At 48.8% G+C, this 69478-nt stretch overlaps 6 protein-coding genes across 10 annotated transcripts; 3 read left to right on the plus strand and 3 right to left on the minus strand.

Moving 5' to 3' along the window:
- Positions 1-595: 595 nt before the first annotated feature.
- On the plus strand, positions 596-9250 carry LOC120712705 (copper-transporting ATPase PAA1, chloroplastic-like). 3 transcript variants are annotated; one of them, XM_039998563.1, is made up of 17 exons: positions 597-1216; positions 1967-2020; positions 2125-2278; positions 2825-2899; positions 3020-3297; positions 3562-3792; positions 3972-4070; positions 4185-4334; positions 4735-4881; positions 5270-5320; positions 5396-5568; positions 5843-5975; positions 6316-6413; positions 6630-6867; positions 7840-8043; positions 8202-8282; positions 8638-9250. In XM_039998563.1, the coding sequence occupies exons 1-17, from the start codon at positions 758-760 to the stop codon at positions 8893-8895; spliced, it is 2883 nt and encodes a 960-aa protein (XP_039854497.1). In that variant the 5' UTR covers positions 597-757; the 3' UTR covers positions 8896-9250. The 3 variants fall into 3 exon arrangements, with proteins under 3 accessions (XP_039854498.1, XP_039854497.1, XP_039854499.1); XM_039998565.1 differs by having other exon boundaries at positions 1131-1216; positions 1956-2020; XM_039998564.1 differs by lacking the exon at positions 4735-4881 and having other exon boundaries at positions 596-1216.
- A 1044-nt stretch (positions 9251-10294) lies between these two features.
- Positions 10295-13909, minus strand: LOC120712708 (serine/arginine-rich splicing factor SC35-like). Its single transcript, XM_039998567.1, has 8 exons — positions 13700-13909; positions 13523-13601; positions 13356-13435; positions 13194-13260; positions 12047-12118; positions 11494-11739; positions 11246-11414; positions 10295-11156 (listed from the first exon to the last, which is right to left on the minus strand). Exons 1-8 carry the CDS (start codon positions 13773-13775, stop codon positions 11151-11153), a joined length of 795 nt encoding a protein of 264 aa, XP_039854501.1. The 5' UTR covers positions 13776-13909; the 3' UTR covers positions 10295-11150.
- Positions 13910-14659: 750 nt separating this feature from the next.
- Positions 14660-16401, minus strand: LOC120712706 (transcription factor MYB93-like). The gene is made up of 2 exons (XM_039998566.1): positions 15977-16401; positions 14660-15822 (listed from the first exon to the last, which is right to left on the minus strand). Exons 1-2 carry the CDS (start codon positions 16107-16109, stop codon positions 14972-14974), a joined length of 984 nt encoding a protein of 327 aa, XP_039854500.1. The 5' UTR covers positions 16110-16401; the 3' UTR covers positions 14660-14971.
- A 23917-nt stretch (positions 16402-40318) lies between these two features.
- Positions 40319-41527, plus strand: LOC120639236 (protein SOB FIVE-LIKE 3-like). The gene has a single exon (XM_039915219.1). The coding sequence runs from the start codon at positions 40752-40754 to the stop codon at positions 41256-41258; it is 507 nt and encodes a 168-aa protein (XP_039771153.1). The 5' UTR covers positions 40319-40751; the 3' UTR covers positions 41259-41527.
- Positions 41528-59714: 18187 nt separating this feature from the next.
- LOC120712709 (vegetative cell wall protein gp1-like) lies at positions 59715-63016 on the plus strand. Of its 3 annotated transcripts, none has more exons than XR_005690983.1 (6): positions 59715-60208; positions 60339-60436; positions 61490-61593; positions 62462-62513; positions 62589-62781; positions 62833-63016. XR_005690983.1 is itself a non-coding variant. In XM_039998569.1 (6 exons), the coding sequence occupies exons 1-6, from the start codon at positions 59735-59737 to the stop codon at positions 62698-62700; spliced, it is 726 nt and encodes a 241-aa protein (XP_039854503.1). In that variant the 5' UTR covers positions 59730-59734; the 3' UTR covers positions 62701-63014. The 3 variants fall into 3 exon arrangements, 2 of the variants coding, with proteins under 2 accessions (XP_039854502.1, XP_039854503.1); XM_039998569.1 differs by having other exon boundaries at positions 59730-59905; positions 60020-60208; positions 62589-63014; XM_039998568.1 differs by having other exon boundaries at positions 62589-63014.
- A 1452-nt stretch (positions 63017-64468) lies between these two features.
- LOC120712710 (bZIP transcription factor 44-like) lies at positions 64469-66308 on the minus strand. The gene has a single exon (XM_039998571.1). It carries the CDS (start codon positions 65847-65849, stop codon positions 65157-65159), a length of 693 nt encoding a protein of 230 aa, XP_039854505.1. The 5' UTR covers positions 65850-66308; the 3' UTR covers positions 64469-65156.
- Between the last annotated feature and the right edge of the window lie 3170 nt (positions 66309-69478).

The raw sequence follows: 69478 nt of genomic DNA on the forward strand, positions 1-69478 counted from the left end.
CCGGTACCCAACCGGCCAAAATTCAAATTTTAAATTTGAATTCAAAAAATGAAAAATTCCCAAAAAATTCCTAAAAATACTTCAAGGTGTGATGAATCTAATGGTGTCAAATTTTCTCAAAAATTCATTCATTTAGTATAGTTTGTGGGAATTTAAAGTTAAATCAAAAAAGAAAAAGAAAAAAAATGGGCCGGCCCATGAAGGCCCACCGATCAAACCGGTCGGTAAACCGGTCAAACCGGCCGGTAAACCGGTCAAACCGGTCGGTAAACCGGTAAAACCGGCCGGTAAACCGGTTGCACGTGAGCTTTTGAATTTCAAACCGGCCAAACCGACCGGTAAACCGGTAAAACCGGCCGGTAAACCGGTCAAACCGGCCGGTAAACCGGTCGGAACCGGTTGCACGGAAAAATTTGAATTTATTTGAATTTGGATTTGAATTCAACCGGTTTCCACCGGTAACCGGTCAAACCGGTCCGGTAAACCGGAACCGGAGCCCGGCGGTTACCGGAAACCGGTTGGGAAGTAAAACCCTGGGTGGGGGGCGGTTTCTACAGAACCGTTGGAGCCAGCCTCACAAAAAAATCAGCACCAGTTACCGGCGAGAGGCAGCCGAACACCCAGCACCGCCGCGCCGCCTCCCGTCCCAATCGACAGGACGCAAAACCCACCCCCGCCGCGAGCAATACCAATGCTCCGGCCGCTGCACGCTACGGCCGCCGCCGCGAGCTAGGCCCTGCTAGAAGCCTCCGGGGGGATGGACCCGGCCACGCCCCTCCTCGCGCTCTCCAAGGCCGTCTCCTCCCGCTCCAAGCCCTTCCTCCTCCGCCGCGGCGCCGTCGGTGGCCGCCTCCCCGCGGCCGCACCGCTCCTTCGCCGCTTCCCCGTTGCCACCGCCGCGTCCTCGTCCGCGCCGCGGGGCCTCGGTGTACCGGGCGACCTCCTCCTCTTCTCCCTCGCGCGGCTCGCGATCCGCGGCCCGGGACCGCGGGCCGCGGCGGCGGCGGCGGCGCCCTGGCGGTGGTTCGCGAGCGTATCGGCCGCCTCGCCCCTCGCGTCGGGTGGTCCTCCGCGCGGTGGGGGCGGTGCGGGGAACGGTGATGGTGGGGGCGGGGGAGGGGGCGGCGGGTGGAAGCAGCCGCGAGCTTCCCAGGGGGCGGGTGTGACGGAGGAAGCGCCAGGGAAGGGAGCCGATGTCATCGTCCTCGACGTTGGGGTATGGCTATTCCTACGACTACTACTTGGTTGCTCTAAAAAAAGTAAAAAAAAACATATGTACGGAGTACTACTACTTGGTTGGTCCAACACCTTGTAATGAGCGCACAGGGATTGGCACTGTGATTTGCTTGTAACTGTTTTTCATATTTAAGTTCGGACTGACAAACATTCTCATATAATTAAAACAAACATCATGAATTGTTCAGGTAATTTTCTTGTGTATTCAACTATAAATCAACAAGTGAAGCACCTATGACAGAGCCCGCCGAATTATGTCTTGTGTCGACAACCCATCTAACAGCATTGTGTCTGGGGCAATTGCAAGAATATCCAACTAAACTTTCCTTTTCCATTGTTTTTGTAAGGCAGGTTCTGTACTCAGATTGTAACTCTGATAATGAATGAAGAGGATCTTGGTCATAAAAAAAAACCAACTAAACATGTGACTACCCAGTTTCAGCTCCTTTTTACAGGGGAGGGAACGCAGTAGAGCTCTTTTTGATTAATTGGCAAGTATTCCATTTGTTAAACATGAATACCTGCTCCATTATTGGTGCTAAACTCTTTTAGGTAGTACTTCTGCATCTCAATCGGATCATAATAATAAATAATATCATGCTAATGTTTGTTCTGAATTAATTGAAAAAAATGAAAAGCTGCCATTTCGGTCCATATTGTCCTTACACGCTTCTATTTCTGACCACCTTGTAATATGTAGTTATTAGCCACTTGATTAGTTTTATTGCAGGGAATGTCATGTGGTGGATGTGCAGCAAGTGTTAAACGCATTCTGGAGAGTGAGGTTAGCTAAGTCAGATCTGCATGGATCAAATGTAGAGCTTTTGTCAAGTGCTTATTAGCTCTCTTGTTTTGTTTACAAGTCTGTATGTGCTTGGATTTTTTCAGCCCCAGGTGCAGTCAGCAACTGTTAACCTTGCCACAGAGATGGCAGTCGTCTGGGCAGTGCCGGAAGATTGGGATGCTCAGAATTGGAAGGAGCAGTTGGGTGAGAAGCTTGCCAGTCAGTTGACGACATGTGGTTACAAATCCAATCTTCGAGGTAACCGCTGCTATAATGGATCAAGTATTGTCAAAGCGTAAAAATAATACCTTTTAATCGGGAGTGATGTATCAGTTTGAATAATGAGATAACATTGTTTGAATAAACTAAAATAATACTTTTTTCTCTTCACTAGAAAATGTTGGCTTGGTCAAATGGCCATAAATTAAAATCTCTTAAGAATTTTGACACCCTTCTGGACATTGAATGAAAAGATAATGGTACTTCAAGATTCTTGTTGCTTGTCAGGCAATCCTGTCTTAAGATACATGAATACTAAGTCTTCTTTGTTCACATTGTACAGTCTACACTTTAGCACAGATGACATGCTACATATCTCCACATCAGCTTTGCCCTTTAGGGCTTGTTCGTTTGAAGGGGATTGGAGAAGTTGGAGGGAATTGGGTGGGAGGGATTAAATCCCCTTCAATCCCCCTCAATCCCCTTGGGGAGGGGATTGACCAAACAAGCCCTTAGTTAAATGAAACCTTCCCCAAATTTATTGCCGGTATATTTAGTCTCATGCTATGTCTATTTTACCTGCAGATTCTTCAAAGGTCAGTTCACAGGCAGTTTATGAAAGAAAGATGCATGAAAAGCTTGAACAACTGAAACAAAGTGGTAAACTTTTTGGATGACAAAGTTACCATCAATTTGCAAGCTTCTCCCACTCCATGATGCTTGTTTTATTAATATCATAGTTCCAACTTTATAACTGACATGTGCTGATCTTTCTTCTAGGTAGGGAACTTGCTGTATCATGGGCATTATGTGCTGTTTGCCTTCTGGGACACATTTCCCACCTCTTTGGAGTTAATGTGCCATTGATGCACTTCATTCATTCCACTGGATTTCATTTGTCTCTGTCAATATTTACATTTGTCGGCCCTGGTCGAAGACTAATAGTTGATGGCCTAAAGAGTCTCTTCAAGGGGTCTCCGAATATGAATACACTGGTTGGTTTAGGTGCCTTGTCGTCCTTTGCAGTCAGCTCAATTGCAGCCTTCATCCCAAAGCTGGTAGGCGCTACTCTTTTTTTTTCCAGAAAGACTTCTATTATTGGTCTGTTGCATGCCGCATGATATCCAAATAAATCCAAGAAAAAGTGTTGGGAAGTTCATGATCTTGTAATCCTGCTCCGCAAACATTGTCGAGCAATTTCACAATGCAAGTTCCTTTAGTTACACTCCAGCTCTGTATAATATGTTTCGTTAGTTTGCATCGCATATGGTCTTAATGTGCCAATAGTTTGTTTATATCATTTGATTTGATTTTTCCTGCAGGGGTGGAAGACATTTTTTGAGGAACCAATTATGTTGATAGCTTTTGTTCTTCTAGGGAAGAATCTTGAGCAGAGGGCAAAGCTTAAAGCTACCAATGATATGACTGGACTGCTTAATATTCTGCCCTCTAAAGCACGCCTAATGGTGGATAACGATGCTGAGAAATCATCATTGGTTGAAGTCCCATGTGATACTCTTGCTGTTGGGGACTATGTTGTAGTGCTGCCTGGGGTGAGTACGATGTACATAAACATTGGTGATATTGGAATATGGTTTTTAGTATTTTTTTTGTGGCAGCAATTAAGTTACATATTCACATCGAAATTCGTCCTTACGTTGGAATTTACTATGAATGTTATGATTCTCGCACTGGTCATGTTAATATGATCCTTTGCTTATTCATCATATAGGATCGCATCCCAGCTGATGGTGTTGTCAAAGCTGGAAGGAGTACAGTTGATGAATCAAGTTTGACAGGTGAACCTATGCCTGTAACAAAGACAACAGGGGTATGCATCTCTAAATTCCTTTTTTTTGTTATCTGGCTTGCTTAATTCAAGTGATATCCCAGTATTAGCATCTTCATATGGTGCTAAACAATGATGATTCTACTCCTTTCTTAGACAGAAGTATCAGCAGGAAGTATCAACTTGAATGGTAAACTCACTGTTGAAGTTAGAAGACCTGGTGGTGAAACTGTCATGTCTGACATAATTCATTTAGTTGAAGAAGCCCAGACAAGGGCGGCCCCTGTTCAACGATTGGCTGACAAGGTATATACATATTTGCACATATGAACTGATTCCTAAACCCATAATTATGATTAATATTTAAAATGGTTAGTTCTAAACCTGAGCTTGTAAAGCACTAGTCCCTTTTTAGATACTCAGTGCATTCCATTTCCTGTTATACTCAGTGCATTCCATTTCCTGTTAAGTTTCTGATCAGTAGAAATTTTGGTTCTTACTATCTCATGTTGGTTTTGTGGAATTTATTTAATTTTCATATACTGTATTCTGGGCGTCACTGCTGGATTATGGCTTCTATTGGTGGTGTTTTTCTGTGGATGGGTTTGGTGATAGTCTTAGAGAGCCTATCCACATCACTATTGTGACATGAGTTAGTAATAGTTTTACTCTGTGATTTAATGTCAGTATTTTTGTTACACGGCAGGTTGCAGGGAACTTTACATATGGAGTCATGGCACTTTCCGCTGCTACTTATATGTTCTGGAGTATTTTTGGTTCACAACTTTTACCTGCTGCTATCCAACATGGAGGCGCAATGTCTTTGGCATTGCAACTTTCGTGTAGTGTTCTGGTAATTCAAGGGACATAGGAAATTTTACTTTTAAATGAATGGAGTTTCAAATTCTTTATGTGTGTGAAAAAGTGCAAATTCTTTCATTGAAAATGATTACTTTCATAAAGAAGGAGATGTATGAAATGAAGGGATGGATTACATGACTCATTTTAGGATTCATGTGTGTTAAAGAAGACTTTAGTTGCATGTTGATGCTTTCAGGAGCCACACGATAGTATGCAAAATCCCAAGCAATTTCTTATGTTGAGTTTTGATATTTGTTTATGTTGGATTGCTGTGTGCCCTGTTCTTTCTATAGAGAATGAAAAGCCATTCCATTCAACTCATATTTTGGTGTCTATTATGTAAATGGACTATACCTCTTAGCATTGATCTTCGTTTGCAGGTAATTGCTTGCCCTTGTGCTCTTGGGCTTGCCACACCCACTGCTGTACTGGTATGAAACAAATGATATGGCACTTTTATTTTAAATATGTATGGCATCGCTACTTATTCAGGTACCATTTTCCAGGTTGGTACTTCATTAGGTGCAACAAGAGGACTACTTTTACGTGGTGGGGATGTTTTGGAGAAGTTTTCTGATGTTGATGCTGTTGTGTTCGACAAGACTGGAACTTTAACAATTGGTAGACCTGTGGTAACTAAAGTAATAGCTTCCAGAGACAGGGGAGATGCAAATGCAAAGTTGAGTATCTCTTATGTACTCCCTTTAATTTATATTTTGTACTTAATTACACTAGGTTTATATTCTGATATACCTGGTTTGGACGTTACATTTGATTGAATACCTTTCTGGAAAACTTGCCTGTGAATAGGATGCAGCATCATGCAAGTTCCAGTGTATTTCCATGGATAAATTTTATATTTTTCATGTATTATGCTGGGTAAAATTTGTGTTGGATTAAAAATGAAGATTATTTCTGAGATCTTCCTGTTGACAAACCACATTCGTCATCAGGGATTTTGGGGACAACCAATGGACAGAATCTGAGATTCTGAGTTTTGCTGCTGGAGTAGAATCAAATACTAATCACCCGCTTGGAAAAGCCATCATGGAAGCCGCAGGAGCTGCCAACTGCATCAGTATGAAGGTAGTCATAGCAGAAATGCACAATTAATGTGAGCTTAGAATGACCTTAGTATGAACTAACTGGGTTTTGTACAAGTCATATGAAGCTGTTTCAGGATAAATGTTTTTTTCACTTGAGTTTTGACCATATCTTCTGAACTGCTATCACATAGTGAACAATAAGTTATCTCCCATGCTTGCTTCAGATTTCTGCCATATTTTCTTGACACATAGTTATCTTTATTTCATGCTTCTATGTTGGAATGGGTATTCCATGTTTTTGTCTTACCATACTGTTTATTCACTTGCGTTAAACTTGATCTTTCTGATTGTTTGGCCTTTACTTGTGTTTTTTGTAACAGGCAAATGATGGATCCTTCATGGAAGAACCAGGATCTGGTGCTGTGGCTACCATTGGTGAGAAACAGGTTGCTGTTGGAACATTGGATTGGATTAGAAGGTACAAATTCTACAGCTATGCCCTATGCTAAATTCACTAACAATGTGGTCACTTTTAACTGTCTCTTCTTCCCATTATGCCTTATGTCAGCGATGTAAATTGGTTTGGAGCAATATGGCAACTATCTGCTATTCTGCTCCAGTACACTAGCTATGGCATGCATGATTGTATTATGCCATTGAAGTTCGTTCCCTAGTTAAAGTTGCAATGTTTCAGGCATGGTGTTGTTCACAACCCCTTCTCAGAAGCAGAGCATTTTGGCCAGTCTGTTGCATACGTAGCAGTGGATAGTGCTCTAGCTGGTCTAATTTGTTTTGAGGATAAGCTCAGAGAAGATTCTCGTCAAGTTATCAAGACCCTATCTGAGCAAGGAATTAGTGTTTATATGTTATCTGGGGACAAGGAAAGTGCTGCTATGAACGTGGCTTCAGTTGTTGGTATCCAGGCAGACAAGGTAATATCAGTTAAATTCTGTTAATACATTTTGTTCTTGTGAATGATAAATCTTTCTCATATTGCCATAATAGAGTGGCACAATGCTCTGCGGTATATGTCACTAAAGTAACCAGAAGAACATATTACAGGATGGCATTAAACTAACCAGAACATGATATAGGTTCCTTGCTGTCTCTTTTGCTGTTATCTGCACCAAATATCATCTCTGCAGATCTTTGAGATACACTGCTGATTATGGTTTTATATTAATTTCATGAATGCTGCAGATATTTTACTTATTATTTTGAAGTATCCGAAATATATGAATGCATTTGTCATCAAGTTATCATGTCATGCACTCCCTCCTTTCGTTTTTCATAAAGCATGCCTGTATTCCAAGATACAAAACTTCTTAATCTTCAAACCAAGGATTAGCCTAAGAATTTGTAGATTACTGTACAAATGTAGTACAATTGGTTCATATTTGAAGTATTTTCTTATTATGTCAATTTCATGGACATGAATAATATAATTTATGGGTTATTAATGGTCAAAGTGTACCCTCAAAGATGCCCCGGATCAAACTGCACATTACATTTTGGATAGGAGCGAGTAGAACAAAGGATGTAACTTGCAAAACAACAAATATGTAAAAATCACTTAAATGTTACTCTCTGTTCTCATTGCCGTCTGCTTGAAAGTGTTTTCCTCGTTGTGATGGGCACACATCCCTACTTCATATGATTATAAAAGAAGAGCACAGTTTAGAATAGTTCATGAGTTTACAAAAATGAAAATAGGTGGAAGCAGGTTCGTAAATAGATAGCCAAGCTATCTGCCTGGAAATCTGGTTGGAACTAATTGCACCACAAAAGGCACCGTGTTAAAAAAACTTTGTTGTCTCTTTCATTTGGATCGTTTTTGTTAGCATGATTTCCTAATTACCATCTCTATTGTTTGCTTATCTGTGTAATGTGGAAAAATGTGTTAGGTTCTTGCTGAAGTTAAACCACACGAGAAAAGGAAGTTCATATCAGAACTTCAGAAAGCTCACAGGTTAGTCGCCATGGTTGGTGACGGCATTAATGATGCTGCAGCACTAGCTTCAGCTGATGTTGGAATTGCAATGGGTGGAGGTGTTGGGGCAGCTAGTGATGTATCTTCAGTTGTACTTATGGGCAATAGGTTATCCCAGGTAATTCTTTTACAGTTTGGAATTTTCCATAGCAAACCAAGTGACCAAAAAATTGCAATATTCTTTACATTCAACACCCTTTGTGCCTGGTCCCCTACCAGTATCATTCATATTTTTACCTTGAAAATCCATTCTGATTGTTTCTCACCTTGATGCAGCTCGTTGATGCTTTAGAATTGAGTAAAGAGACCTTGAAGACGGTGAAACAAAATCTTTGGTGGGCTTTCCTGTATAACATTGTATGCTTCTATCTTATCTCTTTGACTCGGCTCTTTGTATCATGGTGACAGATTAAATATTTTTCTAGAAAACGATCATTTCTTCTTGTTTTCACATTTTTGGAAATTGTTTATAGAAATAAATCAAATAATATGAAGTAGAAAAGAGAACAAATTAGTTCCACAGTAGTTATAGATTCTGCAATGTCTGCCATATCTTTAGTGTGTTATAGGCTGTTAACTATACATCATCACCAACATGCTCGTGGACTTGAATTATAAATTTCTTTTCATGTGTATTATCAACTTAGATTAGAACTATAGGGCCTGCTCTGCCCTCTGATTGCTTGACCTCATTTAGTTAATTACTTTGCAGGTTGGACTACCCATTGCTGCTGGAGCATTGCTCCCAGTTACAGGGACGATCCTGACTCCATCAATAGCTGGAGCACTAATGGGTTTTAGTTCTGTCGGTGTGATGGCCAACTCATTGCTTTTGAGGGTGAGACTGAGTTCAAGGCAGAAGCCAACCAGACAGGCTGAAGCCAGGCAAGAGCCACGCAAAACCATTTCTACCCTTTCAGATACTAATGTTGAGGCAGAGAAAAATTACTCCTCGAAATGGAGTACCTGACTGGGTGGTTCAAATATCAGAACATATTCTTCATTTGTTCATGAAGATTTAAACACGCTTCATTAACAAGGTAACACGGGCCACAGGAATCAAGAAGTACATAATGGTAGGGGTCCAGTGCCACAGCTTGCCAAACGAGTATGCATAGAGCAAGGTTGGATAGTGTGTTCTAGCTTCTCTAGTTCTCTCGATCATTGATGGCAGTCGTCAGTTGAACAAAGCAAGCAGATGAGATAACCTCCCGCATTTTGGTGGTACTTGCCCCACTGTCCTACAACATTTCACAGCCTAACGCAGGGATTTTGTTTTAACGAGCCACCTGTGCTGTAATTGTATTTGCATTTCTGTTCTGCCTTGCTTTTGTATGCTTCTTTCGTTCATTTTTTTTCTCAGCCCTCTAAATTAACACATTTACTCGTCATGCTGTTGTGCCTACACGTAGGATGAGAGGTCACAAGTTAAAATTCAGGTGGCCAAACATCCATCTGCCTTAGACCCTCTATTTTCAAATAAAAAATTTCAGTGAATCTATAAGGTACCTTTTAAATCCTTAATTAAAACTAACTGGACCTCACGCAGCTGGACCTAGCGGAAGAACAGCCATGACAAGTGACAAGACAGAAAATTGTTTGCAATAACCAAACAGTACTTTAGTATTAAAAGTCGCGTTAATGTAAGAGAGCTTGTTAGGTTCGCGCTAAACATTACCACAGCAAAGGTCATGCGCGCCATGATCTCCTTGGCTGATGTTTGATAAACTTCCGCAGTTGTTTGCCAGTGTGGCTTCAATTTTATCGTACTGTTTTGCAGCCACAACTTCCCTAGTTATGGTATAAGGCTAGGGGACTGGTTCCTATCTATAGTTGCTGTTTGCCACCTTTTCTTAGACAAATGCCCCCAAACATTTGGCTACTAGTATAGCTTCAAATTTGTGGTCCATGCTTTCTTTGGCATCAACAAATTAACTAAGGTTAGCTATGGTGAAGCTAGGCACTAACCAAACAACCCCAAAGCCTCAAGCCCAACTAAACGTACTACAAAGGATAACAGGCTATTCAATTGATCTGGCACCATGGTTGACGTTACATGAAAAATACTTGGTATTGTCTATTTCAAATAGTTTGCTTTAACAAAAAAAGAAGACTGTACATGAAGACTTTCATGAAGTATAACTATCTAAAATAGTTTACATTAACAGAAAAAAAATACAAAAACAACATATTACAAGCCATGCTCGCCAATCATCAATCAAATGTCTTGTATAAGGACACTTTAGTAGAACTTCGGTTAGCAAATTTCGGAGTCAACTAGATGGTCAACTGTGCTCTGGTATACTACCATAAATCATTACCAGATACACACTATTTGAGAAAAAGATAACACTTGCACAGATAAAACATCTCTCTGAAACCTCTGATAACTGCAACCAGAGCATTTGGTACAACAGCTTTGTGTTCACAAATTAGGAGTAAAACTAAATACTATAAAATATGAAAACATCATGATAAGAGTTAAGGCATATTAGTTTGGCCCACCACCAACCATGTGATCAACAAGACAACACATACTCGACACCTTCCTGTACAGAGAATATTAGCAGTGTGTATTGTTGCCACTGTGAGTACACCTGCACATCTCGACACATGTTCCAACTAGAACAGCTGGCAAGCATTTGCCGAAGGGGGAAAAATGGGGAACTAAGATGAGAGCTAACATTATGCAGCAAAATTGTTACCAATCATGAGGTCCATCTGGAGTGTCATGATTTGACTCGAAATCTTTTGAGCAAAATTAAAGAGACTAGATTACCACAGTCAGCAGCATCTGCATCGGTATCGATACAACATCAGCATCGCCGCATCATCAGCTGCACCATCACGAACATCGACACCAATGACAAAGACTAACAGCTAGAACATCATCCACCAGTTGGTCCGGTGCAATATCGTTCTACCAGTAAACAGCAAGCCATCTCACGACCAGATAACTAGAAAATGCACAAATGTTTTAACAAGTTAATATGATGGTATCAAGAAGTCTAATGCATATAAAGTAGATGCAGTAGATGGGCATGAAAACACAATATCGTCGAAATACAAACCAACAGCATAACTTTAACAACTGGAAAACACAATTCTAGAAACCATATAGTACTAGCAACCTTGAATAGCAGTTGGGTGCTACTCCCATTGTGCTCAATCAACGATCTGCAATCCCACGGAGATTGTTCTTAGGCAACACCAGATCAACAAGCTTTACTCCTGACAACAGATTTTGCTTTCAAAAGTTAGATACTAAACAAATGCATGGGAGCAAAACCACATAACCATCACTTTGGCATCAATCTAACCTTGCTCTCACTGCCTGGGCTACGGGAGCCTGCATGCTTTGGTGATGGAGAAACACTGCGTGATGGAGGAAAATCTTTTCCATTGGTGTGCTTTTCAGGAGTGGGGCTCCTCCTTGGTGGTGAGCTTTTGCAATTGCGAGGGCTAGCACTGCGCCGAGCAGGTGAAGCACTGTTGAAATACATTAAATTAGAAGTTGCCAACATATAGAAAATCCAAATGAAGGAATTACGGAAGGATATTGAAGCACCTATGGTATGAGTGGCTTCTACTCCTGCTTCTGCTTCTGCTTTTGCTCCTACTCTTGCTCCTGCTCCTGCGCTTATCATCATCTCTTGCTCTACGATGACTTTTGTGGTCCGGACTTGAACTCGGACTTCTGCTTCTGCTTCTGCTTCTGCTTCTGCTCTGGCGACGATAGTCCCTGTCTCTATCACGCCCATGCCTTTCTCTGCTCCTGCTGCGACTTCGCCTCCTATGTTCTCTGTCTCTGTGCCTGGTTAAAGTAATACATGCAGTATAAGTTGCCTAGCATATTGATCTAAAACACAAGGATGAAGGCAATTACGGATATGCTACATGGCTATATTAAGAAAGTATGCTTCTCTGCAAGAAAAGCAAAAGAAGTGTTTAAGCCAAAAGCAGTGTTCATGCTAACGTCTAGTTTTAGGGAAAGTCGTGATTCATGAATACAATGGACCTGGAGGGAGGGAGGGAGAGCAACTGGGGCAAAAGCAGGGAAAACATAAATCACAAATTTTATGTAATAATTCTGAAAATGTAGAAGGAACTAAGGTCTTCACCTTGGCCTTGGACTACGGCTTCTTGACCTGTCTCGTGGTTTCTCAACAACCTCTTTGACCCTTCCTTTACGGCTACATAACCAGAAAGCAAAGCAGGAGATATGATGACTCAATTCAAATAAGTAGATGATAAGATAAATGAATGTATACATTCTCTTGCAACATTGTTTCATGAGATAAATAAAAGGAGAGAAAGAAATCTGCATTATGTACGAGACTGGAATTTATTCCATTGTTTACAGTCAACTCAATGTAAAGGTTTGGACATGTCCAACGAAGGCCTCCTGAAGCGCCGGTGCGTAATGGGGTTCTTGAGCGGGTCGATAATGTAAAGAGGGGTAGAGGTAGACCTAAACTGACGTGGGATGAATCGGTTAAGAGAGACCTTAAGAATTGGAATATCTCTAAAGAGATAGCTTTGGATAGGAGCGCTTGGAGACTAGCTATCAATGTGCCTGAACCTTGAACTTATTTCTTTCGGGTTTCATCTCTAGCCTACCCCAACTTGCTTGGGAAAAAAAGGCTATGTTGTTGTTGTTGTTGTTGTTTACAGTCAACTCAACAAACTGATTTACGCAGGTTACCACGTGATTGCATATGCAAATTAAATATTGACAAACTGGATGCACATAATGAAGTTTTTATTTGGTGGCATTTTGCAAAAAGGAAAACAAAGATATCTATCTCAAATCCAGATAAATACAATGTCCAACTCTTCATACAGATTACTAAACAACTGATTCTCTCAACTTATTTCCTTTATCAAAAAATATACAGAGAAGGACAAGAGTTTCCTTGATTTTGTGTTTGGAGCCTCTTGTTAAGGGCCAAACTCCAAAATGTCCATTCACATTATCAAGACTAAATGAATGAAGGCTGAACTAGTATGCTCATATGCTCATATCAGATCAAACTAAAATATGTTTGGGTACTATACTAATATAATGTAGATAATCAGTAATACAACCGTAAACATGAAAACTAAATCAGACACATGAACCTTCCCTGTTGCTAGTATGTAATTAGTTTCACATCAAATCAAAAGCGATTAACAGCACATGAGCTCAACATGCTTCACATGCTCTTATGTTAACAGAGCAAACACCTAGCTACAAGCATGTCACAAGTAACAGGGTATCAAACTCACATTGGCTCAGCATTGGGGCCGTACTTGGCAAACTGCACCATGATGTTCCTGCCATCCACATTTTTCCCTGCCACAAAAAAAAAATCAAAGTTCAGCTAGAATTATTAAGAGAAGCACAAAATCCCCCACAAAGAGAAATAACAAAGAGAAGGCGCGGTGCACCATCAAGGCGATCTATAGCCTTCTGCGCCTCGTCAGCGTACTTGTACCGCACGAACGCGAAACCCCTCGAGTCCCCGGTCCTGAGAACCACCAAAAAGTTCTGAGGAAACATCCATCGAACCACGACCCGACACGTTCAGGCCGCCAGGGTTAGGCGTGGTCCTCACCTCCGGTCCCTCGGGATGAAGACGTCGACGACCTTGCCGTAGCGCTCGAAGAGCGGGAAGAGGTCGTCCGCCGTGGTGCCTGCGAACCGAAGGAAGGGTTGGAGGAGGCGAAGGGAGCGGTTAGCGACAGGGGGCGCGCGCCGGCGCTCGTGGGGACTAGGGTTAGGGCTCGCTCACGGAAGCTGATGTTGAGGACGAGGAGCGAGAAGGTGTCGCGGATGTCCGGCGGCCCCGTCCTCCCGAAGTGCGACATCTCGGCTCGTCCCCCTCCTCCTCCTCCTCCTCCTCCTCTGCAGCCGCCGACGCCTAGGGTTTAGCGCTCCGCCGCGGCGGGGTTGGGGAGGCCGGGAGCAGGCGGAGTCGGGCGCGGGCGGTAGACTGGAAGCGGGTGGGGCTCAGCGATAGGGAGAACTTATCGAGTCGGCTCGCGCTTTCACCTTTTTTTTTCATTTTTTCCCCTTCCCCGTTTGCGGCGTGGGCCTGGGCTCACGACTTCGCCCGCGCAGGCCCCGCGCGCCTCGGCCCGTTAATTTTTTTTTTCCCGCGCGGGGATTAGGTGGTGTGATCAGTCTCGGTTCGAGCATCTCTTTCCCTTTCAGCGCGACGTGAGCTTGCTCAAAATTTCCCTAGCAACCGCGACCAACTCCACCTTCCGTCGCACGGGCAGCCTCGCCCCCGGCTCGCTCGCCGCGCGGATATAATACTCCCCACGTGTTGCCGCATGATCGGTGGAGTCCATGTAGCCTTCATGCAGTGTGAAAACTGAAAACTGTGGAGTGTCTTCAGTAAAGAGGCCGGCTCTGATCTCCTAGCGTCAGTGAGTGAATCAACTCGTACCTGCTCGCCAGGAAAAAACGGGGAGAAGGATCGGTCACAAATATGGGTTTAAATTTATTTTGTGGTTCCTTTTTTCCCCAAAGCCTGGCATTTTTTGGCAGACAATGTGTTGTGAGGGGCATGAGAGTCTCACTGTTAGGAGGTTTGGTCGCCAACAAAGGCCTCCCTGCTTTCGAACTGTTTGGTCAATATCATGCTAAAAGATCAGCAAAAGGAGGTGACTCGTAGACGTGCATTTCGAACAATGTATTTGCATTCAGGAAATGCATTGAGAGACTTGTAGCAATTCTTGTTTCATCATCAGTACAACAAGCACTGTAGTGTGTATTATTTTCATAAGCAAATCTCTCTCTCACACACACACACTCCTCTCTGGGCTAGTGGCAGTATTCAGAGTATAATCTATCCTGTTGTCTGAATGCTCGATGCTCTCTGAATGTCGGATGGAGCACACTACTCCATACTGTGATACTGACATACTGAAAGGGATGCACGTATGTGTATGAGTGTACATAAAGCTTACAAAATTCAGAGGGAGGAGATGCGTAGATCAGCTTGGTGTAGAAGGTACTTCGGTGTACAAGCAGATGTACAGCTAGTATGATGGCGTCGTCATAGGAAATCGGTGATGAAGGGGTCGTCGGGGAAGAACTCCGGCCAAGGGAGCGGGCTGACCGCACCGCCACCGAAGCTGGACGACGCCGTGGCGCTGCACCCGTCGCCTGAGGGGTTGTTCGCAGCGTCGGATAGGTCGGCCAGGGGCGGCAGCGAGGCGCCACCGTGGCACACGAACACGTCGACACCAGCGCCGCCGCCGTAGCTGAGGCCTTGGTCGGCTTCGCTGCTGACGGGCGCCTCGGGGAACGTGCAGGAAGGTAGTAGCTGCTGGCCGCTGGCCGCGGACACCGGGGCGGCGGTGCTGTCTTGCGTCCCCTGCGGCGAGCAGAGGGCGCCGCCGAGAGCCGCCGCCTCGGCGTCGGCCGTGGAACCCGCGGCGGCGGTGGAGGCGATGCCGTCGATGGTGGTGGCCGCGGACTGGAGGAGGCACTGCAGGTACTGGAGCTTGGCGGCCTGGATGGCCACGTCGACGCCGCCGGCAGCGGAGCCGCCGCCGGCCTGCAGGTGCGCGCTCGCCGCCGGGTCCGCGGCGAGCTGGTCGCGGAGCGCGGCGAGCGCGATGAGCTGCGGCAGCGCGGCGAAGAAGTCGGTCCGCGGGCGGTGCGTCATGGGGTCGAAGCCCATCTGGATGAGCCGCTTCTTGAGGTGCGTGTTCCAGAAGTTCTTGATCTCGTTGTCCGTCCGGCCCGGCAGGTGCGTCGCGATCGCCGACCACTTGTTGCCGAGGACGGAGTGGAGGTGCAGGATGGTCTGCTCCTCCTCCTGCGAGAACTTGCCGCGCTTGATGTCCGGCCGCAGGTAGTTGGTCCACCGCAGCCGGCAGCTCTTGCCGCATCTGTTCAGCCCTGCAAATTAAATCATCACAAGCATGAAACTGTTAAGAAATCTCCCATCGATCACTAGAATCACGTAGCTCTATGATCGTCTGAATGCAGCTGCTGGTGGTGTGTAATTCTAAGCTCTCTCTTGTCCAGGTAGAACAGGAGCTGCAGACTGTACCGGCGAGTCTTGGGAGGGTCCTCCAGCTGCCATGGCCGTTCTTCTGGATGTACTGCAGCAGCCTCTCGTCTTCCTCCGGCGTCCACGGGCCCTTCTTGAGGCCACTCTCGTCGCAGCAAGGAGATCTCCCCATGGGAATCAACTGCCAAGCTCAAGTACAAGTGCACGCTCAACGACACCCAACTGAATGATGCTGATGAGTAGCTCGGCGCCTTGATCAAGTAGTGGCCACCGGGCAGCCTGCTTATATACTGGCTGCCGGTACCTGCGACCGTTGTCCCCGCTAGCTCACTAGCTGTGCGGTCTGTGTCTCTCTTGTTATGTGCATCATGGGCTTGCGGTCGCCGTGCTGAGGTGTGTCCGTGTGAAGAAGAGAGAGAGAGAGAGAGAGAGAGAGAGAGAGAGAGAGAGAGAGAGAGAGAGAGAGAGAGAGAGAGAGAGAGAGAGACTTGTCAGTCTACGCACGCAAGAGGGATGGTTGTCAGGTAGAGTGTAGCATGGTTCTTGTCGTGCTGAAAGAAATTGAGGGCTATATAATATGATAATAATAATAATAATAATGTCTACCTGTTCTTCATGCTGACTTGCTCCCAATTCAGACAGTTGCAAGCAAGTAGTACCGGCAGAAGGGTGCTAGCTGATAGTAGTATAATTGTTGTCTCCACAAGGCACACACAAGAAGCTTCTACGCGCCAAAGGATAATAGCCCAGTTGGTTAGTCGCTCCGGCGGCACCCCTCAGGTCCTGAGTTCGACTCCCCGTGGGAGCGAATTTTAGGTTGAGGGTAAAAAAATCTCCTCGCTGGCCCCGTGTGCCAAAGCATTGGTTGTGAGACGGCCGTCAGCCTGAGGACCCTTATATGGCCCAGGCACAGTTCCCAGGGGTTACGTCTCCCAGTGTCAGGACGTGGCCAGGGTTCGGGAATTTTCTCGGTCGGGGAAGCCGATGCTTCTTCTTAAGTTAAATACCGGTGGGGTGGTCTTTCCCCACCCGGCCGAGTTTTAAGAAGCTTCTACGCTCCCCTGATGTACAGAGCTAGCACACAGAATTTTCACTTTTCCCAGCAAAGGGTTCATTGGCGGCACCAACAAACCTATCTGCAACAAAAAAAACGATTTCACTGAACGTAATACAGTAAGTTCTTCAGTATAAAAGGCTGTGATTATCAGGCTCCTAGACACAGTCATGTGTAGTACAACACTGTTCCAGTGTACAGAATAGCATACATGTGCGTGTTTCTTTTATTTAAAAGCATGTAAGCATGTCACAAATTCAGAAAGCAGAGACGCCTTGCGTGCATGGTAGATGCATGGTTGGTTGTGTTGTGTTCAATACTTGGATACTACATGACAACTTCGCATTCTACACACACGCAGCACAATAATAGCACACAACATATAAAATGATTGGCTGAGTTCATGCAGTGTTTGTCATGTAGCTGCTTGGCCTTGTGCTCCCAGGGGTGCCTGGAGAGTTGGAGTCAGGGTGAAGGAACCGAAGGGCTTTTCCTTGGGCTGTCTTTGTCTTGCTCGACGAGAGGAGGGGCCTATATACTCCAAGGTCAGCAGCTCCCCCATCAAATCCAAAGATTTTTCCTCCCTGTTCATGGCTTTGTGAAATGGTTACGGGCGTGTTGCGTCAGGGCAGATTGTTTCCATGCATGCTTTGGTTGGAGGGCCATGCAAGCAAGAACTTAAGATAGTTTCTTCGGATCACCTGTCCCACCCTCCAAACCCCTAAAGGCGGCCTCAGCTGACTTCTCTCTCTCTTGCATCTTTTGATCCTCTTCTTCGCACCTCTCCCGAGACACTGTTGAGTTTTTTTTTCTTCAACACGGCACATTGTCGATTTAGTGTGTATGATCTGTTTCAATGGATCTTTATTAATAAAGTTTGAGATTCAGACAGAGAGAATCTTCTCTGTGACATATTTTCCTACATATTAATAGTCTATATTCCTACATATTTTCCTCCCTTCCAGTTCCAGGACTACTCCCACAAATGATCCAAGATATTCCATGGCTGCTTGTGTGGTTTTGACCGTAGTAGTTAAGTCTCATTTCGAACACAGGAATTCCATGGCTTTCCATGAAATGCCTGCATTGCAGACATGGTCCTAATTAGTAGTTGCTAGTCCAAGTCTCGATCCGGCCGGTCAGCACGCATTGTCAGCCTAGGCCCCGCACTCTATACGGGAAGGTGCATGATTTTCGCTCACAAACGAACTACAAATTGTCCAGTTGCTCAACTAAACTAGGAGCACTAATAAAATGTCAACGACTCAAAATGCACTTGAACAGGCATGGGGCCACGGAGACCTGGTGAACAGCACAAATGAAAGTCAGACCTCAGTACGACAAAGAGGTCCTTGTACATCCCTTGGCCGTATAAAAAAAATTAGTACATCATGCGTATGTATAAAACTGTTGAAAGACATTTTCAGAAAGACAGCACTCACAGAGTTCGCAGCACTCGATCTAAATAGTCCTATATTTAAGATTCTAAGCAAGGTTGCCATTTATAGTCTGTAGACAAGGCTTGAAGAATACACGGCACCTGTCAAGTGCTTGCTCGGTAGATTGTGTCATGCTGCTACCTAGTGTAGAGACCCATATATACGGCATCATTGCAGACCCCATGAGCTAAGGATTAAAATTAACATTGACATGGTTGCAGAAAACTAGTATAATTGTCAAGCGAACAGTTAGCTAGTTGCCAACATGTTTCCAGGTACATCTTGCATATTCTAGTCCAATAACTTAGGGTAGATGCATGGTTCACGTATTGTTGTATGGCACTTCCACGTGTTCAGGTTATATTGGGCATGTAAATCTTTGATCTAGTCATGCATTTCTATCTACTCGAGTACGTACCACCATCACCTGCTAGGTAAGCCACTTGGCAGTAACATCAAGAACAGTGCCTTAACCATAGCAGCAAATTGTTTGGGGCTCGTGCAAGATTTGCAGATCTGGGTGCTCATTATAAAAGGCTGCAGGTGCGTACTACTCCCTTGATGACCTTCTCATCTCAACAAAATGTGTGGATCGAAGGCTTGCCTTTAGGCATAATCCATGACGTCATATAGGTCCTCTTGGCTGCTTGCACACGGTCCAACATGTATGAAAGTTTTCAGAGACTTTCAGTAGCATATTCAGAGTAATGTGGTTGATAATCTGATATTCTGGACTAGATACATTGAACTCAAAAGAAATAAGAATTAGAATAAGAAGGATGTGGTTGTTCTACATTTTAATTTGATGATATGGAATCTGGACTAGACTGAATTGAATAGAGAAGAGAAGAAAAGGTTGGTTATTAATGCATCAAAGAACCTAGTGATGGTTCAATCGGTAGAGACTCGAGTTGAGATCATGTGTAATTCTTGTCCTTGCGACCTTTGCTTCATGCAGCATTATTAGTAGTTTAGTACATAGTGCATTGTCCCTAAATAGACAAGAAGACTGAATTCCAAAATATCTAGCAAGGAAGGGATGGCCAACCTGCATGGCCTATAGTAGGACCCAGAGTTGTTCTTGTTCTTTTGGAAAGTAGATTGGTTGGTTAAGAACTTATATGGTGCATGGTGCCTACCTCTGTCCTCTGAAATGTTTGATCCGAAAAGGCAAACTATGAGATCATAAAAGAGAACAAATGGAAATTATGAATGTTTACCTCAGCAAACTGAATGCCGAGTCCAGTTTATACCCTCGAACTATCACAAAAGTTTGATTTTCAACCTTCAACTATAAAACCGGATATAAAGACCATCCAACTGTCAAAACTGGACAAATTTGGCCCCTTGGGTGGTTTTTCATTTTGTGAGAATTAAAAATATTCAATTTTAAACTAAAATTTCATAAGTAATTCATTTTAAATATAAAAAAATCGAATTGGGTATCAAAAGTTTTCTAAAAATATAAACTAATCTATTGGCATTATACTTTTCAGTTATTCATATCTATTTTTTATTTTCATAATATTTGGTTGCTTGTAGTTGTGTCTATTTTTTTGAATAATCAATATTCAAATAGAGCAATATTAGATAGGTTAAATTTTTAGAAAAAAATTGGTACTAGTTTCAATTTTTTCTGATTTAAAATGAATTAGTTTTGATTTTTTAGATCTAATTAGAATTTCTTTAATTTCTTTAAAAATACAAAACCACCTTGCCCAAGGGCCAAATTTGTCTGATTTCGACAGTTGAATGGCCTATGTTATCCAATTTTGTAGTTGAAGATTGAGAATTAGACTTTTGCGATAGTTCAATAGTGTAATTTGGAATTTTCCCTTAATTATTTGCCAATCAGTCCGAGACCACCAGTAAATCTTATATAACTTTTTGTAAGTTTATGTGGCGGATTACTGGTTGGTTGCAGGATATAGCCACGTCGGCTGCATTTCACACACACACACACACAAAAATAAAGAAAGAATAAAAGGAAAGAAAGAGATAGAGAAAAAAAGATAGTAATGTGGACTGTTCAAGTTCAGTTCTTGAGTTATGAGATAAGTTAAGTTTCGTCTTAGGTAGAAAGGTACTTGTCTTGCAGTTTAGTCTAAAGTCTAAACTGCGTCTTTATTAGTTTATGAAAAGGCTAATTGAGCCAACTAAACCCACAAGAAGGACAGGACCAAGCTAGAAGCAGGGTGGCATGATCAGACACTAAACAAGTCAATGTAAGTCTTTTTTCTCCTCTGCTCCTCCTTTTTGCAAGGCTGTTTCTGTGTGCTGTCCTAAACTTGCATCATTTGGTGTCGGCAACAAGCTAAGGACATAGGAAAAATACACAAAACCACAGTGCTAGAGCCTATTAGACATTAACCAAATGCAATGCTAGTATGCTACAACTGGCTTCTGATATTTATCTATGATTGTCTGCCTGGTGAAGCTTCCTTGTTTGATGGGCTACCCATCAAAAGAAAACTCTAGCAAACAGGTTATATGTGACTACTTGTTCAAGATTCTTATGTCACCAAAGTTTAATTTATAAGCATATATGGTGATAAAGAACTGTAGCAATAGAGCTCACCTCAACTGCCTGGTTCCTTGCAGGTTTGGGTTTCTGATCATGCTACAACTGCTGGAAAGGACTGAGCCGTTTGTGCTTGTCTGCAAAAGAGAAGTTAACTGCTAGGAAATGAAGGCCGGCAGTGATAGAGAATATATGCTTTACTCATTCCATTGGATTTTGTACATTTATATTAGTATACATATATAAACCTCAACGTCCTCCAAATCATGCAAGTTCTTCACTCAAAGCCAAAGCAATGTAACAAGTGATGGTGATGGTGTGATACTGATACTGACACTGGAATTTGGTTTAATGCAATACAAGAATAATTATTCCAAAAAAAGAAGAATTTGACAAACATAAGAAAGACAAATGGTTGAGTTCATCTGAGGTTAAGAACCGGGATCATGGATTATGCACAGATATGTGAGATTTTTTTCTCCTTTTTCTTTTGAAAGAAAATGTGAGATAACAAATACTACAGTAGTAGTCTGCAGCTGTGCCTTTTTTTATTTTTTTTGCTGACCTGCTTGCAAAGGCTGCAGGGACTAGCATTCTCCTTCCTGAGCATCTTTCCCTGTCATGTTGTTATGGGTCCATTAGGAGTTGGAGTGTTGGACAGTTCAGAAGAACGGGGTGGTTGACTTCAGGTACGGTGCTCCCCAGACTGTTGGGTTGGGTCGTTCCGATTGCAATCTTTTGTGACATTGACACTGGACATGAAGAAATGTTTTTCGGTTTATGCAGATGATAAAACTATCATAGCATTCTTACCTACCACGCACTGTACATTTGTAACTTTGTGCACAACCCTTTTTTTAACGAGAACATTCAATGCTGCACACCCATGCCAAAATGACAATGCTCTTAAGCATATACTAAAGCTCAATCAGTGTGTATCAACGTGAACAGCTATCACTTATCAGAGGGAGAAAAAAATAATTGTTCTTGCCAACTCAACATTTCAACCAAAGGCCCAAAGCCAATAAGAGCGTCTATTCCTAGTATATGCAATTGGAATTGATCAACCGATGCCCCCCCCCCCCCCCTCCCCCAACTCCGACGCCGCCTCCATTGCTACCCTCCACCGCTGTCCTCCGCCGCCGCTACTAATCACCTCCGATCGAGCTCCCCCACCCGGTTCTTAGCCCACCGGATGTCAAGCCGCCAGCAGCATCCCCACCGCCGACTGCCGCCGGCTTCCCTGCCCCCTGCAATTGGATCTATTCCACTCGTATATGCTAGGAATAGATTTTCGCAAACCAATCGGCCGTGTCAGTGTCTACTCGCATCTTGTCCGGTTGTTCCTGCCACCTTGTTACCTCTAGTTTGACACACAGTAACGGAGTGACTTGGCAGTTTGGTAATCCACCCGTTGGTTGGGTTACACTGGGAGCAGCTTCTCGTGCGGTCAGTCTTGCTGCAGGTCAAGTGGATCCCAGCGACCTGACCTCACCGGAACGCGGCTACGAAAAAGAAAGCACGGCACTTCGTGTCGTGTCGTGTCGCCTTGACCTCGCGTTCCGGTCTCTACGTGCGCCCGGGGGACATGTGCCGTGCCTGCACGACTTCGCGGTGATTTTTTTTGGGTACAGCTGTGAGTGAACCGCAAAATTAAAACTCAAAATTAAACTAAATGGTCATCATTTGAACACATCAGGCACATTTGACTTAATGGTTTAATTTGACAACTCTTTCGGAACGGACCTTCTGATCGAAACAAACACCAGTAGTCTCACGTGAAGGTGAGCACAGGCAGTACAAACATATCGAGTACATATAAATACAACTACAATACCGAGTAGAGTACATTAAGTTCTACAAACCTGGTTTAATTACATAAACAATATACAAGAGCAACTTTATTTTAAAACAAAGTCCGATATAGGAAACCTGACGTCTATAATACATGAAGCGCAGTATCGAATCACACACTCAGCCCACGGGTGTGTGATTTTGTAACTAGCAAGGACTAAGCATCTGGTCCGGCCACCTCCCAACCATCCGCGCCAAGCTGGATGAACTTAGCACAACAAGAGCAGAAGTCTATCTCATCCTGACCTAAAATAGTTTGAGCCACAACCCTGAGTATACTAATACTCCGCAAGACTTACCCGACTATGGATATACATAGCCCATTATCTAGACATGCACGGCTTTCTGGCTGTAGGTTATTTTGCGAAAAAGCAAATAAGAGTGAGTCCTTACTTTCAATATTTTAGCTCAAGATTAGGAATGGGTACCTATTTTCTATGGTTTGCCTATCTATACCAATCAGTGTGGAAAAACAATTGATTAGGTACAACTTTACTGATCATTTCATTCCCTTCCATGTTCTTACTACGATGTGACTCGGAGATCAAGGTGCTCATGTCCGAGAGCGACTGACGGCGAATCGATCCGACTTAACCTTGCAAGGTGGACCTAACCAACACGGCACGCAAAAGCCCCGTCGGACCCCACGCACCGACCTTTCCCCTCCCCGCCTTGAACTACAAGACCGCCCCACCATCATATGGTCAGCCGAGCTCAACGTGAGACCACCAAAAGTAAACATATGCAACCCCCATTTCTTCGCGACTACTCGACTACCCCAGGAGGTGAGATGGAGTCCTGTACTTTCGAGGTGAGGCAGTACTTGGCTTACCGGTTTCGACTACCTCCTACTCCCGGTATGCGGTTAGTACAATTCAAACATGATCAGCAGGGCCGACAATGGTACGGTCCTTAACTGACACAGACGGGGCTAGACAATTCCAACCCGGTCTCCAATCCATTTCGTTTCCTCCATATTCCAATATTCCATAATGAAATCATAGAGACATCCTATATCTCGCGAGTAACAGGAAATTACTCGACTTCTACCGAATTCTATTTTTAGCATGGCAAGGATAACGACATACACATACTAGTATTCCGACCAATGGAACCTAGGAATCATGCAACTAGGGTTTCATCCAACACCTAGAAACTTAATGCATAAACAAGTAAATATATATAACATTTCATAAGTTAAAATAATAGGTTATGCTCTGGGGCTTGCCTGCGGGCTGCTGCTCAGAGCTAGTGTCCACTGGGCCTTGGGCCGGGTCGTCACGAAACTCCTGCGGGGCTGGCTCCGTCTGCTCCTGCGGCTCCGCGATCACCTCGTACACGACTTCCTCAGTCGCGGATTCTATATGTATGCATATGAGACAATGAGTAAATGCCAATATGACTTTGTAATTAGAAGATAAACATTAAACAAATTAAAACTTTACGTAAAATGACGCAGGTATGGTGATGATTAACTTTAACCCTAAGTGCTAGAAACAATTAGAGGCCAAATTATCAATTAGAGCATGATTTACTATAAAATAAAACATGACTAGCAAAGACATTATTACTTGTCTCTTAATATTTGTATAAAATTGTACATGTAAAAATATTATTATTCCTATACACATATTTAAGTTTTGGTTACATTTTATATTCATATACTAAACTAGGTCCTATGAATATGAAATTTTTATGGTGGATCACTCATGCTTAAATTAAGCTACTGCAAAAATTTCACAATTTTTAGATTAACATATCTATAGAAACTAATTAAGAATGACTAAACACAATTTAATTTTTTGCAGGGGTAAAAAGGTTATTTTGCTAGCATGGATATTTTTCCTCCATAGATCTTATTCTAACAAATCCAACAAAATTTATTTCATAGTTTTCACATTTTCTTTGATTTTATATGGATTTTACAATCTACAGCTGAAATTAAACACATAATAAAAGAAAACATCCTCCCTAACCCCCCCCCCCCCCCGACAAGCGGGCCCCACTAGTCAGTGGGAGGGGCGGCGGCTCTGCTCGGCCACGCACGGCGAGGCGTGCGGCGGCGCACTAGGCGTAGGCCAAGGGGCCCTCGGCGGCGGCGGTGGCCGGCGGCAGCCCGCGCGGCGGCGCGGTAGCAGCGGCCTAGTGGGGCCCCCGCGCGCGCGCCCCCAGTCGGCGGGGTGGCCGGCGGCGGCGGTGCCCTAGCGGCGGCAGTGCCCTAGCGGTGGCGCAAAGCAGGGGAGGTGGTGGCGCGCTTGTCCCGGCGGCGGTGGGGCCCAGCGGCGGCGCGATACGAGCACCAGTGCGGCCGTGCGGCTCCGGTGCGTGTGCAAGCGTGGCGGGGGGGTGGCGCGAGCGGGGCGCGCAGCGTGCGGCGGCGGCAAGCTCCTTGGCCGGCGGTGGCAAGGCGTGGAACGAGCGCGGAAACCTCGTGAACGTGTGGGAACACGGAGAGCACGAGCATCAGTGCCTCACATAGAGTCGATTTGAGCTGCTGGGCGAAGAAAACGGGAACCGGAGGTGGGAGTTCGACGTCGGGGCAGATTTTGTGCACACTGGAGACCGGCGTGTGGAAATCCGGCGATTCCCGGCGACTTGGTCGATGGGGCTTGCGAAGGAGGGGTCGAGGAGGAAGCTAGGATGGTAGATGAGCTTCGGTTGAAGTGGATATGGGATCCATGGAGAGGAGCTCGCGGATTCGGCCGGCGAACGCAAGCTACTCACTTCCCGTTCATGGCGTCGGGAGGAAGAAGGAAATGAATAGGGAACAAAAGAGCCAAAGCTCGAGCTGGAGAATGGAGGAGGACGTTCTGGACGTCGGAGGCAACTAGCAAGTGGGGATGAATCATGCTCGACGGCCGGCACGCGGCAGCGACCCGCGGGGAGCTCGGTCATGGCATGGGCGATGGCCCGACGGCGTTTCCCTATTGGCTACGGCATGTTCCCAGTACGCTCGCTCGTCGTGGATGGCTGGCGCGTGGCCCAGCTCGCCGGGAAAACGGGATGACCCTCCACGACGGCAACGCACAGAGGCGGGGAACTTCGGGAGATGTCGGCCTTCATTCCCGCGCATCGTGCGGCACAGTGAGAAGGGAGGGTGAGAGAATGACAGGTTGGGCCCACGTGTAATCTCACTCAAACCTTTTTGGAATTTTTCAATTGAATTTAAATTGAATTGTTACAATCCTTCCCCCTAAAAGAAATCTCGTCCCGAGATTTAGGAGAAAAGTGCCGAATTGAAAGGAAGTCGGAAAATCATATACCTTGGTATAATTGGAGCAAGTCGAGACATTTAGATTGAACAAATTCCTCCGTTTCCCAGGTAGCTTCTCACTCAGAATGATTACTCCACTGAACTTTATAGAAATTGCTGATTTGATTTCGAGTAACCCGGGTCTTGTGATCAACAATTCTTACAGGATGCTCCGGATAAACAAGATCAGGTTCCAGCTGTAAATTCTCCATACCAACTGCCTCAGTTGGAACACGCAGGCACTTTTTGAGCTGGGAAACATGGAATATATTATGAACAGCTGATAAATGGGGAGGAAGCTCTACTCGATATGCTACTGGCCCACACCGCTCAATGATAGGAAAATGACCAACATAATGGGGTGCCAGTTTTCCACGTACTCCAAACCGTTGAACACCTCTCATTGGAGACACCCGGAGGTAAACATGATCACCAACTTCAAATATCAGAGGCCCGCGTCTCTTATCTGCATAGCTCTTTTGGCGGGACTGTGCGGCTTTCAAATTTGCCTGTATAAAGCGAACTTGGTCTTTGGCCTCAGCAACTATATCGGGTCCAAAGAAATTTCTTTCACCGGCTTCTGACCAGTTCACTGGAGTCCTACATCTTCGTCCATATAAGGCCTCAAAAGGTGCCATCTTGATACTTTCCTGGTAGCCATTATTGTAAGAAAATTCAGCGAGTGGTAGACACTCATCCCACTTTTTACTATAAGAGAGTACACAGGCCCGCAGCATATCTTCCAAAATTTGATTAATTCTCTCAGTTTGACCATCGGTCTGGGGATGATAAGCTGAACTGCGGATCAGTTGTGTACCAAGGGCGGCGTTGAAATGCTCCCAGAACCGAGCAATGAATTGTGCACCACGATCTGAAATGATTGTTTTTGGAATCCCATGAAGGCTCACAATACGGTCCATATATAGTTGAGCATATTGATTGGCCGTATAAATAGTTTTTACAGGAAGAAAGTGTGCAGACTTGGTGAGGCGGTCAACAATAACCCAGATGGAGTCGTATCCTTTTAAAGTTTTGGGTAAGCTGACAATGAAATCCATACTGATGTCCTCCCACTTCCAAGATGGAATACTCAAAGGCTGAAGAGGACCAGCTGATCTCAAATGGCTTGCCTTGACCCTTCTACAGGTGTCACATTCAGACACATATTTAGCAATCTCCCGCTTCATCCTTGTCCACCAAAATTGTTGCTTCAAATCTTGATATATTTTATGGCTGCCCGGGTGGATAGAATACCTAGAAAGATGAGCTTCATCAAGGATTTGTTTTCGGAGCTCTAAATCTTTAGGTACCACCAAACGATCCTTAAACCATAGAATTCCAGCCTCATCTAAATGAAAACACTTCACCCCCGGGTCATTTTCAGCAAGTCTTTGGCGAATCTTTTCCATCCCGACATTATGTTTTTTAGCAGAAATAATCCGATCTCGAAGCGTAGATGAAAGGACCAAATTATTAATACTGCCGTGTGTGATGATCCCCAAATTTAATTTTTCCAGTTCATAACAAAGGGTTTCATTGAAAGTCACAATAGACAGGCAGTTGCACTGAGCCTTACGGCTTAAAGCATCTGCAACAATATTGGCCTTACCCGGGTGATAATGAATCTCCAAATCATATTGTGAAGTAGTGTCTAAAAGAACCCCTTGATCTCCCATCTAGTTCATACCCAGTATAATATCAACCTTTTGGGTTGGGAGAACTATAAGAGACGTGGTAAAAAAATTTCCTTGCAATTGTAGAGGCACTCGCCTGGCAACTTGATTGGTAATTATTTGCCCCCCAGGTGATTGAATGTATGGTATCGCCATGCTTTCTATCTCCAACCCAAGTCTCATAGCACTCTCTTTACTAATAAATGTGTGTGATGCACCCGAATCAAATAATATGGTAACAGGGTGATTATGAACTGAAAACGTACCCGCCATCACTTGAGCTCCCTCAGAAACATCCTCTAGTGTGGTATAGTGCACACGTCCTGGCTTGAAATGAGCCACTTTCGGCTTCTGATTGTGCTGATTAGAACCCTGAGCTTGCTTAGGTGGCATACGGCATTCACGTGCAAAATGACCAACTTGACCACAGTTGTAACAGGGAGGGAAATTAGGGCGTACACCCTGCGGCTGCACCCACGTCTTCTGCACATTCTGCTGAGGCACCGGAGATCTGGCTACCCCTTGAGGCTGTGGGTACTTAGGTGGTCTATATTCCGTCTGGTACTGTGTTGGCCTATAACTTGACTGCTGTTGCGGAGGCCGATATGTGGTCTGATAATGTACTGGTCGGTACACCGGCCGATGCTGATAAGGTGCACGAGGGGGTCCGGCCTGAATTAGACGAAACCTCTGATTAGCCTGACTAGAAGACCCACCCATTGGTGCCTTCCTCTTTTTCTCTGCTTGGTGAGCTATACGGGCGTCCTCTTGAGTGATAGCCCCATTGATCAGCTCACTAAAAGTGTTGAATTTAAACATAACCAAGCGCTCCTGGAGCTTGCTGCTAAGCCCCTGCCTGAAGCACGCTTGTTTCTTTCCATCTGTTTCCACAATCCACATGATATCCAGCATATTGAGACAAGGTGTTGAAAGCTTGAGCGTATTGCGTCACAGTATTATTGCCCTGTTTTAGAGCCAAGAACTCATTGAGCTTCCTTCGAATAATCCCTGTAGGGATATGATGTGCCCAGAAAGCTTCCTTGAACTCATCCCAAGAAAACCGAGTGCCAGCAGGGAACATAGCTATGTGATTATCCCACCACGTACGTGCAGGACCTCTGAGTTGCTGAGCTGCAAATGACGCCTTGTTATTGTCATTATACTGATATAGAGTGAACTTGGACTCAATGGTCCGAAGCCAACTGTCAGCCTCCAGTGGCTCATCCGCCTTATGGAAAAGCGGTGGCTGAGTACCCAGGAACTCCTGATACCCAGAGACAAGTGGCTGGTGATGATTATGATTCCCCTGTCGCGGTGCAGCACCCTGATGAACGAGCTGACGGAGCAGTTCCGTCTGTTCATCGCGCCCAGTCAACATGGCCGCGATTGCCTCAACCAAATTGGGAGGCGGTGGCAGCGCATTATCACCATTGGGCGCAGAGGAATCATTATCGGTGTTCGGCATTCTGCAATTAATCATGAATTGATTAGTCCCAATACCTTGATTAAATTAAATAATCATGATAGCACTAATATTCAATTCATGAAAAATGCTGAATTTAGAACACTGGTTAAATAAATCAACATTTGTATCACCACTTTTATGCCCAATAATTGCAACAAGAATAACTGGACCATGCATGAGGAAGGTACAACCATTTTTGCATCAACTAGTAAATACAAAATAGGCCGCCAACTAATTCTCAAAATCACAAATCTTCGCGGTATAGATTTGACAGTATCTCCCAAACTATACGTCCAAAAATTCATAACTTTTGCAAGGGAGTGGCTATCAAAATACTCTACAACTTTTGTATAACACGTGTTTACCGCATGGACCGTCTTCACAAATTTTTACGTACTACACTTCGATAATACGAAAATTTTCAGATTTCACACCTCGGGAATAACATAAGTCAAATACTAAGATGAAATTTTACAATGGGATTACACACCTACAAGTTCAGTCCAAACATATACAAACCACATTCCTATCTTACATCAGAGTTATTCTAGTCATACTACGAGATCTAGTTGTCCCTAAGACATTTACCAAACTATAATACTCTGTTAGCCTTTCCTACATCCAAAGTCTAGCTACTCAACGCGGCGGCTGGTACTCGAAGACGCGCTCAACCTCGATCCCACGCGCGCGTAGCTCCTCCTGCAGGTGTGCCACGTTCTGCTCGTTCACTATAATGGCCGTGGATCCTGCCTGAGGTGGAACGTCGTTCTGACCGACTGAGCTCTCCGCATCAGACATCTCCTGAGGCCCAACTCCTGACTCAACACCTGACACCTGAGGTGGTGGCTCAGGTGGGGCTGCGGTCTGCTGCTGCTGAAGCTGCAACAGGTGCACATTCCCTAGTGCAACCTGAAGCGCGTCCTGTAAGTGGTCAACAAGAGCCTCCTGGTCGTCCACCTGCTCAGTCAACTCCTCAATCTGCTGAGCCTGCTCCGCTAGCTGCTATGTCTGCTCCGCTAGCTGCTGTGACTGCTCCTCTAGCTGCTGTGATTGCTCCGCAATCTGCTGAGCCTGCTCAACTATCCTCTGCTCCTGCTCCAAGAACTGCTCTGCCAGCCACACTACCTGCTGACTCTGCTCTGCGAGCTGCTGGCTCTGTCCTAAGATCTGCTGAGTCTGCTCCTGTGCTGTGGTGTGAGCAGTCCGGAGTCCCTGCCGGTAGAGTGTGTTCTCACTCCTAAACTGGTCTCACACACCCAACATACCGGCGGTGTAGCGGGTGATCCTGGCCAAAGCTGGGACGTGGCCTGGAAGAGTAGGGTCCAACAGAAAAGAAATCCGCTGCCTCGAGTACTCAGAAGTCACCCTGACAGGAAAACCAACCGTCGAAGCAGAGTAACTCGCAAAGATGGGCTCCTGCTCACAAAACTGGGTAATGGCCATCGTAGCTGCACGATCCCAAACGCTCAACATCTCAGTACCCTTAGTGTGCACCTCCCAAGGGTCTGACGGAAAAACATCGAGGCGTGCCGGAACTCGCAGGCGGGCCACCAAACCAGAGATGCCCCCCTCGGAGGACACGCGACCGTCGTACTGGGGAGGCTCAGTGTGACCAAACTCCTGGAGCACCTCCCACAGCAGCACGGGAAGGCCCTCACGGTGAAGACAAGTGGAACGCACCCACCCGTCCTCGTCAAAGTGGAAGTCCGACAAGGCCGCCATCTGCGAAAAACACCGACAGCGGTAAGGAACGTTCCCAAAAGAAAATACGAACTCATAACTTATAAAACTGTAAACATTTACAGCACTCCAGAAAAAAAAACAAAATTCTTTTAATTTCAAACATCCAACAAAAATTCACAACACAAATAACTCGCTAACCCACTCTTATAATGCAATGAATGGTATTATGCATTATCGTCCTACGTCACCCTTCCAACAAAAATCGCCGACAATAATAGGGCAATATACGTGGTCTTTCGGTGGCAACATACGCTCTCAATTATATAATCGATTTCTACACGCCTTAACTTACGCGTTCGTTTGTTAGTGTACCTGCAGAAAGCACATGATATACAGATATATGCATATATCCACGACTAGACCCTTCGTGCCAGCACACACGAACGGCCCCTATGTGTCCTACGCCACATGGGTAACGCATATGCAGTTGCCCACATATTCACACATACATCACCATCCACTATAGAGATGGCGCCCATGCGTTTAACGCTGCATGGACAGCTGTAAGGATCACCGGGGTGTCCGACCCTAGAGGGGGAGGGGGTGAATAGGATCGCTAAACGCTTTTCTATCCTAGGGCTCAAACTTCTTGCATAAGATAAACCTAACACGTCCTACACATGCTAGTTATGACTTAGGTTTATCTATGCTACCCTCTACTTACCCCAAAAGACTTGCAACCTATAACCAATCCTAATCAAACTAACTAGGAAAGTAAAGGTAAGCAAGAAAGAGTAAATGCGGAAACGTAATGCGGTAAGTAAAGCGGTAAGGGAGAGGATATGCAAACTCCCGTGAAGACACCAAGACACACGATTTAACGTGGTTCGGTTAGGACACCAAAGTCCCTCCCTACGTCCACGGCCACTTGCTCACAAAGAACAAGTGTGATGCCGAGTCTTTTCGCTTGATCACCGTCTTGCGTCGGCCACCAAGGCACCCGGCAAGCAAAGGCTAAGTGCCACCAAGTCACCAAGACGAGGTCACCGCCACCGTCTATCTCGAAGCGCCACCACGGCACCGTCTTCACTATCGGAGCTTCTCACCAAGAGGGGTCTCCTTCCCCGCACAAAGTGTCGTTGCCTCTCCACACCAAGTAGGAGGGTCACACGAAGAGTACAAGTGTTTGCTTGCCGCAGAAAGACTTCTCTCAAGGGAGCTCTCGCAAGAACTAATCCCTAATCAAGCACTAAGCACTCTAACAAGTGTATTTAAGCCTATATGATGTACAATGAAGCTCTATGGTGGTTGGAGATGATCTTTAGCTCTTGTATACTTCCTTGAACTCCAGCACCTTCAAATGAGCCGTGGGGTGGCATATATATAGCCCACACACCCCAAACTAGCCGTTGGAAAAAGGCTGACAAAAACCCTTAACGTCGGTTGATCCGACGCTCAACTTTTTGTCATCACCGGTTTAACCGGTGAGTGCATTTTCCAACTAGCCGTTATACTTCAACGGCTACCTCAATCGACCGACGTAATCAACCGGTGAATGTAATAGAAATGTTGGTTTAACCGGTGAGTGTAGTTACTGAAAAACTAACTCTCTGGACAACTGCACCGACGTTCACCAATATCTAATCGTCGGTTTAACCGGTGTATAGAATTTCCTCTGTCTTCATCTGGCAATGCACCGATGTATGCATTTTCTTCAACATCGGTTAATCCGGTGTAAAACCCTAGCCCGCAGACCTTCTCTGTGATTGCACCGGTGAGTTCATTTTGCCCTACGTCAGTTTAACCGATGATAGCAAAATGCCTCAATCCTTGTCCCTTGGACCGTAGGGGCGGCCCTTCGGGTCTTGCTATGCCTCTCTTCTCTTTGTCATCACTTGAACCTAAAAGTCTGAGAATAGTCATCTTAACAATCACATTAGTCCAAGTGTTGTGTGTGTCATCAATCGCCAAAACATTATATTGAAGTATGGCATGAGGCCATTTTCGCTACAACAGCGCTACATACGTTACCGAGGCAACGTATTCACTTCCCGTACAAATCGCCTTACGGGACACCCAAGGGTAAACGTGTCCCAAGGTACACGGTCATAACCAATCGCATGACAGATTTAAATCTCGTAACATTGCCTTACGAAATGGCCGTGCTCACAATCACACGGTGGGAAGTCCGCGCTCCATATCAGGCGGCAGATAGCGACATGCTCATTTGAATAGAGCCTTATCACCTCCTCGTATGCTCATCATACGGGACCCGCGCACGTATGAAACATGTAGGCTATTCTAAGGACTACCAAGAATGCTCACCTTGCTTACCTTAGCGTAGGTGCGTCGTTACAATATTAAGTAAGGGTTATGCAAGAAATTAAGGTTTAGCAGAAAGAAATGTGCTAGAAGTCAGTGAATATAAATATTGCCACAAATTTTTAAATAACCAAGTACTATGTAGGGCTTAATACAGATTTAATCGTAAAGCGCGACTGAAACAATTTTCTTCATACTCCAGAAATTCATTTTTAATCTTGAAAATCTAGAAAATAGTCACATTCATACCACCTCTGGTGTATTTCGGCTCTGATACCAGCTGTGACAGAACCGCCAAATTAAAACTCAAAATTAAGCTAAATGGCCATCATTTGAACACATCAGGCACATTTGGCTTAACGGTTTAATTTGACAGCTCTTTCGGAACGGACCTTCTGATCGAAACAAACACCAGTAGTCTCACGTGAAGGTGAGCACAGGCAGTACAAACATATCGAGTACATATAAATACAACTACAATACCGAGTAGAGTACATTAAGTTCTACAAACCTGGTTTAATTACATAAACAATATACAAGAGCAACTTTATTTTAAAACAAAGTCCGATATAGGAAACCTGACGTCTATAATACATGAAGCGCAGTATCGAATCACACACTCAGCCCACGGGTGTGTGATTTTGTAACTAGCAAGGACTAAGCATCTGGTCCGGCCACCTCCCAACCATCCGCGCCAAGCTGGATGAACTTAGCACAACAAGAGCAGAAGTCTATCTCATCCTGACCTAAAATAGTTTGAGCCACAACCCTGAGTATACTAATACTCCGCAAGACTTACCCGACTATGGATATACATAGCCCATTATCTAGACATGCACGGCTTTCTGGCTGTAGGTTATTTTGCGAAAAAGCAAATAAGAGTGAGTCCTTACTTTCAATATTTTAGCTCAAGATTAGGAATGGGTACCTATTTTCTATGGTTTGCCTATCTATACCAATCAGTGTGGAAAAACAATTGATTAGGTACAACTTTACTGATCATTTCATTCCCTTCCATGTTCTTACTACGATGTGACTCGGAGATCAAGGTGCTCATGTCCGAGAGCGACTGACGGCGAATCGATCCGACTTAACCTTGCAAGGTGGACCTAACCAACACGGCACGCAAAAGCCCCGTCGGACCCCACGCACCGACCTTTCCCCTCCCCGCCTTGAACTACAAGACCGCCCCACCATCATATGGTCAGCCGAGCTCAACGTGAGACCACCAAAAGTAAACATATGCAACCCCCATTTCTTCGCGACTACTCGACTACCCCAGGAGGTGAGATGGAGTCCTGTACTTTCGAGGTGAGGCAGTACTTGGCTTACCGGTTTCGACTACCTCCTACTCCCGGTATGCGGTTAGTACAATTCAAACATGATCAGCAGGGCCGACAATGGTACGGTCCTTAACTGACACAGACGGGGCTAGACAATTCCAACCCGGTCTCCAATCCATTTCGTTTCCTCCATATTCCAATATTCCATAATGAAATCATAGAGACATCCTATATCTCGCGAGTAACAGGAAATTACTCGACTTCTACCGAATTCTATTTTTAGCATGGCAAGGATAACGACATACACATACTAGTATTCCGACCAATGGAACCTAGGAATCATGCAACTAGGGTTTCATCCAACACCTAGAAACTTAATGCATAAACAAGTAAATATATATAACATTTCATAAGTTAAAATAATAGGTTATGCTCTGGGGCTTGCCTGCGGGCTGCTGCTCAGAGCTAGTGTCCACTGGGCCTTGGGCCGGGTCGTCACGAAACTCCTGCGGGGCTGGCTCCGTCTGCTCCTGCGGCTCCGCGATCACCTCGTACACGACTTCCTCGGTCGTGGATTCTATATGTATGCATATGAGACAATGAGTAAATGCCAATATGACTTTGTAATTAGAAGATAAACATTAAACAAATTAAAACTTTACGTAAAATGACGCAGGTATGGTGATGATTAACTTTAACCCTAAGTGCTAGAAACAATTAGAGGCCAAATTATCAATTAGAGCATGATTTACTATAAAATAAAACATGACTAGCAAAGACATTATTACTTGTCTCTTAATATTTGTATAAAATTGTACATGTAAAAATATTATTATTCCTATACACATATTTAAGTTTTGGTTACATTTTATATTCATATAATAAACTAGGTCCTATGAATATGAAATTTTTATGGTGGATCACTCATGCTTAAAGTAAGCTAATGCAAAAATTTCACAATTTTTAGATTAACAGATCTATAGAAACTAATTAAGCAAGACTAAACACAATTTAAATTTTTGCAGGGGTAAAAAGGTTATTTTGCTAGCATGGATATTTTTCCTCCATAGATCTTATTCTAACAAATCCAACAAAATTTATTTCATAGTTTTCACATTTTTCTTTGATTTTATATGGATTTTACAATCTATAGCTAAAATTAAACACATAATAAAAGAAAACATCCCCCCTAACCCCCCTGACCAGCGGACCCCACTGGTCAGTGGGAGGGGCGGCGGCTCTGCTCGGCCGCGCACGGCGCGGCGTGCGGCGGCGCGCTAGGCGCAGGCCAAGGGGCCCTCGGCGGCGGCGGGGGCCGGCGGCAGCCCGCGCGGCGGCGCGGTAGCAGCGGCCCAGTGGGGCCCGCACGCATGCGCCCCCAGTCGGCGGGGTGGCCGGCGGTGGCGGTGCCCTAGTGGCGGCGCAAAGCAGGGGAGGTGGCGGCGTGCTTGTCCCGGCGGCGGTGGGGCCCAGCGGCGGTGCGGCGGCGCGGTGCGAGCACCAGTGCAGCCGTGTGGCTCCGATGCGCGTGCAAGCGTGGCGGGGGTGGCGCGAGCGGGGCGCGCAGCGTGCGGCGGCGGCAAGCTCCTCGGCCGGCGGCGGCAAGGTGTGGAACGAGCGCGGAAACCTCGTGAACGTGCGGGAACACGGAGAGCACGAGCATCAGTGCCTCACCTAGAGTCGATTTGAGCTGCTGGGCGAAGAAAATGGGAACCAGAGGTGGGAGTTCGACGTCGGGGCGGATTTTGTGCACACTGGAGACCGGCGGGTGGAAATCCGGCGATTCCCGGCGACTTGGTCGATGGGGCTCGCGAAGGAGGGGTCGAGGAGGAAGCTAGGAAGGTAGATGAGCTTCGGTTGAAGTGGATATGGGATCCATGGAGAGGAGCTCGCGGATTCGGCCGGCGAACGCAAGCTACTCACTTCCCGTTCATGGCGTCGGGAGGAAGAAGGAAATGAATAGGGAACAAAAGAGCCAAAGCTCGAGCTGGAGAATGGAGGAGGACGTTCTGGACGTCGGAGGCAACTAGCAAGAGGGGATGAATCATGCTCGACGGCCGGCACGCGGCAGCGACCCGCAGGGAGCTTGGTCACGGCATGGGCGACGGCCCGACGGCGTTTCCCTATTGGCTACGGCATGTTCCCAGTGCGCTCGCTCGTCGTGGATGGCTGGCGCGTGGCCCAGCTCGCCGGGAAAACGGGATGACCCTCCACGATGGCAACGCACAGAGGCGGGGAACTTCGGGAGACGTCGGCCTTCATTACCGCGCATCGTGCGGCACAGGGAGAAGGGAGGGTGAGAGAATGACAGGTGGGGCCCACGTGTAATCTCACTCAAACCTTTTTGGAATTTTTCAATTGAATTTAATTTGAATTGTTACAACAACTTTATCCTGAGTGGCTGCGTCAGAGATGACACAACATGGCAATGGCAGCAGCTGTGTTCTGAATTGTCCGTGAAGCAAGTGATACCAGAAGTTCAGAAGAGCGTTTTTTTACACTATTTTTTTTAACGTTGAGAGACGCATTGTATAGTAGCAGAACTTTTTCACATTATATTTTCTCAAATCTCCTACAGATTAGCCAAGCCACTCAAATTCGCAAACTTTTTTCACGACGTTGAATGGTCACCGGCGAGGTTTGGCACCGGGAATTCCATGGCCGCCGAGCTTAAAGGAGTTCGGGGAATGTCACTGGTCGCTGGCGGTTGGTGACCCACGGACGAGGAGGGGGCCAACCGGCCAAGGCCCGGTGGTGGACTAGTGGTAGGATGGCGGGTTAGCTCGGGAGTCGCCGGTGGCAGTGGGGACGTCGCCGGAGACAGGAACTGGGCGTGGCCGGAGCTCGAGGCCGGTGCGCCATGGCCATCGACGCGGCGAGGAAGATGAGCTTCCATGCCTGACAGCCAGCGCCTTTACACACCACACTTAATCTACTTTCGCATCTTGGATCAACGGTCAGATTGCGTCGGTAAGGTGCAGCGTACCAGCCCAGCATCGCAGAGCAGAACAGAACAGGGCGCAGAGCAGGGGAGGGGCAGCCGCGCAGCGCGGCTCCCGCTGATGAGCGCGGCTCGTGCTGCCGCGCGCATGTGGCCGGGGCACCGGGCGCCCCCGGCAGCCGGACACATCAGCGCACGGGCGCACGGAAGGCCACATGCGCGACATGGCCGCCCGCCTCCTGACTCCCAAGTACACCGCACACAGCGCGCCAAGGCCATCCCATCCTCGGCACAGCGCAGACGCTGCCGCGACGCCTCCCATCGGGCCATGGATTCTTCCTCGGCTGTGTTTAGTTCCCTGAAATGCACTGTAGCGGGGGTATACTGTAGCGCACTGTAGTGTTTTTCGTTTGTTTGTGGTAGCTATTGTCCTATCATGATTTAACTAGGCTCAAAAGATTCGTCTCGCAACGTACATCAAAACTATGTAATTAGTTTTTTTTATTTACCTACATTTAATACTCTATACATGGGTCATTTGCTACATTTAATGTTTCGATGTTATGGAGATGTGATGGAGATGTGATGTTTTTGTGGGGGTTTTTATGGGAACTGAACACAGCCCTCTTCTTTTTTACTCGCTTTATCCATTGACCTTTTTCTCTGCAGCCGAAGGCGGCGAGAAGAACGCAGGCGTACGCCTCCCAATCATCATCAAGTCAAGAGCGCAAAAGAAAAGAAAATTAGTGGCGGGGCGAGGCCAATTATGCGGCTGATTTGATTGGACCGGTGAATCCCGAGGCCCAGCAGGATCGTGTAGGGCAGGCAGGCACAAGCGCGCAGCAGGCCAGCGGCGCCCGGCAGGGCCACCAAGAAAATCCAGTTTGACGCCGGGAACCAGGAGGCATGTCCCGGTGAGTGTCCCCCTCGCCTCACCTACCCCCTCGACGGCGACGCGTTGGCCTTGGGCCGGCAGGGGCCCCTGAGCTCGGCGCCTCCGACCGCCGGCCTCCGCACGGAAAATTTTTACTGCTCGGCTCGGCTCCCCCCGCCCGTCGTCGCCTGCTCCCCGTCCACCTCGCCATGACGCCATGTGATACCCTGCACTGCACCTGTAAGCGACGCCGCGCCGGCCAGCGCGGGCCAGCGCCTCCGCGCTGTGCGCCTGTCCGCATGCGCGCGCCCGTGGCGCGCAGCCTTGCAGGCGGCCTGCGGGGCGTGATTGGCCTCCGTCGCGCGCTCCGCGGCAAGGCCGGCCGGCCGGCCGGCCGGCAGGCGGCAGCGCGACCCAGAGGCGCGCACGTGCCGGCGGGACGGACGGATTGGACGCGCCGATGGACGGGACGCGACGCGGCGCTCGGCGCCAGGGCCGGCGCGGGTGGGCGCGCGGCCTCTGCCTTTGCCTGTGCGCGCCGCTGTGCCTGAGCGTCAGTGCGCGGCGAATTACCGGTGCGTCGATCGGGGACAAGGCGGGCAACACTTCCACTGTGCCGGCCACAGCTGGGCCTCGGGCCTCTGGCCTCTGGCGATGCGCTGCCGCCTGCCGCTGCTGCACACAGGCACAGCTCACACCGCGTCACTGTAGCACCGATCATCTCGACCCTGACCGGCTGATCGACCGATGGATGGATGGATGGGCTGTTTTGTTTCTTCAGTGTCTCGCCGCCGTGTCGTGTGCAGGATGCATCAAATGATCAAGTCCCTATTCCCACCCAGTAAACACAAAAAAAACCGTAAACGCAAAATTTTGCGAAAGAATCTTCCTAATTTGAAGTACTAAATGAAGTCTATTTACAAAATTTTTTGCATGGATAGGCTGTAAATCACGAGACGAATCTAATGAACCTACTTAATCCATGATTTGCAACAGTAATACTACAGTAACCATCCGCTAATTATTGCTTAATCATAGATTAATTAGTATCATTAGTTTCGTCTCGCGATTTACAACCCATCTGTGTAAAAAGTTTTGTAAATAGACTTCATTTAGTACTTCAAATTGACAAGATTTCTTCAAAAAAATTTTTGCGTTTACGTGTAAAGAGAACTAAACAGGGCCCAAACTATCAAAGCATCAAATTCAAATGAGACGCAAGTCAACTTGTTGATGGGCGTTGGGTAGTACGAGTTCCGAGATAAGCCCGGCACTGTCAATCGATCGTGTCATCGCTCTTGCTCTTCCGGGTAAGGATTCTGCGACAAAACTGCGTGCCTGAATGACAGGCGAGCAGTTTCAGAGCTCAGGTTTCAGCACATGGGAGCCGCCTGAAGCCTCTGGCTCCAAAGGAAAGGATGGTTCCGTTCAGCTTCAGCATGGCATGCAGTCATGCAGATTTCAAATCTTCGGCTTCCACCGCCTCCACCGACGGAGATCCTGCAGCCGCATAAACAAACACCACTGGCATTCGAATAATGCAGCACATGAAACAACAACTCAGCTAAGCTCTCAAACCATCATTGCAAGCCATGGCTGCTGCACTGCACACCAGCAACTTTCTACCGGCCTCAACCGAGCTGAACCCTCCCCAAACACTCACTCAGCAAGACTGCAATGCCCATCCATCCCTCTCACGAGCACAACAGCGCACGCGCCATGGATTTCGCCGTCGGCCTGTTGCGGGCGGCCGTGCCGCCGTGTCCCGGCCGGCCAGCGCCGCCCGGCCCCCACCACGCGCCGAGGCCACATGGGCAGCGCGCCGGGAAGCCTCCCTGTGCCCCGCTGCGCCCGGGAACAGGCCTCCTCCGCCTGCTCTGGGCTTGGTGAGTGGTGACAAGACAGAGAACAAAATGGTTGGGAAAGTTATGAGAGACAGTTGGAGCGATAGCCTGTCTTTCCCATTTAAGGACACTGCCGCCCTCTCCCGGCCGCTCTCCCCTCCCCTCCCCTCCTGACGCCTCCCCTCCAGCACAAGCGCGCCCAGCAGAAATCTTGGCGTTTCTCGCGGCCCTACCACCGTGTCCGCCCGGTGCCCAGCGTCCTCAGCTCGTCTCCTGTGATTTTGAAGACGAAGATGATGGTGGCCGGGTGTCAGAGGCTTCAATGTTCCCTTCAGGCTGCGGGTGTCCAACAAGCGCAGGCCGCCGGGGCGACAACAATGGCTTCTCCGGCCTTGCATTGATGGGGTTCCCTGACCAAGCATAAATATAGCCTACCAGTATTCATTCCCTCCCAAGCTCATCAGCCTCGGAGCTTCTCTCTCTCTCTCCGTTAATTCCCCTTGGATAGCTCCAGCTCTTGTCTGCTGCTCTAGCCAGCTTGTTTTTTTTTCTTTCTCGGTCTCGTCTTGTTTCTCTCCCCCCTTGATCGGTCCTGATTCCGGCCTGCCATGGAGTCCTCGTCGCACATCACCGGGGACGACGGCGGCGAGGGATGCAACAGCTGCGAGTCCGGCTGGACAATGTACCTCGCCTCCCCGATGCATGGCGACGATACCGGCGGCAGCGGCAAAGGGAGCGGCAGCGAAGGGAGCAGCGTGGACGATGGCTACGGGTACATCATCAGCGACAGGAGGAGCGGCAAGAAGGCTTACGAAGATTACGCCGACGCCGACGATGACGATTCCTTGGCGTCCGACGCTTCCACCGGGCCAGCCAAAGAGAAGGCGCCGTCGTCAATGCCGGAAGACGGCGAGAAAGAAGAAGATGGTGGAGGCCGCGGGAAGAACGGCGGCGCCGGCAAGGAGGACGAGGAAGAAGGCGACGCGAGAACCAAGTTCCCGACGACCTCCCGCAAGAAAGCCGGCAAGGTCGACAAAGGCGGGGAAGGCAACTCGTCGAGGCGAGGCCACAGCAAGAGAGGCAGCTCCTCGCGGAGAAGCTTCTTCCTCTGGTAAATTAAACGATCGACCAGACTATATGTATTAGCTTCGCTGTACTAGGATGCTGTACGTCTCGTGCAACTTTTCGCCATTGCCGATTGAGCTCTCAGAACCTTGTTAGAACAAGCAGCGAGCATGCTGCATTCATGGAGATCAAAGGGAAGGCTCCTTTTTGGTCCTTATTTTTGCCTTCCATGGCGTTCTCCTCCTCGTTGACCACCCAGTTGTAGGTTAGCCGTTGCCGAGTAAAAAAATCTACTGTAACCTCTGGTCATTGCTCTTCAGTGCCCTGCTGCTTTTAATGTTGCTTGCAATCTCCTTCTGTGTTTCTAGATATTAATGAACAACTGCTCTAACTCAGTACCTACATACTGGCCAGATGGATTTAGGTTTCATCGAGTCATTATGGGCATAACAGTAAACAGAAAATAAATCTTTCTGCTCCCCCAGTATCTAGAATGTCAGGAATGTGTGTGTGCGCATATTCTGTTGCTCCCATACAATATTATTCAGAAAAAAGAGGGCACATGCACACATGCTATCTTCCTACCAAAATCGCCATATGTAAACAACATCTCAGCAAAGAATAATATCCATCAATCATCACAACCTAAGTTCAACCAAACATAAAGAAGCAGGAACATGTATCGATCGCAGGCAAACGTGTTGCTAGCTGCTGCTAAGCTTTCCAAGCCATCATCTTGCCAACTCACATTCCCCAAGCAGATGCTGAGAGCAGGTGGCCTTGGCTAGCCTGAACTCAACTGATCATTTGTTGGGCAATGGCATGGCTGCCCATCATGTGGTAAGTATCCTATATAACAATGGATGTGGGGGGGGGGGGGGGGGCAGAGGAATGAATTATGTGGCCTAAACTCCAGAGCAGAGGAATATTTGTCTAACCACACATGCAGCATCAAGGCAGCAATTGCTGCACATGCTGTGGACAGGGTGGAAACAATGATTTGCCCATCACACAGGCCAAGCTAATTAATGGCCATAAACAAACCTACAATGATGTAAGCCAGTTTATGTCTCTAAGACAGGCCCCCTAATAGATTTTTTTTTCTTGCCACACCAAATCAACAAAAAAATATGTAAAAATATGCATGCCTCATGTTCTAGAAGAATATACATGTAAAAGGACAACATGAGTACAGCTAATGCACCTCTTTTTCGAACCAATCTCCTTGTATAATGGTGGCAATGAGCTGCTAGACTTTATACAAGAATTAGACAAGGTACGGTTGCTGCAATTAAGCCCCGCGCCAATAATTCGTCATGAACGAACTTGATCATAGAAACGTATAATGCGGGTCTACACAGCCCAATAAAGCATGGAAACAACAGAAGATGCACAAGGGAGTCCAGCTATCACCTGCTATTCTCATGTATGATTCTTTTCAATCCAGAGCTGCAAGTGGCAAAAGGCGACTTTGGCGCCGTTTCGATTCGATAACCGTCCTCCCTCGCTGGGAATAATGCAGGCAAAGATACGCCTCTGAACTGAAGTCTGAACTCTGAAGAGCAAGGTGGCGTCCCCATCCTGAGAAGCTTTCAACAACAAGTATTTTCAGTGAGAAGTTTGGTAGCCTCTCTTCAGGGACAGGGTAAAAACGGGTAATGGTAGTCACACTGGACACTGCAAGCGATCAACTGATAACTAAAACTAGGTGTATAGTCCGCGCATTTGCGCGGCTAGTATTGAAAATTCAAAAATTTACATGTCGTTATATTCTTACTTAAAGGTTATACTATATTTTTACCATACATCATCCTATTCATTATCGTAAATTATGTCTTATTGTCGATTAAAATAATTCAACTATGATCTACCTAATAACAATTTGATTTGTTGAGCTTTAATAATATTATGCAAATAATTATTCTTATTTTCATTTTATTTTGATTGATTTTTGTTAGCTTTAGTTTTTATTAATAGTATATATTTGTAATTTATACATAGCTAAATGGTATTTTATATTTAATTTTTCATAATGGCATTGGTGGGTGATTTTTAATTAGGCACAGGGGTATTTTAGGCTAATTTTTATTGTAATGGCAGTGGTGGGTAATTTTTATTTCTCTATTTTCTCCGATTAACGTGGGAATTTCTAGGTCTTAAGAGCGAACGTGGAGGCTTCTTTTATTAGTCAAATAATAAGATAATAGATAAGCAATTTCAGAGATGGAAAAGGGAAACAGAGATCTATACATCATCCTGTGGTACCAAGGACAGAACTCGAATGCTCATACAGAATTATACAATCTCTGCTCTACTGTCTGACCATACCGAAAATCTATGGCTACATGGAAGGAAAGGAATGCTTCTACAAAAGAAAATATTCAGTCTTGATTTCAAGTTACTGGACAAGAAAAGGGACCATCTGAACACAAACTCTGCAAGTTGTGCACGGAGTTGTAAAACGAGGCAAAAAGTCATGACCCCTTTTACTTTACACTAGCTTATCAACCCGTGTTCCGCACGGGCTAATTAGAATTAATATAAAAATAATAATTATTAATTATCTATCTCACACCCTCTTTCATCTATTAAATATCCTAACTCATACTCTAAATTATATATTTATTATTATCTAGTTGTAATAGATTTTATTTTGCATCACACCTCCATCGTGTTTGATATACATTTAATTGAACTATTTGTTTGTGAATTGGTATACTTAACCCTTCCACCATATATATGAATGCATGGTAACACGTATCGTGGGTAGTATTTTTATATAAAAAACATAAGCAATATATTAATAATGATAGAAATAGTAATTTATAATTTTATGTTGACGCACTTTAATGGTTCGCTATAATTATATAATTTAGATCAAAACTCCTCTCTAGGGGTTTATCTAGACTGCACTGTCTTCTTTCCAATGCTGATAGATTTACTCCATAGGAATCATGAGTAATTCTATAGAAGTCACCGTAATGAACTTGAAATGCCACTTTGCTCGACATATCTGGCCATGCAAAGACTTCATTTTAATTAATATAATATCTACAAATATACTATGCCTTCAATTATAACCACTAATCCGAACCCTAAGTGCTTACAATAATAAAAAATACTAATCATAAAATTAAACATACAAATAAAATCTGAAATGACAAAGTTGAGAAATATTGGTTACCTGCGGTTCGGATCCAAAATCCTGCAGGGCTTCGCCGGTTTTTTTACCTCCCTCACCCCTCCTGTCTCCCTCTCCCCTCTCTGGATCTCGTGGGCAGAAAATGAGGGCGCAGAGGGAAGGGGCGGTGTCGGTACCCTGTAGCAGGGATACCCACTCTTACTGCGGCAGGGCAGGACCCGCGTAGTTATCCGTAACTGCGCGGAAAGGGCGGAGTAGCCAGGCCCCACGGGTCAGGCTCTTCCCTCACCAGGCCAACGGCCCCGGACCCGTTCCCCGTCTGGGGATGGGTCCGGAGACGCCACGTGTCTCTAATGAAGGGAAGCTCCGAGCTGACAACTGAGACCTCGGACCCCCCCCCATAGGGGTCCGGGACCTCCTGCGTCCGTCCGGACCCCCCCTTTTACCGCGTGGGGGTCCGGAACCGCCACGTGTCCCGGAGACGCGGGCTCGTGTGCGAGTCTTCCGCTGGGAGACTCGCCCACCCACCGCATTTAATGCGGATGGTTGAGGCGTGCTCTGTCGGCGCGGCACGCGGGACAGCCTCTGTCAGGCCTCACTGTGCACCGCGTATTACCAAGGCGCACAGTGCAGCCGCCTGTGCCGCACCCGCGCAGAGCCCGTCTGCAGCATTAAATAGATACGATGGCATGTCACTTTTCCATCATGCCGCCTACACCGCAAGCTACACAGCCCGTTAAGCTACGTCTGGCATCGTCCTGACAAGACAGCGCCTGGATATGATGAGCGAGGGACTCCAGGAGCAGGCAAGGGAATCCAGGAGAGAGATCTCCTTTGCTGCGATGCCATAATGTATGAACAGTACATTATCTTATACTACATCGTTGGGCCCACCTGTCGGGGACCCAACAGCCATGTACGCGCCTCCCTTGAGGTATAAAAGGGAGGCGCTCGCTGTGCACTACAAGCTTTCCAGACACACCAGCTCTCGCGAACTCTCTCTCTCTCTGGAGGGAAGGCAATACAACACACAATGGATGTAGGGTATTACGCTCCGGCGGCCCGAACCACTCTAATCCGGCGGTGTTCATCGTGTTCTTGGGAGAGATCGAACTAGGACTAGCTAACCCCCGAGTATACACCCTCTGGGCTAGGGCGGGTGCCTTCCGCCACCCGGCTGTGGTTTGCAGCACCACGACATTTGGCGCGCCAGGTAGGGGCGCTTTAGCTGGTCGCAGCCCATCTCTTCCTCGTCTCGATGGTTCGTGTGGACGACGTGGAGATGACAGAGGGTGTGGCGCCCTCCACGCCACGCGCCTCTCGCGTCCCTGCTCCAGGGGCAACTGTGCCTGTGGAGCAGCCACCGGCGACGGCGGCGCGCGCTGCTCGGCAGCAAGAGTCAGGGCGCCCATCAAGGGCCCCCTCACAAGCTGCGAGCGGCGGAGCGCTGGCAGCAGCTAGGGAGTAGCTCCGCAACCCCCCGGCTGAGGCAGCCTCGCCAGACGCCCTGAGGTAGTGGCGGGACGATGTTGACCGTCTCCTCCACCTGGCTCAGGCCTCCCCCAGTTCTGCAAGGACTGGGCAACGACCTCCGCCCGGCAACGCGGTGGTACCCTACCGCCAGCGTCAGGGCGGTGCGTCGGCGTCCGTGTGCTCCCCCACCGTGAGGGGTGCACGAACGGAAGACCTGCGGGTGGAGCTCAACCGCCGGCGCGCGGGAGAGGATGCCCGCATCACCGTCGAGAGGGCGCGAGAGCGCCGTCTTAACATTGAGGGCCGCAACCTCAACGCCGACTTGGACGTGGTGGCGCCCAAGCCCCCGGTGAACGCCCGGATACAGTCAGGCGCACCGGTGGCTGGGGTGGGCTGTGCTGCACTGGCGGAGCACCTCCGCGCCGTGGCATGGCCGTCCAAGTTCCGCCCGCACTTGCCGGAGAACTACGACGGTACCACTAACCCGTCGGAATTCCTGCAGGTGTACGTTACCGCCATCACAGCTGCTGGTGGTAACGGCGCCGTCATGGCGAGCTACTTTCATGTAGCCTTGTCTGGGCCAGCCCAGACTTGGCTCATGAACCTTACACCTGGGACGATCCAGTCCTGGGAAGAGCACTGTGCGAGGTTCACAGCGAACTTCGCCAGCGCATACCAGCAGCATGGTGTGGAGGCACACCTTCACGCCGTGAGGCAAAAACCTGGAGAAACGCTCCGGGCCTTCTTCTCGCGCTTCACCAAGGTACGGGGTACCATTCCTCATATCTCAGATGCATCTATTATCACTGCTTTCCGTCAGGGGGTACGTGACGAGAAGATGCTCGAGAAGCTGGCGACGCACGAGGTGGAAAGCGTCACTACGCTTTTCTCCCTGGCAGACAAGTGTGCCAGGGCCGCTGAGGGCCGTGCATGGCACTCAGCCCCCCAAGACGGAGACACCAAGGCTGGTGGCTCCGGAGCTACCGCTCAGGGCGGTGGCAAGAAGAAGAAGAATAAGAACCGGAGCCGTGGGGAACTGCATTCTAGCGGACCAGTCGTTGCAGCAACAGCGCCAGCAGCGGCGCCAGCTGCGGCAGCAGCGGCGCCAGCAGCGGCAGCAGCGGCTGGGGGCCAGAATGCACATGGCAAACGCCCTCGCCCGCAAGGTGGAATTGGAGGTTCATGCCCAGTGCATCCCACCGCTCGCCACAGCGCCGCTGACTGCCGTGAGATCCAGAAGCTCGCAAAGCGGGTCTGTGGGCGGCGTGAGCAGTCCTCCAAGGACGGTTCACCCCCTCCTCGCCAGCGGCCTGGCAAGGACAAGGCCTCCGACAGCGGAGCCGCTGCTGGGGAGAAGGAGCTGGGGTACCAGTCCCCCGCTCGGGAGCTGAAGGGCGTCTACCACGATGACGACTCCGATTCCGACAACGGCGACCGCCGCAAGAAGCTGTACGTAATGTACGGCGGGAGCTGGGAGCTTGTCTCCCGGCGGGACGTGAAGACCCTTCGCCGAGAGGTCCTTTCGGTGAAGCCGGGGGTCCCGAAGGCAGCGCCTCACCAGAGGTGGATGAACACCACCATCTCTTTCGGGCCATCCGACTGCCCGGAGAATATGGCCGGAGCTGGTGTACTACCCCTAGTCACCGCTCCTGTCATATCCAACGTGAGGCTCTACCACGTGCTGATTGACGGTGGGGCTGGCCTCAACGTCATCAGCTATGCAGCATTCAAGCAGCTGCAGATCCCGGAGTCCAAGCTGACTCCCTCTCGCCCATTCTCCGGAGTGGGCCCATATCCGGTGTTCCCTCTGGGGAGCATCACACTACCGGTCACGTTCGGGACCGAGGAGAACTTCCGCACAGAGAGCGTTCTGTTCGATGTTGCGGAAGTAAACCTCCCGTTCAACACCATCATTGGCCGACCGGCACTCTACCGCTTCATGGCCATTGCTCATTACGGGTATTTGGTCTTGAAGATGCCTTCCCCTGCCGGAGTCCTCACCGTGCAGGGCGATCGCACCGCTGCTGTCGCGGTAGTTGAAAGACAGCATGCTCTGGCGGCAGAGGCAGCACGTTCTGAGGAGGATCCATCCACCTCGCAACCCAGGGCGCCTCCAAAGGCTCCCAAGGTCCAACCGTCCGATCCGGACCATGTTCCTGTGAAGACGGTGCAGATTGGAGCGGACTCCACCAGGACCACCCGCATTGCGGGGAACCTGGAGGAGAAATAGGAAGACGCAATCATCGCATTCCTCCGGGAAAATGTCGACGTGTTTGCATGGGAACCATCACAGATGCCCGGGATCCCCAGGGAAGTGATCGAGCACAATCTGAGGATCTACCCCGACGCCACGCCGGTGCGCCAAAAGCTTCGGAAGCAGTCTGTGAAGCGGCAGAACTTCATCCGCGAAGAAATCCGCAAGCTCCTTCATGCTGGCTTCATCGAGGAGGTCCACCACCCCGAGTGGTTGGCCAATCCGGTCGTCGTCCCAAAGGCCAACGGGAAGCTTCGGATGTGCATCGACTACACCAGCCTCAACAAGGCATGTCCTAGAGACCCCTATCCTCTTCCACGGATCGATCAGATCGTGGACTCCACCTCCGGGTGTGACCTTTTGTCTTTCCTAGATGCATACTCTGGTTTCCACCAGATTCAGATGTCTAGAGGGTATAGGAAGCATACTGCCTTTGTAACAGTAGATGGGCTTTATTGCTACATTGTCATGCCATATGGTCTAAGAAATGCCTTACCCACATTTGTACGAGTTATGAACAAAACCTTCTGTAATCTAATTAGAGACATTGTTGAGGTTTATGTCGATGACATTGTGGTCAAGACTAAGGTAGGGTCAACACTAGTGGAGGACCTGTCCCTCGTCTTCGACCGGCTCCGCGCCACGCGCACGAAGCTGAACCCCGAGAAGTGCATCTTCGGCGTCTCAGCAGGGAAGCTGCTGGGTTTCCTGGTCTCACATCGAGGCATCGAGGCAAACCCAGCCAAAATCAAGGCAATCGAAGCAATGAGGCCTCCTGGCCGCATCAAGGACGTCCAGAAGCTTACTGGATCTCTCGCTGCTCTTAGCCGCTTCATATCGAGGCTGGCTGAGAGGGCCCTTCCCTAATTCAAACTATTGAGGAGGACCGGTCCATTTTCTTGGACCAAAGAGGCTGAACAGGCCTTCCAGGAACTGAAGCAGCACCTCACCTCGCTGCCAGTATTGGTGGCTCCAGAGCCCGGTGAGCCGTTGTTTTTGTATCTTGCTGCGTCTGCGGAGGCAGTCAGCATGGTGCTGGTCGCCGAAAGGACAGAGCAAGCTCGCCAGGGGAACACCAGGGTCTCCCCGGCCAAGGATGGTGAGCCAGACCCCGGACACGGGGGCCCGTCAGCCTCACCCCAGCTTGAAGGTCCAGACCCCGCAGAAGCGGGTCCGGAGGAGCCTCGTCCCGGTGGGAACCAAGAACCGCTGGGGGCCCAAGGGCCTGATGTGGTGGATAAGGGAGAGCCGGACCCGGTAACTAGGGTCCGGACCGTCCAAAAGCCAGTTTACTACGTCAGTGAAGTCCTCCACGAGGCGAGGGCCAGGTATCTTGAGACGCATAAGCTTATCTATGCGATACTTATTGCGTCCAGGAAGCTGTGCCACTACTTTCAGGCACACCGAGTTGTCGTAGTGGCCTCTTACCCGCTAAGAGCGATCCTACACAACTCCAACGCCACAGGCAATATCGCCAAGTGGGCGGCAGAGCTGGCTGAGTTCCAACTGGACTTCCAGCCTCGCCATGCAGTCAAGAGCCAGATCCTGGCTGATTTCATAGCGGAGTGGACCCCTTCCCCAAGCAATTCTGGGGGTCCGGACGACAATGCCGGACCCCCGGAGCCGGAAATTAGGACACCAGTCTTCACCGAGCCCCATTGGACACTCTTCTTCGACGGGTTCGCCCGCGAGAAGTGGGCCGGAGCTGGTGTGGTCCTCATCGACCCAACCGGAGATCAGCTGAAGTACATGGTGCACCTTGAGTTCAAGGCCACCAACAACATGGCAGAGTACGAAGCTCTGATCTTTGGCCTGACACAAGCCCTCTCATTGGGGGTCCGGCAGCTTCTGGTGAATGGGGATTCCCAGCTAATCATCAAGCAGGTCCGAGGGGATTGCAGCTGCAATAATCCCCAACTCGCGGCGTACCACATGCACGTGAGGAAGCTCGAGAAGGACTTCGACGCCCTGGAACTGCAACATATTCCCCGCGAACTCAACTCAGCAGCAGATGATCTCTCCGCAAGAGCATCTACCTGGGCATCCGTGCCCGGGGGTGTCTTCGAAAGGCGGCTGCTGAGACCTACCGCCCGGCCTGCCGAACTGGGTGAGGGGGATCAAGCTAGCACCTCGAAGCTAGCAATCCCGGCGGCATCCCACCTATGGTGCCCAGCCTGGGCTGTGTGCTCTATTGAGGATCCTGGTGACCTCGCAGAGCCACTCCCACCTGCTCAGGAAGCTCCCGATGCATGGATCTCCGAGATCCGGGGCTACCTGAAAGATAACATCCTCCCTGATGACGATGTGTCCGCTGAGCGCATAGTCCGATTGGATAGACGCTACACAGTGGTAGAAGGGGATCTCTACCGCCGTGGCGCCAATGGTGTCCTCATGCGGTGCACTTCCCAGGGAGAGGGCCGCGAGTTGCTCGCGGAGATCCATGGAGGCGAGTGTGGAAGTCATTCCTCATCTCGCACGCTTGTTGGCAAGGTCTTTCGGCATGGCTTCTACTGGCCAACAGCACTACAGGATGCGGCTGAGCTGGTAAAGTCCTGCAAAGCATGCCAATTCCATGCGAAGCAAATACACACACCGGCTCAAGCTCTGCAGATGATTCCGCCCTCATGGCCGTTTGCTGTGTGGGGTGTGGACATCCTGGGGCCATTCCCCCGGGCCGTCGGCGGGTACCGGCTCCTCTACGTCGCCATCGACAAGTTCACAAAGTGGCCGGAGGTTACCCATGTGGTGAATATCACAAAGAAATCAGCAGTCGCATTCCTCAAGTCCATTGTGTGCAGATTCGGCATCCCAAACCGCATCATCGCGGACAACGGGACCCAATTCAAAAGCAAACTCTTCCAAGAGTACTGCGAGGACCTCGGCATCCAGCTATGCTTTGCGTCCGTGGCACATCCCCGCAGCAATGGGCAGGTTGAGAGAGCGAATGCAGAAATCCTCAGGGGACTCAAGATCCGCACCTACAACTGCTTGAAGAAGCATGGTACCAAATGGGTTGACGAGCTTCCGTGCGTACTATGGGGCAACCGGACGACACCCAACCGAGCCACCGGGGAGACTCCATTCTTCCTGGTCTACGGGGCTGAAGTATGCCTTCCCCCAGAAATTCACCTGGGCTCACCACGGGTCCAGGCTTTTGACGAATCCATGCAGGAGCAGTTGCGCCGAGACGACGTGGACTTCGTTGACGAACGAAGATGGCGGGCAGCAATCCGAAACGCACGCTACAACCAGGTGCTCCGGCGCTACCACCAACGGTTCGTGCACAGTAGGGAGCTCCGGGCTGGCGACCTCGTCCTCAGACGGATCCTGAACCGAGCAGGGCTCCACAAACTTTCCCCCAGCTGGGAGGGGCCCTTCAAGGTCACAGAGGTATGCCGGCCCGGATGCGTTCGCCTCGCCACAGAAGATGGAGTGCCGCTGCCCAACCCATGGAACATAGAACATCTGCGTAAGTTTTACACCTAGGCAGAGCAGGGAAATAAACTTTTCCTTTGTAATAAGATAGAGTTAGCGTGCGGCCCAGAGCGGTTGGGGGCCACCCTCGTAAACCCGACCTCTGGCATCCATCGCACCGCCGGCTAACGCGCGGCTCAGAGCGGTGGAGGTCCGACCTTGTAAACCCGGCCTCTGGCATCCATCGCGCAAGCCATGTACATCAAGATTGCAAAGGAAATAATTTCTCCCAGTTCTGTCTTTGTGTCAAAATTTAAATTCGCATTCCGATTCTCAAGTTTTTACCATTCTAACCCCCGCGGGGACCTCTACTCTTTTTGCTACAACTAAGATCTGCATTGAGCTGCTGGACTGCCGTACAGATCCGGACCCTCTTGCTGCTGGAGAGGGGTCCGGACCCCTAGGGACCTACTCTGGAGAGCGGGTGCTTGTTTCCTGGGGCGGTCCGGAGCCCTGTGTAGCCGCTTAGCTGGTTCCGTACCCAAAGCCTACACACTCCACCACCCTGTAACGAGTGCTCTAGTACCTGGAGCCGGGTAATTAGGGGCCCGGACCTCGTTCCAGCTCAAGAGTTGGCTTCCTAAGTCCTACACGGCATGTCCAGCCCTATATCTCAAAGGATCGAGTACAACAAAGTGACCTCACCCACTGCTGCGAAGGGTCCAGGACGGTGAAGCCAGGTCCGGAAAGATCGTGCTTGTTTCCTGCAGTGGTCCGGAGCCCTGTGTAGCGCCTTAGCCTGGTTCCGTACCCTAAGCCTACGCACTCCACCACTCGGTAACAAGCACTGAGCTACCTGGACCTGTGCATCTAGAGCCCCGGACCTGGTACCAGCCTGGGACCGGTCCAGGATGACTCCCGCGGGCCTGCTACTAAGCTGTAACTTTGAAGTGGTATACAGGCCAAACCTTGAATGGTGGTAGCCAGTCTCAACCATTGAGCCTACCTACCAGGGGGTCCCGGCATCCGCTTTAAAATTTCATGCAGATCAAGATCCAGTCTCGGTGGTAGACAGACTCAAAAACAACTGAGACTATCTCCCAGGGGGCCGGGGCATTCGCTTTATGCCACGACATCTGCATGTGACAAACAGGAACAAGACGCTTGCTCGCCTTACAAACTATGTGGCACCTAAGCCCAAGGAGGTCCGGAGTATCTTCTACGGCTCAGGTGGCAGATAGGTCCAAACAACTGAACCTATCCGCCAGGGGGCTAGGGCGCCGGGGTGCTGCATACCGCAAATCAACAACTGACAAACATCTAAGTTGAAGTTTCTTCTATTTCAAAAATTTCAACTAACACAGTGTTTGTTACATAATGCAAAAGACACAAAAATACAATCCCCAGCTCAAGGGTCTGCAGGCTCCCGCTTGAAGAAGGCGGCAACGAAGTCGACGACCTCCCGCACGCTGTCCCGAGCGGCGGCCTCCGTCTCCGCTACAGGACCATCGACCACGGGCGTCAGCGAGATGGCCGGGTCATGACTCCGGACGCAGGTCAGGATGTGCTCCGCCACCATCCGGATCAGCTCGCGACCCTCGGCTTCAAACTGACCAGCAAGGACCGGCTCCAGACGATGGAGCCTATCCGAAGCAGAACTCAGCACTGGGAGGGTGTCAGCTATCGAAGCTGGCGGCTCCGCGACCTGGATTGGGCTCATTCCAAATGGCACCAGTGCGAGGCTCGCTTCGGCCGCCCAGTCAGCGATCCGCTGGGCTCCCGCGCGCTGGTCCTCCTGGTGCTTCCGGACCGCCTCCTGGACCGCCTCTTGCACCCGGGTGTCCAGAGCCGCCTTGGCCGCCTCCACCTCGCGGGACCTCTCTTCGAGCTCGTGGGACCTCTCATTGAGCTCAGCCCTCCTCTTCTCCGACCACTCTTTCAGCTTCTTGAGGGAGTCCCGCTGGCGCCCAAGTTCCTTCTCTATGCCGGTGGCGTGGGCCTCCCGCTTATAGAGGGACTTCCGATCCTCCTCCAGCTCCGTCTCGGCAACAGTCAGCTTGCCTGCTCCCTCCTGCAGTTGCTCGCGCAATCCCTGCAGAGTCACAGAGAAGATGTCGAGCTCTTGCCTCCGGACCTCAAGACTCTGGCTGCGAGTCTCCAGCTCGGTCTGCTGGGCCGCGAGGCAAGTCTCGAGGTCAGACCGCTGAGCCGCGAAGCCAACAACCTCCAGGGCGAAATGCTTCTCCCGCTGCGCCAGGGCTTTCTCCCGGTTCGACACTGCGAACTCCTGGTCAAACACCTTCTTAAGGTTGGCTCGGTAGGCCTCTTGGTCCGCCTTGAGCTTCGACCGAGCTTCCGCAGCGCGGGAGGCTTCAGCCTTCGTGTGCGCTTCCAGGCGGGTGTGCCAGTCGGAGAGGCGCTGGCGCTCGCTCTCTAGAGCAGACCACTCCCGCCGGAAGGCCGCCTCGGCGGAGGAGGTCGCCTCCTCGATTGACCGCCGGACCTGAAACAGCACTTGGGGGAGGGGAGTCACCTCCTCCTCCGAGAGTTGGAGCTGCAGGAGCCACCTGCCAAAGACCACCTCCAACTCCTCCTCTGCAACAGGACCGGAGCTGGAGGTGGGGGCCTCCGCTGCAGCACTTGTCTCCGGCGCCTCCGCTGCCGCCGCGTCGGGTGCGGCTGTGCCCAGCACCGGCGCTTCCGCCGCCGCCGCGTCGGGTGCGGCTGCGCCCAGCACCGGCGCCTCCGCCTCCGCCGCCGCCGCGTCCGGAGCAGCTGCGCCCAGCACTGGTGCCTCTGCCGCCGCAGCATCGGGGCCGGCAGCGCCCAGAGCCGGCATCTCAGTCGCCGCAGCGTTGGGTGCGGATGTCCCCAGCGCCTGTGCCTCTGCCATCGCTGCGTCGGGTGCGGCAGCACCTAGCACCGACGCTTCCGCCGCCGCCACGTCGGGTGCGTCTGTGTCCGGCACCGGCGCCCCCGCCGTCGCTGCGTCGGGTGCGGCTGCGCCCAGCACTGGCGCCTCCGCTGCTGCTGCGTCGGCTGCGCCCGCCACAGGTGCCCCCGCCGCCGCAGCGTTGTGTGCTGCTGAGTCTGGCAATAACGCGCCTGTCAGCACCACATCGCGCACCACCGGGCCGGCAGAGATCGCTGTACCTGAGGATCCCGCACCCGCCGTCGCCGCTGCTGTCGCCGCCGAGGCCGCGGTCGCCTGGCCACCACCCGACGAGCCGGCGATGGTGGAAGAACTGCTGGGGCGACGAATCCTGGCAACAAAGTGGAGAAGCCTTCAGCAAAAAGCAGGGCACCTGGCACAAGGGAAGAGAGCAGAATAACACTAACCCAGAAGTGTCGGGTACCCAGCGTCCACGGAGGCCCGACCTCCGCTCCTGCTGCTGCTGCTGCTCCCGCAGCTGCGATGCAGGCGCTACCCGGGCTTGCTCCTGCTGCTGCTGCTGCTCCCGCAACTGCGATGCAGGCGCAACCCGGGCTTGCTCCTGCTGCTGCTGCTGATCCGGTGGCTGCGGTGCGAGCGCAACTCGGGGTTGCACCTGTTGCTGCTGTTGCCGCTCTCGCGCCCGCTGCAGCTGCTCCTGCTGCTGCTGCTGCTGCTGTTGCTGCAGGCGGGAGGTATCTCTCGGCGGCGATGGTGGCGGCGCAGTCGCCCCGGAGGACCCGCGAGGGCCGGTGGCCCGGGAGCTACCCTGGCCCGCGCCCTCAGAGGTCCTCTAACGCTTCGCGGCGGACTCCGAGACCAGGGTCCCGTCGCCCCTGAGTAGCCTGCGCCGGCCTGCATCTCCCGACGACGCACCGGAGCTGCTCTGTACCCGGCTGGTTCCGGCTGTGGCCACGCTACTGGCCACGGCCTGCTTCCCCTTCGTGGTGGCGCCGGACCCCGCGGTGCTCAGTGTAGCTTGATCCCCTGACGCGCCAGGGATCTGGAGCCCACGGTTCTGATCGCCCCCGGTCTGGCGTGGGGCCAGCCCCCCGTCGTCAAGAGTTGGCAGGGTAGCCAGCACCGCCACCCTCGCGGAGTCCTCGCAGAGGGGGGGCAATTCCCTGGGGGAGGATCAGGTTCTCCGGGATGAAGGCGTCTCCCATCACGGCCCGCACCAGGACCTCCAAGGCTTCCTGGGTCAGGTCGCTCCCCTCTCCGCGGTGGGTCCTGCTGCAGTCGTTGAGGCCGGTGAAGCTCCAAGTGGGGCGCGGGCGCTGCTTCAGGGGGGCAATCCGGCGCTTCAGGAAGTCTCCGAGCACATGCCGCGAGGTGAGGCCGCTCTCCTCCAGCGACCTGATCTTGCCCAGCACGGAGTCAAATTCCGGCTGCAGGGACGGCTTGGCCCTCCAGGATCCACGGTCGGTGGCAGGTCCCTCGGTCGGCAGGGCAAGGCGCTCGTTGGCTTTGGTGGTGGCGATCACCCAATCCCTGCGCCACTCCTCCCACTTCCCACCAGTAAGGCCATGGATGTAAGGCGTCAGTAGGTCACTCCTTATCTGGAAGTAGTACCCCCCACTTCGTCCTTACTCCTTCCGGACCTCACCAAGACGAAGAAGTAGCGGAAGAGGATGACCCAGGGCCGCACTCCCACGAACATCTCGCACAAATGCACGAAGATGGACACCAGGAGGAGGGAGTGGGGCGTCAGGTGCTGAAGTTGGAGGCCGAAGTCCTCCAGCAACAGTAGCAGGAACGAAGAGATTGGCAGCCCACGCCGGTGGAGATGTGCGAGGTAAATAGCACAAACTCCCCGGCGCGGAGGTTTCCAAGGGGAACCGAGCCTGCTTGGACCCCCCAGTCAGTCTCCTGAGTACTCCACCCAAGCAGCCGGCGCACCGTGTTCAGCTCCTCCTCGGACTGGAAACGGCGGGGATGAGCAAGGGATGCCATCTCTCTGTGGAGGAGATGAGCAATCTGCGTGGGGGAACAAGGGGCAAGAAAAGCTCGAAGGCAAAGAGACGCAAAGGTTGGAAGGAAGAAGGCGAATGCGGGAAAGTAACCGCGGTATGCGGTTCGTCCCGTTATAAAGCCTGACTCAACCGGCGCGCCCCGGAAATGTCGCTGGAACCCAAGCGACGCCCGCACCTGGTGTTAAACCGCCCAGTCCATGACATGGGGGCCCAGGCCCACCTGTCGGGGTGAACAGGTAACCAACAAAGGTGTGGAAAGGCGGGATCTGAACCGTCGCCCACGCGCGAAGCGAGGCGGAAGCTGAGCTGACGTACGCGTATTAAGCGCTAGCGTGGCCGAGCTTTTCGGGGACTGCGCCAGTGGTAAATGATCCGTTTACTCCGGCCGCAACAATGCCGAGCGTCGCCCGCGTGACTAGGTGAACCACTGTGCGTGGGGCCCATGAGTTAGTAAGCCGTTGCGATGGGATGAGGCAGCAAACAACCCGATGGATGGTCAAAGCCGGTCAAGAACCCTGCAGTAAGAAGCTTCAAGCTATGCAGAGCCAAATCGCAGTAGTGGCCCCACCTGTGGGCTCGTACCTCCCCCAAGGTGGGCCCGGGGGCCACTGTCGGTACCCTGTAGCAGGGATACCCACTCTTACTGCGGCAGGGTAGGACCCGCGTAGTTATCCGTAACTGCGCGGAAAGGGCGGAGTAGCCAGGCCCCACGAGTCAGGCTCTTCCCTCACCAGGCCAACGGCCCCGGACCCGTTCCCCGCCTGGGGATGGGTCCGGAGACGCTACGTGTCTCTAATGAAGGGAAGCTCCGAGCTGACAACTGAGACCTCGGACCCCCCCATAGGGGTCCGGGACCTCCTGCGTCCGTCCGGACCCCCCTTTTACCGCGTGGGGGTCCGGAACCGCCACGTGTCCCGGAGACGCGGGCTCGTGTGCGAGTCTTCCGCTGGGAGACTCGCCCACCCACCGCATTTAATGCGGATGGTTGAGGCGTGCTCTGTCGGCGCGGCACGCGGGACAGCCTCTGTCAGGCCTCACTGTGCACCGCGTATTACCAAGGCGCACAGTGCAGCCGCCTGTGCCGCACCCCACGTAGAGCCCGTCTGCAGCATTAAATAGATACGACGGCACGACACTTTTTCATCATGCCGCCTACACCGCAAGCTACACAGCCCGTTGAGCTACATGGCAGGCTGACTGCCACTAGCTACGTCTGGCATCGTCCCGACAAGACAGCGCCTGGACATGATGAGCGAGGGACTCCAGGAGCAGGCAAGGGAATCCAGGAGAGAGATCTCCTTTGCTGCGACGCCATAATGTATGAACAGTACATTATCTTATACTACATCATTGGGCCCACATGTCGAGGACCCAACAGCCATGTACGCGCCTCCCTTGAGGTATAAAAGGGAGGCGCTCGCTGTGCACTACAAGCTCTCCAGACACACCAGCTCTCGCGAACTCTCTCTCTCTCTCTGGAGGGAAGGCAATACAACACACAGTGGATGTAGGGTATTACGCTCCGGCGGCCCGAACTATTCTAATCTGGCGGTGTTCATCGTGTTCTTGGGAGAGATCGAACTAGGACTAGCTAACCCCCGAGTATACACCCTCTGGGCTAGGGCGGGTGCCTTCCGCCACCCGGCTGTGGTTTGCAGCACCACGACAGGCGGAGTTTTATATTTGAGGAGGGAGCCTGCCGCCCCCCTGCCGGGCGGCAGGCCCCCTGCCGCCAACTGGTGGGGCGGCAGGGGGCCTGCCGCCCGGCAGAGGGGGCGACAGGCTCCCTCCAAGGACCTCTGCGCAAAATAAATTTATTTTTATTTACATATAGGTCCCTACCGCCTCCCTGCCGGGCGGTAGGGGTATAGAACTGTAAAACCTAAAACCAAAAATATATTTCTGTAAATTTTTTTAAAAAAATACAAAAAAAACGCCGGAACCTGCCCACCGACGGCCACGACTCCTGTAGCGCGGTGAACGTGAGCGGCGTGGACACCTTCGCGGCCTCGCCCAGGCCCAGCCTCACCAGCACGGCATGCATGTTGGTCATGGTCTGGACCACAGCTTTTGGCAAAAGACTTTTTTTAATGTTCGGTGGCTAAAGCCACCCTTAGCCACCCTCGAGTAGTGTCCGTGGACAAATTTTCCCTATTTGCAAAATTAGGGATTATGATGGAATGAGTGGGGTGATTTAAGTGCAAAAACAACCCACCTCTAACTCTAGCTATTGGATGCTCGTCCCGTAGTCTTGATTTGAGTTTCCAAAATTTACATAAAGTGGCTGGTTTCCATAGGATACACTGCCATCATAATTAAGTTAAATCCCCCATTCCAATCAATCATAACAGACAGCTGCCAAAAATACGAAAATTGTCTGTTTAAGTTATACTGTCTATGCAGCTCGCAGCCTGGTAGATCGCCCGGAAATCCTTTTTTTTTTGCCCGGCCCAAGCCCGGCCCAAAACGGTGGCCTCCGTGCCCGTGCTGGCACAGCCCGGTGTGGCGTGCCGGGCGTGGGCCGCCACTCCAGCCCGTCGGGCGGCCCGGCATGGGCCGGCCCGGTAAAAAGGAATAGGCCCAATAATGGCCCATTTACCCCTCCATTTGGCCCATCTTTTTTTCACTAGAGTATAAAAGACTCCAAACCTTAGCCTCCACCACATGGCCACATCAGCACCCCATCAGCCTGACCCTCCACGACCTCCCTCATTCACAATCGATCAAGCCCCCCTCCCCCCGCCTCCCTCACTCGGTGAATTGCCGCCGTCGCATCCCTCCGGCCTCCGACTCCTCTCTCGCATCCGCCGCTACCCCCGCTCCTCGCCACCGGTTGGGGCCCGCCCCACCCCTCCCCGGCGCCAGGGTTCGCCTCACCCTTTTGCCGTCCTCCTGCTCGTCTCGTCCGTCCCCGATGCCGTCACTTGCCGCGCCCCTCACCACCGGCCGCCACTCGGCCCGTCCCTCCCCACCAACCGCAGTTCGTCCTGCTCCTCACCGCCGGCCCCTGCTCGCCCCGGCGGGCGCAGCAGGCGGGAGCGCGCGGCGGACGGCGCCGATAGGCTTCGAGCGGCTCGGCCTGTGCTTTAGTGCCGCACTGGCCCGCACAAAAACAGACCCGTGGACCCGTGCCTGTGCCGTCGGGAGAGCTTGTGGGCTAGCACGGCACGGCATGCTAGGATATAGGGCCGAGCTAAGCACGGCCCGATAAAAACGGGCTAGGGCCATATCAGGGCCGGACTAGGTGGCCCGAATAGCCTTCTAGAATTCAATCAAGTTGAGAAGGTTCTTTTATTATAATAATGGTAAAAAGTTAAATCCCCCCTTCCAATCTTCCAATGCCGTCCTCCCCGTGGGACCCGTGGCCTCCTACTTCGGGAGCTCGGCCACCGCGACCGGCGGAGGATACGGTCTCCACCGCAGCGCTGGAGCGTCGCCCCGCCCGCTTTCATCGGCCGTCCTCCCCGTGGCCTCCTACTGCCGGAGCTCCGCCGCCGCGACCGACGGAGGATACGGTCTCCACCGCGGCGCTGGAGCGTCGCCCCGCCCGCTTTCATCGGCCGTCCTCCCCGTGGGACCCGTGGCCTCCTACTGCCGGTGCTCCGCCACCGCGACCGACGGAGGATACGGTCTCCACCGCGGCGCTGGAGCGTCGCCCCGCCCGCTTTCATCGGTCATCGGTCAGCACCACCATTCCAATGCCGTCCCCCCCGTGGGACCCGTGGCCGTGGCCTCCTACTACCGGAGCTCCGCCGACGCAACCGACGGCGGATACGGTCTCCACCGCGGCGCTGGAGAGTCGCCCCGTCGAGGTTACCCCCCCCCCCCCGCCCCCCCCCCCCGCCCCCCCCCCCCCCCCCCCCCCCGGCGGCTCTCTCTCTCGCTCTTGAGCCCTAATCTCCATTCAGCTCGCGCTGAGCTCACCTGACCTCCACCGCCTAGGGTTCCCGATCTGCACCCACGCAGGAGGAAGGGTCCGTCGCCGCCGCCGACTCGGCGCAGGAGGCCAGGGCTCGGCCTCCGTCTGAGGACTACTTCTCGTAAGGCCCTCTCACTTGCCCTCCTCTCTCCGTCTCTCGTGCTATGTTTGTGCAATTGTCGTCACAAGTTCAGCAGCTATATCGGGTACTGCCCGACTGGTTTCGGGTTCGCGAATTAATCGCATTGCCATATGCTGTCTTGCTAGAATGGTTTCCCGGAACTTTTTGGTGATAAACAATATCCACGGCCACCATGCTACAGCTACCTACACGAGCCTCTTCGTCTGCACACGCATGCCCAATTGTGGATTCTTAAGTGATGTGCGAACTGACCAGAATAGTTCCTAACATACATAAATGCTTTGAGATGATTTAGGTCTCGCGGTTTCTTATTTGCTTTCCCTTGATGTGAGAAACTAGATTGCAGTGGTTGAGGACCAATGTGTCCCAGATCTTTCTGTGAGATGCAGCTGTACTATGAGTAACAAAAATGATACACCCATATTATTTCCAAACAAAAAGTCCTGCTGGCATAGCAATTGTTTCTCCTACCGTTTATAAACTGGCCATGGGAAGCTTGAATAGTTATTGCAAGCAGTTTTGAACCATTGACAATACAGTGTCTGTTCTTCAAGAGTGATGTGATAGGATTGCTCTGATCTTTCTGGTTTGACAGTTAACTTCTGATCTCACATTACAGTAAATGCATATCACAAGTTCGTATGCCTACACAAGTCGTCATAGTAGGAATTGAGAATTATTGTATACGATGGATCATGGTATTTCACAGCATAAATGTAAGGACACCTTAAGCCCTATTTAATGCCATCGTGTTGTTTATGTCAAAAGTCTTGTTGGTCCATCTGGAACTATGAAACAAGCTTTTAGCCCAAGGAAGGCAACTTGATTCATATTTTTCAACTTAGGTCTTATTTTGGTAATTACATTGTAGCCATTTTTCTTCCTAGCTAACAAATCAACAATAGATCTTTGCATCCATAAAAAATAATAGTGATTGTAAATGATTAATGCCTCTTTTCAGCAATTTGTTGAATCTCTGTACAACCCAACATGAAAGTTTACCCTAAATGTTCTTTTTATTACTCTTCATAGAGAGGTAAAGATCCAGGAGCATGGAGAGAAAATCAACAGATATCAGGGTATGCTTGCAGCTCGTTTGAAGGCCAAATATTTTTCTAACAAGACTTCCGAAAAAGGTAATTGATAAGAACTGAATGATCTGGTAAATTAAGATGAACATTTATTTTGCTTATTTTTTCAGACAGTATAAACTCTTCCTGTTGTGTTAGCCACGGTTTGCTGTTGGTATTTACTTCGTCATCTTTCAGAACGTGTTAATTGAATTAAGAAGTAAACTCTATGAATTAAAATGAAAGTCACAGTTGAGAATTTAATTTGTTATCACTAAATGTCACTAAGTATGAGTGAAATATCTTCTAAAATCTACAAGTCGTATGTTTCCAATGGAAAACTGTATCATATAGAAAAACCAGAGGAGCTAAGGGAGAAATACGCAGCTGGGAAAGGGTGTTTCAATTTTACAATGTATTGAATATGTATTGTTTGGTTTGAATTTTGAAAGTTTGCATCAGTCTTGGGGCACATTTAATGGTGTTGATAGTGCACGTACCAACTATGAAATGTCAAAAGGCCATTCTCTTAATCTGAACCAAGATTCTGTCCTAAAAATTCAAATTGACATAATAATGACATGCAGATTGAAATCTAGTATTTTCTTAGAGGCCAAGCTTAACATCCCTAAAACTGCATAAGCTGATCCATTATAGCATGAGTCTCCGTGTCATGTGTGATTAACTTATCGGTAATCCAAAGCCTTGCCATTATATAAAAGTTGTTCTTTCATGACTGATTACTTCACTTTGTAAAAATAATAAGACAATTGTGATAGGCAAGGTCAGTTTTTATTTTTCTGACTGATTAATTGACTGCAAAGGTCTGTGCTGGCAAAGTGGCAATGGAGTTGTATGTGTAATTCTTATTCTCTTTGTTGTTGTTGTTGTTTTAAAAGATTTTGTTGTTGTTTTTTCACCATGCTGTGAACAGGATACATGTTTGAAGAAATCGTGATACAGTCTGAGACCATTCGGCTAAGCAGGTGCTGTTATCTCAGTTTACTTGTTGGTACTGATCTGAAGTCCCATTGCAACAACCATTTTCCTTTTGTTTTCAGGTGGCCGTTTACAAGATTATTTGCAGATCCAGCAAAATTTGGCCAGGAAAAGAGCTATACTGAGAAGGACGTTTCTTCATCTCTGGCTGGTGCAGCCATGTCGAATAATTAAGCACCTCACTTTTAGCTGAAGAAATATCTTCACCTGGCGTGCACCAAGTATCCATCATGACCATCTGATGGATAAGGGCTCAGTAGCTTACATCACTAACTTCTACCTGTTATCCTTAAAATGAGCGACTTGGAGCTTGTGTATTGTCAACAGGCCCGAATTAACCTTATATTGATTTGAACCAAACCTGAATTTCGTTTCGTAGACATGTTTGCAGGTATACTGAAACCCATTACCATATAGAAGTACACAGATATCGACATTATTCTTCCATGGGGATGTTTCAACTTTTTACCTGCTATAGGTGTCATATCCATGATCTTTGCATATTTTCCGATTCCTTTTCTGCTGAAATGATGTAATTTGTAGGGCACTAGCATCCTGTCCCCTAATATTCTGTTTGCAGTACCGACATCCTACCACCTCTGATGCCAATTATATTGCAATGCATCTGCAACATCAATGGCAAGCTACAGCTTTCAATCTCCAAGTGCTCCCATGAACTGACTCATGAAGTCATGATGAGTAGCAGACTAGCAGATGATGAACACACTCCAGCCGCAGTCATTCTTATCTTCATGCAACTGCACCTGCGCAGGAAAGCTGGCTCCTGGGAGGGACAGTTTGTTGAAGTGCTCCCCCCTCTTGTACTTTCCAGTTATTTCTTCCTGCTATAAGGAAAGCTCCATGGCCACCAATGCGAGACATCGCATGGTGCATTGGTGCTTCTTCCACCCGGCGCCTGGTGTGAGCCAGTGCCCCAGGCCTTTTGTTCACTGTTGCTCGAGCGCTGGTGGCTGCCTTTCACCCCGGTGTTCACACGTACCCTTGTTGGACATGGCTGACCGGATGCTGCACTTGCACTCGCAATGTGTCCTCAGGGTCTAGATCTGTTTTGTTCTGCGTTTTTTCTTTCTCAGTGCTCGTGCACAGGACCCGTTCCTATCTTCAGCCACACAGTTTTGCAGTTATGTTATATATTTCCTCCATTCTGGTCAACTTGAATTTATGTGAGTTCATGCTCTGTCAGTTTCAAAAAAAAAAGTTGCTCTGTCAAAGAGTTCCTGGGCATAGCCCATATCTAATTTTGACAGTGAAATACCTGGAGTTCCTGATCATGTTTGCAACTGAAAATTGTATATGAATTCATATGCCTCACAAGCTAAATTTTTCGTGTCTACTTTTCACTTTTGAGCCTCAAATATCATATTTGTATGAGAATAAAGTCATGCTTATTTATGTTCTGTTACGAATAATCAACTTTTCCTTTTTCCTTTTAGATAAACGCAGCGCCCATTTTTATTCATTTGGCACTGGATTATAAGCCCGAAAAGCGTGGATTTATTGTGTTGCGGCACATGTTGCTGAACTTTTGATCGAGGTTCTCTGGAATCTTGTGCGGTAAGCATCCCCATGAGGGCTTGTTTGGTTGCACACGGTTTCATTCCGAGCCGGGAATAATAGAAATAATAAGAGATATAATAAGAGATCTGGATTTATTCCGGGTCGAAAACTACTTGTAACAAAATAAATTCATAATAGATACAACAAGAGATCCGGAATCAATCCATGAGTCTAGAGATGAGAATGAATCCGGGTCTCTTGTTGCATCTATTATGAGTTTATTTTATTACAAGTAGTTTTCGACCCGGAATAAATCCGGGCATCTTGTTATATCTCTTATTGTTTCTATCATTTCCGACCCGGAATGAAACCGTGTGCAACCGAACAAGCCTTGAATGGGATGTGGTTCGTTCTGTTCGAGATCTTGATGCTACAATATTCATATTCCAAATCTGGTTGATACATATGCCGAAGCTTGTCTGATACTGGTACAGCATGATCAGGCTCTGCTTCTGCTGTGCTAAAATAGAAAAGCAGAAAGCTCTACTAGACGACTGACACTACGAGAAGCATACAATCCATTAATTAGGAAATTTAGCATATAATTGATCAGTTGAAGTACGTATAAGTTGGAGCCGTGTCATCACTGATCATCAGTTGCACAGGATTATGGCAACCTTCGAGTTATAAGGTCTCGTACGGAACGCAAGAAGGCGACCTGGAACGCGGTAAAATCGGGAAATCTCACGTTTCAATTTTACGGCTGTCTACCCGCCAAAAAAAAAAATTGCTGTCGCTCTCATGTCTCATCCTATGGTCTTGCCACTTTTCAGCTCCATTGGCTGCAAGGTTGCAACTCGCAGAATAGAGTAATATATGATATGATTATCTGAATTATCTGATCGACGTTAACTTATCCATTGGTAAATACTAAAACATCTCCTTATTAACAGCAAAAAAAAATCTCCTAGAAATATTGAATCGATTGAAGGAGCATGCATGCATACCTCCGTCTCGTTAAATTATCCTTGCTTAATCACACATGTTCTTATTGATATATACTCCAATTATATTATCCTCAAGTAAACATTGGGTGGGATAATGTAGTCGGGTCATTCAGAGGTATCGGCGCTGGCGGTGGTGTTGCCTGGCTCCGATGAGCAGCTGCGATCGCTAGAGGCGGCGGCGGCGGCGGAGGAGGCGCCCTTCTCCGTGGCCGTGGCCGACTGCAGCAGGTGCTCGAGCTTCTTGGCCAGCTCGGCTTTCTCGTCCCTGAGCCGCGCGCTCTCGCGGCGGGCGTCGGCGCAGCCCCTCAGCGCGCGGTTGAGATCGTCGAGGAGGCGGCGGTTGGCGCCGCGGAGGTGCGAGACCTGCGCCCACAGCTCGGTGAGCTGCCGCTGCTTGCGCATGCGCGACCGCCGAGCCGACTCCCGGTTCGACACCATCCGGCGGCGCCGGCGCTCCTCCTCGGCCGCCACCGCCACCGCGTTCATCTGGTAGCCGCTGCCCGCGGCGCCGCCGTCTGAGCCCGAGCCCGAGCTGGGCGAGGCGCCATTGCGGCCGGCGAGGTGAGCCGCCGCTTCCCGGACAACGGTGTCGACCTCAAAACTGGGCACGTCGCCGCCGTCGACGGAGAGCAGAGAAGCAGCGGCGTCGTCATGGAAAGCCGAGGCCGGCTCGAAGGACGGCGGGAAGTAGGCCTGAGGCGGCAAGGCCATGTTCATGTGGTGGTGCGCGAAGGAAGCGCTCGGTGGGGAGAGGAAGCGGAGGCTGGCCACCTCGCCATGGAAATGGTTGTGGTACATCTTGCTCGTGTTGCTCTCTTCTTTTTGCTAATGCTTGTGAATGGTAGAGGCTCGGTAGCTAGCGCTGTCAAGCTGTGGCTTGGTTAGATGAGTGAGCTTGGTGCTCTGGAGAAGAAGGCCTGGGTTGGTGAGGGCCTTTTATAGTGAGTCACACAGTAGCTTTGCTTGCCTAAGAGAGAGAAATAATCTCTCTGTTCTATCCCATCTGAGACAGAGAAGACTTTAGTTTTGGTCCACCATATTGAGCTAGTTTATGCATTTTATTTTATTATTTTCTTATTTTGGTTTTGAGAATCTTGTTGAGCAGAGTTTGGTAGCTTGCAAATATGGCCACGGATAGTGAGCTTTTGAGGGCGGGCATATCCAAGTGCTCCGTGTGTTTTTGTAGATCCTTCTCCTATATACTAGCTCACTTCATATCTTGTCTTCCCAAGGGAATATTTGGATTAATTTTTTATTTCTTGCATGACTTGACTTGAGTCAGCTGGCTCATCTTGGATGAATTTAGCCCGTCCTGGATATATTCATGCCAAACCTCCTCCTGGCTTTTACGTATTCTCTAGAGATACCCTCCTTTCGGTTACCACTTTTAAATTGTCGAGCATAGATTATTGCATGCATGGCCTAATTTATGCAAGAGTTTTTCATCCGGAGTGGTGCGAAGTTCACAAGAGACAGCCACTTGCTGGCTGCCTGGCTTGTTGACAGGCACTGTGACACTTAAATAGCATCATAGTGGAGCAACTTGTGGGAAGAAACGGTGTCGGATTGTGCTTTTGCAAGCATAATGTTCAGCATAGCCTTAATCCTAGCGCCTAAGCCACTTCACAATATATCGGTATACTTCATATGGAATGTGAAATTGCAATGGTAAACAACTAATTGACATGCAAAATCGATAATATTTAAAATGCGTGCATAATAAATTTCTTTATCACGATATTGCTAATGACGAGTACGGAAAATTTCTAATGATTGGGCGATAATAGCCCTAAAAATGATTTGGCGATAATATTCAACACTTCAGTGGATGATCAAACAATGTCCACTCATTTTTGTCCTTTTTTACTGAAGCGATTCGTAGTACTTTGTAATATTTTTTATTACACGAGCATATATATAGCGTGACAAGCATATAATAGTGGCACCAAAAGCTAGTCGGACGTGGCGTTTTGTCCATGTAAAATCATTGTAGCCAGAGTCGTATGGGAAGGAATGAGCATTGTCCACAAATTAAAGTTGCGAGTAACGTTGCATTATTTGTGGCTGAGGCTGCCAACTGGATTTGGATGGGGGAGGGGGAGGGTGACGCCATACAAGTGGTCGCTTTCTGCAAAAGCTGAAAGGCAGAAGGGCAGGGGCCATGAAGCTTTTCGTTGATTGAGGTGCATGTCCATTGCAATGGCCCCACCCTCCTACAAACATTGGTTAGCTCACACAATAAATGGATAATATCAATTAAAATATTTACACTCCAATTCAAAATATGTATAGAATTTAGGACATTGACGCGATCTATGAAATGGCACTTTGACTAGTAATTTCATTCTGTCAAAATATGACATTTGAAATATATATATATAATTAAATACTATGGGAGCATTTTTCATGATTAATCAATGACCATATATCTTACATAGTCAATCTAATTGTTTTTATATTCATGGTCAAAGTTAAAATACCGAAAAGGTGGTAACACGAAGGTATGGGGGCATGGTCAGTCCCTGCTGGTGAGTTTAACCGGCAGATATCCTAAATGTGGGGGTAAAGGGGTGGTCATATACTGAGTTCATTGTTTGATTTATATTATGAAAAAGGTAGGGGCAAAAAATCATAGAAAAATATGTATCTTCTTTGGGGATGAAAAAATGCAACTATATTGTAATTCACAAATGTGGTATATATATTAGCGGTACACAATCCATGGAAAACATAAGCACAGTCACTAAAAGTTAGTTGGCTTAATAAACTGATTAGAATAAGCTTGGTGGATTTTTCAAATAATGTCATGGACAATTAGCACTGCTTTGTGTGTATGTTTGTTATGTGCAGTTTGCATGGTTAACTTTGGTTGGTTTTCTATTTCTGTCGGAAAAATTGTTTTAGGAGAAAAAAATGTCTGGGAGGAGAAAGATTGAATATAACTATAATTCCTTTCAACAAATGAAGTATAACAAAAATATAAGCATGCACATCAGAAAAGTGAATCGACTCAAAAGTCAACGGAATGCGCTTACTGGAATTTTTTAAGGAAATGTGATAGATATTATGTATAGCGCTCTTGAGTCCTCAGATACTTGCAGTTTTAATGAAAGTAGTGTCAGTAACAAAAAAGATGCTAAATTCTCTGTGCCTAAGTCTTTGGATAATACTACTTTATTCGAACAAATGAATTTACTGATTAGATCGGTCATGCTGCCACAAATTATTCCATCATATGCTTCTGTCATATGTGAATTCAAATGAGGGGGTGCGGTTCTAGACAACGGCACCCAGTTAATTTTGAATATTGAGGCTAAGTCGGGGAGAATTATGTATTAAAATGTTCAGACGATTTTATATAGTTACATCTGATTACTTAAAGCTCCCATTGACAAACCCTAAAATGATCTATATACACAGTTTAATAAAGCGAATGTTGTTACAGGTGAAAAAAAAACTCTAAAATGTGCCTTCACATTTCAACTGTCACGTAAGGGTAAAGGCCACACTAAACAAACATTTACGTAATCAACATGAAAGATGCGGTTTGAGCTTCATCTTGGTAGTTATCTCCTTCGATTATCTTCTCCGAGGTAATATTCCTGGGAATCGAATTAGCTTGAAGCTTTGCATCATTTGATCATGCAAAAAAAGTGCCTAACATAGGATCGTTCGGATGGAATGCCACTTAGCAATGAGAGAATCAAGAACATATGCTATAAAAGAGTAATAATATAAATGAATTAAAGTCACGTATCTTGTGGTGGTCCTATGTGTGCACATGTGAGAAGTGGGCAGAAAGATATTATGTTGGCACCCTACAATTCGTTCGTGTTAATATTTTTTACCACTTTAAAAATAGTTTACACATTTATTAATTGGCTAGAAGAATTGTGTTATCAGAATAATTTAGGTAACGCTACACAGATATGAACACAAGCTAAGGATACGGTTATGCTTAGGATGAGGTACTGTAGATATCAAAATTATAAGGGATAAGTCTATTTTACAACCTCGAACTAGTCAAGAAGTCTGTTTTTCAACCTCCAACTACGAAACCGGGTAACATAGGCCCTCGAACTGGCAAAACCGTCCGAATCACCCCCTCGATCACTGTAGCAAGCTGTTTTGACGGCGGTTTGCTACAGTAGCATTTCCGAATTTCTGGAATTTCACACCTCTCAATTAAATAATAAAGAAAGCATAGTTAATATTGTCTAAAAATCATAATATTTTTTTGGGAGGTAGATAAAAAGACAAGGCATCTATTTTGGCTAGATGTGCTACAATAGACATAAATAAATTTGAATTATAAATTTTAAAAATAGGTAGAATTCAAAATTCCTTGAATTTTTAGGTCAGCTAAACCTATGATAAAAATGCATTAAAAATATGATAATTCATAATTTTTTATTTAGTTTAATAAG

This window comes from Panicum virgatum, chromosome 6K, assembly GCF_016808335.1.
Source record: "Panicum virgatum strain AP13 chromosome 6K, P.virgatum_v5, whole genome shotgun sequence".
Lineage (NCBI taxonomy): Eukaryota > Viridiplantae > Streptophyta > Magnoliopsida > Poales > Poaceae > Panicum > Panicum virgatum.

Coding starts and splice junctions, on each gene's coding strand:
- LOC120712705 (XM_039998563.1), top strand. CDS start 758: ATGGACCCGGCCACGCCCCTCCTCGCGCTCTCCAAGGCCGTCTCCTCC. Junction 2,900..3,019: donor TGAACAACTGAAACAAAGTG/GTAAACTTTTTG, acceptor TCTTTCTTCTAG/GTAGGGAACTTGCTGTATCA. Junction 8,283..8,637: donor GGGCTTTCCTGTATAACATT/GTATGCTTCTAT, acceptor ATTACTTTGCAG/GTTGGACTACCCATTGCTGC.
- LOC120712708 (XM_039998567.1), bottom strand. CDS start 13,775: ATGTCGCACTTCGGGAGGACGGGGCCGCCGGACATCCGCGACACCTTC. Junction 13,602..13,699: donor CGTCCTCAACATCAGCTTCC/GTGAGCGAGCCC, acceptor TTCGGTTCGCAG/GCACCACGGCGGACGACCTC. Junction 11,415..11,493: donor AGAAGCCACTCATACCATAG/GTGCTTCAATAT, acceptor GTATTTCAACAG/TGCTTCACCTGCTCGGCGCA.
- LOC120712706 (XM_039998566.1), bottom strand. CDS start 16,109: ATGGGGAGATCTCCTTGCTGCGACGAGAGTGGCCTCAAGAAGGGCCCG. Junction 15,823..15,976: donor GACCCTCCCAAGACTCGCCG/GTACAGTCTGCA, acceptor TTTAATTTGCAG/GGCTGAACAGATGCGGCAAG.
- LOC120639236 (XM_039915219.1), top strand. CDS start 40,752: ATGGAGTCCTCGTCGCACATCACCGGGGACGACGGCGGCGAGGGATGC.
- LOC120712709 (XM_039998568.1), top strand. CDS start 59,735: ATGCCGTCCTCCCCGTGGGACCCGTGGCCTCCTACTTCGGGAGCTCGG. Junction 61,594..62,461: donor TAACAAGACTTCCGAAAAAG/GTAATTGATAAG, acceptor TGCTGTGAACAG/GATACATGTTTGAAGAAATC. Junction 62,514..62,588: donor GAGACCATTCGGCTAAGCAG/GTGCTGTTATCT, acceptor TTTTGTTTTCAG/GTGGCCGTTTACAAGATTAT.
- LOC120712710 (XM_039998571.1), bottom strand. CDS start 65,849: ATGTACCACAACCATTTCCATGGCGAGGTGGCCAGCCTCCGCTTCCTC.